This window comes from Apium graveolens, chromosome 2 (genome assembly GCF_009905375.1).
Source record: "Apium graveolens cultivar Ventura chromosome 2, ASM990537v1, whole genome shotgun sequence".
Classification (NCBI taxonomy): domain Eukaryota; kingdom Viridiplantae; phylum Streptophyta; class Magnoliopsida; order Apiales; family Apiaceae; genus Apium; species Apium graveolens.
Window position 1 is genome coordinate 89,005,315 of NC_133648.1, and position 60,948 is coordinate 89,066,262.

Here is a 60,948-nt window from a genome sequence, read left to right on the forward strand (position 1 = left end):
GGGAAACTTCATGACTGAATGGTAGGAAGAGGGGACTGCCTTGAAGGCATGTATCCCTGTTCTCCCCATGATAGCATTATAAGTTGAACTAGCCTTTACCACCACAAAATCCAGCATCTGCGTTGCTTGCCTTGGTTCCGTACCTATGGTGGTCGGCAATTTGATTATCCCTTCCACAGGACATTCTACTCCAGCAAATCCATATATCGGCATGTCGGTTGGTGTCAACTGGGAGTCGTTATACCCCATCCTTAGAAAGGTGTCGTGGAGCAAGATATCCACAGAAGCACCATTATCCACAAGGACCCTCTTAACCGGGCTATTTCCTATTATCGGTATTATGACCAGCGGGTCGTCATGGGGAAACTTCACACCTTCTAGGTCAGAATCATCAAAAGCCAATGTTACTTCTGTCCTGGCCCTCTTCGGGGCTTCTCCAACAATATGCATAACCTCTCTAGTATATGCCTTTCTGGAATTTTTGGACAATCCAGCAGCAGTTGGACCTCCAAAGATCGTGTTTATCACAGGTCCTCGAGGGCGTCGCGGTCCTCCAAAAATTGCATTTATAACCGGCCCTCTGGGTTGGGGATTTCGCCCCTGATCATCTTGGTCCCTCCTATGATCTTCAAAGTTCTTCCTTCCATTTCTGTCCCCTCCATCTCCAGTATACTTGTTCAATCTTCCTTTTTGAATCAAAAACTCAATTTCATCTTTCAATTGCCTACACTCATCGGTGTCATGGCCAACATCTTTGTGAAACCTGCAATACTTGCTCTTATCTAGCTTGGCGGGATCAGCCTTCAAGGGCTTAGGCCAGCGAATATCTCTGTCTTTCTCAATCTCCATCAAAATCTGACTTCTAGGAGCATTCAGCTTAGCGTATTCAGTGAACTTTTGCCCAGGTCCTCCCTTCTTGGGGGTCGAATCAGGGTTTTGTTTGGTTCTAGGATATTTGTCCTTTGCAATATATTCTAAATCAGTTTTCCGCTTCTTGCCTCCAGTGGGCTCATTACTTACTACGGCCTTCCTCATACTTTCTTCAACCTTGATATACTTCCCTGCCCTTTCTTGGAGCTGCAACATGCTTTCAGAGGGACGTTTGGCCAAGGACATCTTAAAAAACTCGTCCCTAGTTCCTTGTTACAGTGCTATCATGGCTACCTTATCATCAAGGTCCGGGACTTTTAAAGCCTCCTTTGTGAAACGATTCAGGTAATCTCTCAAGGATTCCTTAGCTCCCTGCACAAGACTCATAAGAGATGTTGAACTTTTCTCATGGACTCTTCCACTGATGAATTGCTTAATAAAAGCCTGACTTAATTCTCTGAACGATCCAATATAATTTGGGGGCAGGCGACTGTACCATCTTTGAGCCATACCCGACAGGGTTTGAGGGAAGGCCCGACACTTTATAGCATCATTCACGGGTTGCAGCAGCAGTGCATTAGAGAATGTCCTAACATGATTAGCGGGGTCTCCCGTGCCATCATAGGCTTTGATAGTGGGCATCTTGAATTTCCTTGAGATATGGGCATTCATTATCTCTTCTATGAAGGGTGGAGTTGGATCATCAGGATCTCCAAGGGGAAGGAGATTGCTTGGATCAGTTCTTGGGACAGCAGCCCTTCTTCGTACCGGACCATCCAGGTCTATGACAGGAGGAGGATTTCTCCCCCTAGGAGGTATCTGGGGTCTGGTGGCCTGGTGAGCCTCCAAATCACGCCTCAGCCTTTGGATTTCAGCCTCATGAGCCCTGATCCTTTCCTGCACTTCTTGGGGATTCGCCCCTGGGGTGCTTTGGGGGCGTTGCCTTCCATCGACCATTGGCTCTTTTCCAGGACGCCTCCTTCTCGGGGCCACTTCATCATCCGAAGATTCGGAGTCTCTCTCAGTGTAAGGACCAGAAAATTCCCGATCCTCAGGGATAGGACCCAAACCTCATATATAGGGGGGCGACTGCCCTCGTGCTTCGCTTCGCCCAGCATATCCGCTTCCTCTAACCTCAGGGTGAAGGGGCATCCCATAAGGGGGGTTAGTAGCAACAATAGTTGAATATTCATACCCGACGGGTCGAGAATTCACAGGTATATGTACTTGTTGAACTTGAGGATTCGTACCTTGAATAGTCGGGGGAGTTGTCCCTTGTGGCTGAGGTTGAGTTGCCCCTATCTGGGCTTCCCCCTGAGTAGATGCATAAGTTGAATGGGGAGGAACCTCCACGGTTGACGAAATCACCTGGGTTGTCTCTGATGGTGTTCCTTCCTCTAGAGCTCTAATTGTTCTCCGTGTTCTCGCCATGGTTGTTGTTGTGTTTTCCCACAGACGGCGCCAAATGTTATGGATAAAAAACTAAGGTTATTATTTGTTGTATTTATTACTAAGATTCGGGAGCTCAAGGCCTTTAATGGCTGCTCTCGTGTTTCGTAGCTTAATTCTGCCTTTACGAGATGCCTACGTATCTCTGTGAATTAGAGAATCAAGCCAAAAAATGTAGTTCTGATCTGTGGGGTGAGGCCCCTTATATAGATATTGGGAGTCCTTGAATTGGACTTGGTATAGGAGACTTGGTGGGCAAGTCTTATAATTAGAATGGACTTTGGAGTCCTAGATAGTAGGAAACTGATTCCTTATCCTTTTAGGTCCCCTTGAGGCTAATCTATAAGGATTTATATCCTTATCGGGACTATTCTCAATAGCTGATTTTTCCCTTATTAATTAATTATGAAATTAATTAATAATCAAGGCTTTTGGGCCTTCTTTATTCCATCAGGCCTGATCTGGTCCATCAGGCTTAACCTTTCTGGTCTGAGTATCATATATCTTTTTATTGGGCCTAGCAGCCCACACCTTGCAGTATTTAATTATACTATCATAATTTATTTATCCCTATCAGATATGCTTGACAAATATCCTCACTTGTTTAGTTAGACCAGACTCTGAGGACAAAATCTTTCTAAGGGGGGAAGGATATAACGACTCGTGTATTTTTGAATTATTTAAATATGTGATTATAGAAATTATTAAATAGATAAAATATGTTATTGGTTTTGACCGCTATGTATTGTTTGATTATTATCTATGTGTGATTTATGGTGTATCGAGTTGTCCGCGTGATTAATTATGGAGCCGTATTGAATTGTTTTCAATTTCAAAAGTGGATTTAGTGCAAATTTAATTGCATAAATATTTGGAATATCTTTAAAAAAAATTATGTTCTATAATTACAATAATTATTTTTGGGATTTTATAAAATTTAGAAATCAATATTTCATCAATTATTTAACCCTGTGTGATTTTCTGATTATATTTACTTGTAAAATCTGTATTTAATTCCAGAATTCTTCAAAAATTATGAAACTCATATTTATTTAAGTTTGGAATATTCCGAGAATTTTAAAATTATTTTGGAAATTTTCGGGATTAATTTCACCCGCGCGTTGATTCGTTTATTTGTTAAAAGCGGGTATAAATTATGTTTCAAAAATTATTCTAAAATTTTGAAATTCATGTTTTATAAACTTCGGGATATTTGTAATTTTTAAAACTATTTTTGTAATTTTATGAATTTGTTTTAAGTGCCGCTCGGTTCGTTAATTATGAAATGCGGATATGAGTTGTGTTTCAAAAATACTTTAAAAATTATGAAAATTTTATTCTATTAGTTTCGGGGTTTTTAGAAAATTTTAAAATTGTTTTCATAATTTTATAAATTTATTTATGCGCAACTTGGTTAGATAAAATATAGAATACCGGACAAAATCGGGGCATTTAGGAATTACGTGGCCAGGAAACTGATTCGTGTCACATTTTCACAAACTCATGTGACATGTGCTAGTTACTGAGTGGTTAAAAAAAGAAAGAAGAAAAAAAAATCAAAAACAAACGAAAAACCCAGAAACATTAATACCCACCCTTGTACCCCTTTCTCCCCATTTTTCTCTCGGTTCTATCTCTCCCTGCAAAATCTCTCTCTTTCTCGACTACATATGCATACATATATGCAGCCCCCCTCGATTGTGTCTTCCCTCGCCTCATTCTTCCCCGTCTAGTGAGTCGCAGCCTTTCCGTTCTGATCTTTCCGGCGACGATTTGACGCCGTCTCTGCTGCTCCGTGCTTGCACGCGTGTGTTGCTTGTGTGGTTTTGTGCTGTGTATACATTTGTGTATATATGATTGTTGGCAGTTGAATTCAGTAACTCAATTTTTCCATTCTTTTGGAAGTTCAAATTATTAATTGGATTTTGTGAAAATTTCGAATGAAATTTGATGATTATTCGATCTATTAATTTTCTTACGTGTTCAGAAATTATCGGCGAAATTTATTTGGAAACCCGACATGTGTCGGGCACCGATAAATTTTACCGCCGTCGACGGTGAACTTCGATGAGTCGACGGTGGACTGTGATGACGGGATTCTGAGTCCTAATATTTTAAAATAAATAAAATTAGTTTTATATTTTTATTCTGGATCGAATTAGTTAATTCGTAAATATTGTAATGAAACGGTTAAAGTGATTGTGATTATTAAGATTGTATCGAGATTGTAATTGGGATTTAAGAAATTTGACGGAGATTGTTGTTGAGTGATTTGGATTATAAACGGTGGTTGTTGAATTAACTATCTGATTGATTGGTTGTTGTGGACGTCGATTGTATTCGACGGGTAGTCCATAAACAAAAGAGATGCTGCCCGATTTTCGGGAACATATCCTATAAAATATCAGAAATATCAATCGAATGTATATAACTATATAATTATAAATAAATTATTTTGTAAAATATAACTGACAACCCGTTTTATGAAACAATGAGTAAATGTATTTTCCGAAAGTGAATATCAAGCTGAGTTTTGAATACGTGAACCCTAACTGATACCTGTATTACAATAATGTAAGTGTTACGAGTCGGGTTTTGTTAACGCATGGGTAGATTGTTAGTGAGGATATGTCAAGCATAATCAGAAGTCTAAATTAGGGTATTTCGACTCTATAGGTTCTAGTCGGAAGGCCCGAGAATTGGCATGGGACGAGAGATAATTTGATGGGCAGTCGAAAAGCTCAGTAAAGTTCCAATCAAAGGATTTAAGTGTTGAGGTCGAATCCAGAGTGATCTAGTGGATAGACAATAAAGCCTGAGCGACAGAGTCGACTCAGAGTCGATCAGTAATAGTTATAAAGCCCTGTAAGGAAAGTACTTCTTAACTTTTCTTCAAGATATATCGTAATTATTTTCGAACTGTTTCTTAACATCTCGCCATTATTCAAAATAACTCCTGTTTATATTGTAAGTGCTTTAAACTATTTACCCTTGAACCCTAATTTTTCTTGATCTTGAGCCGTAAGCCTTATTCTTTGTAAACCATCCTTTGTTGAACCTCAGACACCAAATCACCCAAATATGATACTACTCCCCAAATGTATAACTACCAAACACCAAACATTGGAACAAAATTGTTTGAAAACACAGAAACTTTTATACTCCAACCACTCTTTGTAGCATCAAAGAACTGTACCTTGAAAAATCATTATTTGTCTAATACCTGATCCTTTTACAGATTGAAAACCGTTTCTTATACATACCCTGATATACCCTTGAGATATCCATGAGTTTCCTTACGTTTTTATTCAAGTGTTTAACCATCATTGATTATGATCTTGTTTTATCGAATTATATTGTTTATCATATTGAACTGCTTTAGGATTGGATAGTTTATATATATATATGGACCATATTTGTGGTCAGACCATACCAGTGGTCAAGTTAGGCCAATGTGTGCCTTGGATCCAGTAATTAGAGCAGTGTTGTGTGCTTGCTCAGGGTTAGTGTATGACTGATCAGCAGCCTATCCTTGGTTTTAAAACTTAAAATGAATATCCAATTCTAATGATTGTTTAGCAATAAACTTGATTCTTCTGAATCATTCCATTTGAATATTGCTTAACCTCAGTTATCACTGTTATGACTTGCTGAGCTAGTTAGCTCACCCTTGTGATTATTTTTATATATTTTACAGTTAAAAAGGATATAGATGATAGTAAAGTTCCTTAGTCTAAAGTGCGGGCTAAGGTTCTGGTTTGAGTTGGATCGAGCTAGCAAGGAGCTTCATACGGTAGAGAGATAGTAAGATTGTAAGAATAATTTTATTATCCGTTGTAAGTTAAATTTGTTGGGGTTTGGTACATTGTAATAAAAGTTAAGGTCGTGGCTTGTTTTCATACTTTAACCTGTTGCGATCCGTGGTTATGTAAAGCAGGGTCATTGCAAATAATATTTATTGTACAGGTTTATATATATTGTGTATGTGTTGTGGTCCCCAAACTTCTGATCCGGGGTTGGAAGGCACCACACATGAACCATCAAGTATTTATTTCAAGTAGTTTAACTTTACTTGAAGATTGTTATGCAAGTAAATCAAAAGTCCTATCATGCTGGTATACCCAAGTAATTGTGATGTTGAACCATGTGCAAAGTTATACTTAGTAACCTTATCTTAATACCTAAAAGTCAGTTATTCCTTAACGATTATCCATGATTGTTTGATAACCCTATCTTTACCCTAAAGCATGACACTCTGTTATACCTTGAGCTGATGTTCACTTTCTCTATATACATATGTCTCATATGGAACCAATAATGCTCACCTTCTCTATATTTCAATACCTATACCTCATTTAGAACCATTGATGCTCACCTTCTCTATGTTGTTAAATACCTGTGTCTTATCTGGAAACATTACCTAGAACCTAGTTTGACCTTGTTCCTTCATACTATCCAATAACCCTGCTAAATTTCACTGTCAAAATCCTTTTAAATAGAAACCTTGCAAATTCTCTTGATAAAGTATAGTTTAGTGGATCTATTTCCAGTACTTCAAAATTAATCTAAAACCTGGTTTAAGATGTTTACTGCTTAAGTAATTAATTAGCATTGGCATCAGTTTTTAAAATAAAAAGGTTAAAATTTAATTTCCAGTCCCAAAGGGGAACAAATGTTTTCTTAAATTAGTGGATCTGGACTGAGACGCAAGTCCTTTCCGCTCTTAATTTGTAGGCTTAAAAGTTGCCTATGGATCCCATTAATGTTCTAGAACCCAGCGAGGTTCGGGATTACTTCGCGGATGATCACCGGCTGTAATCCGTAGCATCATAAAATGGTTTTGTTAAAGAAATGGTTTTGAATTATTTTGTTACAAATAAATGATGCCATCACTCAAAAGTTTATCTCTTGTTATTATTAGCTCTACCTTCACATTGTTATCCTTTTATCTCGATTTATGTATTGTATTGTATAGCACTTGTTGAGCATTTGGCTCACTACTTGCTTTCACCCTGATATTTCAGCGAGCAAATATGGTTAGATTCAAGCAGCCAACGCGTAAAACTTGTGATGCCGATGCATATGTCCGAGCTCAGGTAGATTAGTGATTGTTTTGTGTGAGGACTCGATATTAGAAATCAGGTTGTAATAGTTAATAGTGTTGGGCTGTTCCAAACCCTAAACTGTAAGATCTTGGATTCAGTTGTATTTACTTTCTTTTGTTAACTATTGTAATAATTTGTATTGTATATATTGTTAATTCGGGGCGTGAGACACACAAATACTGACTGGTTTCTTCAGAGTTTAATCATCAGAACATAATCAGACTTGTCCTCAAAATTTATGCAAATAAAACTTAGTTGTTTATCAGAACCAACTTAATCACCATAGTAATTTTCATCATTCATATGGAGTGATAGTGTGTGTATGTGCAAATGATCAAATAAAGATTAGAGTCTAATAAACTTTAATATATCTTAGAAATAAGGCATAACTAAGAAAAATGCTTAAAATATGTCTTGAATTGTGAAGTCTACTGTAGAATAAAGTTATGCAAGAATCCACCTCAATTGTTTGTGCTTATTTTATACATCTTTTGAAATTCTTTTAACAAGGGCTTCTCAGTGTAAATGAATTACAACTGCCATCATAATTAATGATGTTATCCGAATATTTCTCCAGTAATCATAGAATGTGAAAAGTCACCAATAAAAATTAATTTGCTTTTCTAATGCATATTACTTAATACCAACAATGCACTTGAATCTTCTCTTTCACATTTTTACTCTAGATCTCAAAGTAGTACCTAACTTCAATTTTTCTTTTCTTTTATTTTCTTCAGATAAGTGAGGCTTATCAAGCATGTAGTTCATCCTTAAGATTTACTGACATCATAATTTGACAGATAAGAAGCAATAATATAGTTTGTGACTTAGTAATAAGATACATGAAGTAAATTTGACTAAGATCAAAATCAGAATTTACTTGTGTTATTGATTTCCACATAAATAACTAATTCAAACATAGGATACATAGTTTGTTAAAGACTACTAAGTCAGCATCAAACAAGATAATCCTCATTGGATTGAATAGTCACAGAACATTCAAAACACTTTCAGAGTTTATAGAATCACATCAGATAATAAGTAATGTTTAATATGTTACAATTTAAACACAGATTACATTGAGATAGGAAAATCTGTAAACACTGATCATAAAGTATGATGTATGAGAACAAAAACTAAATAGATTTTGAGAAAGAACCTGAAACCATTCCAAGTTTATTTACCAGTCTTGTTAAAGTAGCTTCACATAGTGGTTTTGTGAAGATATCTGCTAGTTGTTGATCTGTTGGAACAAAATGCAATTCCACTGTACCTTCCATCACATGCTCCCTTATGAAATGGTACATAATGCTGATGTGCTTTGTCATTGAGTGTTGAACTGGATTTCCTGTCATAGCAATAGCACTTTGATTATCACAGTAAATAGGTATTTTAGAAAATTCTAACCCATAGTCCAGTAACTGATTCTTCATCCAAAGAATCTGTGCACAACAACTTCCTCCAACAATATATTCTACTTTTTCAGTTGATGTGGAAATTGATTTCTGTTTCTTGCTAAACCAAGAAACCAATCTGCCTCCAAGAAATTGGCAGCTTCCACTAGTGCTTTTCCTGTCTATTTTGCATCCTGCAAAATCTGCATCTGAGTAACCTATTAGCTTAAAATTTGATTTCTTAGGATACCACAATCCTAGATCAGCTGTACCCTTGAGGTACTTGAAAATTCTTTTCACGGCTATTAGATGAGGTTCTCTTGGATCAGCCTGAAATCTTGCACAAAGACAGGTAGCATACATGATATATGGTCTACTTGCAGTTAAATAGAGTAAAGAGCCAATCATACCTCTGTAGTTAGTAATATTTACTGATGCTCCAATATCTTTATCTAACTTGGTGGCAGTGGCCATGGGAGTTGATGTAGTAGAACTATCTTGCATTCCAAATTTCTTGAGTAGATTTCTGGTGTACTTGGATTGACTGATAAAATTACCTTCTTCAATTTGTTTGACTTGAAGTCCCAGAAAATAACTCAACTCTCCCATCATACTCATTTGATATCTTGACTGCATTAACTTGGAAAATCTTTCACAAAGTTTTGTATTTGTAGAGCCAAAAAAGATATCATCAACATATATTTGTACCAAAAGTAAATCCTTTCTATGGTTGAGATAGAATAAAGTCTTGTCAATTGTGCCTCTGTGAAATCCACTTTCCAGAAGAAATTGAGTTAAAGTCTCATACCATGCTCTTGGAGCTTGCTTAAGGACATAAAGTGCTTTGTCAAGCCTGTAGACATGATTTGGAAATTTTGGATCTACAAAGCCTGGAGGTTGTTCAACATATACCTCTTCTTCCAATTCTCCATTTAGAAAAGCACTTTTAACATCCATTTGAAAGACTTTAAACTTCTTGTGAGCAGCATAAGCCAAAAAGATTCTTATGGCATCCAATCTAGCAACTGGAGCAAATATTTTATCATAGTCAATACCCTCCTGTTGAGAGTAACCTTTAGCAACCAGCCTTGCTTTGTTTCTTGTAATTATGCCATCACTGTCAGTTTTATTTCTGAACACCCATTTTGTAGCAACAATTGATCTGTCCTTTGGTCTTGGTACTAGGGTCCAGACTTTATTTCTTTTAAATTCATTTAACTCTTCATGCATTGCTTGCACCCAATCAGCATCTTGAAGAGCTTCTTCCACTTTCTTTGGTTCAGTCTGAGATAGAAAGGAATGATAGAGACATTCATTTATTGTTGTTGTTCTAGTTCTGACACATGCTTTAGGATCTCCAATTATTAAGTCAGGTGTATGTGATTTAGTCCACTTCCTTGCAGATGGAAGTTGATCTCTAGAAATGGATCCTCCCCCATGATCCATGTTGTCTCCATCAGCATTTTCTGATGCTCCCCCTGAAGTTATGCTCTCTGAGATTCCAGAATTTGAGTTGGATCCTTTAAGAATTTAAGAATTAGAGTTTCCATAATTGTCAGAATTTGGCTCATCAGAACTTGATGAATCAGAACTTGAAGAGCCAGTGACTGGTTCTGATGCTTCTTGAAAGTCTTAAGATGTGGTATGATCATCAGCGTGCTCCCCCTGAACAGGTGCATTTTCCTTTGGAGCAGTTACCACAGTTTCAATGACATCAGAATTTAACCCGTCAGAACTTACAGGATCAGGATTTAGGTCATCATGATCATTGAAATCTTCAAGTCCGGTAATCTTTTTATCATCAAAAGATACATTGATAGATTCAATGACAACCCTTGTTCTTAAATTGTAGACTCTGAAGGCTTTTGTGGAAAGTGGATATCCAACAAAAATTCCTTCATCGGCTTTTAGATCAAATTTTGACAGCTGTTCAGGATGAGTCTTAAGAACAAAACACTTGCATCCAAATACATGAAAGTATTTCAGATTTGGCTTCTTTTTCTTCACCATCTCATATGGTGTTTTTTCATGCTTGTTTATGAGTGTAGCATTCTGTGTAAAACAAGCAGTCTGCACAGCTTCAACCCAAAAATAGGTTGGTAGCTTTTCTTCATCAAGCATAGTTCATGCAGCTTCAATAAGAGTCCTGTTCTTTCTTTCTACAACTCCATTCTGCTGTGGAGTTCCAGGTGCAGAAAATTCCTGCTTTATTCCTTGCTCTTTGTAGAACTCTTCCATGATTGAATTCTTGAACTCAGTGCCATTATCACTTCTTATTATTTTAACAGAATCTTTGACTAACTTATTCAGCTGTCTGACATGATCAGTTAGAGTAGATGCAGTTTCATTCTTCTTGTGCAAGAAATACACCCAAGTGTATCTTGTGAACTCATCCACTATAACCATAGCATATTTTTTCTTTGTAATAGACATGACATTGACTGGACAAAATAGATCAACATGTAGTAAGTGATAAGGCTCAAGAATTAGGATTCAGTTTTGCTCTTTAATGAAGATTTTCTTTGTTTTGCCTTTTGACATGAGTCACAAAGACTATCAGGAGCAAATATTGATTTTGGCAGTCCTCTCACAAGATCTTTTGTTACTAGCTCATTTATGTTGTTGAAATTTAAATAAGAGAGTCTCTTGTGCCAATTCCAGCTTTCTTCAATTGATGCTCTGCTTAACAGACAGATTGCAGAACCATCAGAATTTGTTGAAAGCCTGGCTTCATATATGTTACCATGTCTGTAACCTTTCAGAACCACCTTTGCCTATAGTATTACTTACAACTTCACAGTGTTCTTTAAAGAAATCCACATGGTAACCTCTGTCACAGATTTGACTCACACTTAGAAGATTATGTTTAAGTCCTGAGACAAGAGCTACTGATTCAATTATGAAATTCCCAAGATTGATATTGCCATATCCCAGAGTCTTTACCGTGTTGCCATCTCCATAAGAAACTCCTGGACCAGCTTTCTCCACAAAGTCTGATAGCAAGGCTTTATTTTCAGTCATATGTCCTGAACATCCACTGTCCAGATCCAGGATGTTTTTCCTGTTGCCCTGCAATCACAAAGACCACTATTGATTAGTTTTAAGGACCCAGACTTGCTTGGATCCTTTGGCCTTGTTAAGTTGTTAGTATTTGCAGCGGATTTAGTTTCAGAGTTTATGCTAACATGCTTTTTATCAGACTTTATATCAGACTTTGCATCAGAATTTACACTAGAATGAATTACACTAATTTTCTTTAAAGAAAGTTTTATTTCATTATAATCATAGTACAAACTATGATATTCTTTACAAGTATAAATAGAATGCCATAAACTACCATAATGAAAACAAGGATTTTGTGGGATTAAACCTAACAGAATGACTCTTAACTCCTGATCTAGGAGGTAAAGAGTTTATAACTTTATTTTTCCTGCAAAAAGAAGCAAGATGGTTAGAGTTTCCATAATTATAGCATTTCTTTCTAGGAGCATTAGGAACAGGCATATAATTATTACTTTTATTCACACCTTCCTTTCCCTTCCTATTTTTCCTAGCTTCCTTTACCTTGTTCACATTTTTAATCTCTTTCAGCTTATAATTAAGCTGCTTCTTTGTCATTAAGCCAATGTTCACCAAAGCTGGTTTATCCTGTTTTGATTTGTCAGAAGTTGACTTTTCTTTGACTTTTATTTTAGAGTCTTTCATCTCTTCAAAATCAGACACAACAGTTTTTGCAACAAATTTAACAGGATTTACCTTTGGCTTTACAATCTATTTGATAACAATTGGCTTAGTTGTCAAAGCCCTTTTCTCACTTTTACCATCTTTATAACCTAACCCCTCTTTCCAGTTTCCACTACTTAGAATATTTAGAGTTGTTCTACCTGAGTTAGTCTAAGTACCTATGATTTCTCTTTCTTTTTCTAATTTAGTTTTTAGATAATCATTCTGTTTAAGAAATTCATTCTTAACATACACATCATTATCTCTCTCTGTCTGAATAGTGTTCATCTTGACTAACTCTTCTTCAAGATAGCTATTTTTGTTTTTGTACTTTAGATTTTCAGATTTTAATCTTTTATTCTCTAAAGTCTGATCTCTATAGCTAATATAAATATTTTTTAGAAATAATCTCAACTCAGTAATATCTTCTGTATCAAAAGCAAGAGTTGATAGAGGTACCTTTAGTTCATCAGCATCAGAACTGCTATCAGCATTTGCCATTAAGGCATAGTTTACCTCTTCTACAGATTCTGAAATGTCTGCCCAGTTTTTCTTCTTTGTGATAAGTGCATCGCCTTTATCACCTTTTCCTTTCTTGCAATCAGGAGAGATGTGGCCTCTTTCACCATAATTATAGCATTTGACATGTGAGTTGTCTCCTTTGTCAGACTTTCCTCCTTTGCCTTCAGTCTTTCTAAACCCTTTCTTGTCAGAACTTCCACCTTTCCTGGAAAACTTCTTACCCATTTTGAATTTCTTGTAGGCTATCTTTATGATACCCTTCACCATAAGAGCACACAGTTGCATCATCTCTGCATCAACATCCACTTCAGATAAATTTTCAGGCTCTAAATCATCATCATCAGAATCTGATGACTCTGAATCAGACTGTGTGAGGAGAGCCTTTCCTTTTGCCTTCCTAGAGACAATTGGCTTTTCTTCAGTCTTTAAAGCAACTTTCTTAGACTTCCGTCCATGCCTCTTCTTTCTTTGTTCCATCTCAAGTTCATGAGTCTTGAGCATCCCATAGATTTCATCAAGAGACATATCAGCAAGTTCATAGTTGTCTCTTATTGTAGTAGCTTTCAAATCCCACTTTTCAGGAAGAGCTAGTAGGAATTTCAGATTTGAATCTTCTGGATCATATTCCTTATCCACTAGTGACAGATCATTCAACAGCTTTGTGAATCTGTCATAAGTATCAGTTCGTGACTCATCAGATTTTGAGTCAAAGTGCTCATACTCATGTGTGAGTATTGTCTTCTTGTTCTTTTTGATGGCATTGGTTCCTTGACATCTCACTTCCAATGCATCCCCGATTTCTTTTGCAGTCTTGCATCCAATCACCCTGTTTCACATGACATTGTCAAGTGCACTATGAAGCAAGTGTCTTACTTTTGCATCCTTGCCTAGTGAAGAGATGTCTTCAGTGGTGAGTTCTCTCTTTTCTTTGGGAATCATCTTCTGTGGCTCATTCCCAACTGCAACAGAAAGCTTTGTGGGATTGTGTGGACCATCATAAATTCTGTCCAAATATTCTGGATCTGTAGCTTCTAGAAACATGGCCATCTTCATACTCTATACAGGGTACTCAAACACCCTGAGCATAGGAACCCTGATGGTTTCATATCTACTGGTGTTTTGAATGGGTTGAACCTTTGCAGGGTCTTGAAGGTCTAGTGTTTTTAATTGATCAGACATGATTGATTGTTTGTTTGGATCTTAACTGTTTGTAAGCTTAATAGATTGGCTCTGAAACCACTTGTTAGGCCTCAATGATACTATAGAAGGGGGTTGAATATAGTATCTACAATCAATTCGATTATAAACACAAGTATGTAACAGAAAACAAGTTTATTCAATATATCAAACTCTGTTACAGTAGGTTTAATCTACTCCCTCGGTGATGTATGATATCACTAAGAGCTGTTAGGGTTACAATGAATAATATTTTCGTGAATGATAACACATATAGTGTAAACCCTAATCTGTGTTTATATACTACATAGTTATAAGATATCTCCTAATTGATATGATATGTTCTGTTTCCTAAAATACATCAATCAGAGATTATCTATTGTAGTCCTTTTGCTGTATAACTCTCCAAGCATATCTTCTTTTGTTTAATCCAGATCCTCTCCTGTAAATCAGCCGCTTTTCATCCCTGAAGTGTATCCGCACTTAGGTTCTGATGTAAGTCCTGATGGCTTAAGTTCTGATAACTTCCTGTCTTCAGTAAGTTCTGATTTCCAGTTAAGTTCTGACATTAAGTTCTGAAACTAAACAAATCAGATTAGACATGACATGACATCACAAATATATCCAACAACTTTCTGGTGGATTTGAATGTATCCACCATATATATATATATATATATATATATATATATATATATATCGATTTGAGAACTCTGTGAAGCTCGAATTGGCTCACAGCTGTTTTACAAGCTGAACAAACAAACTACAGAGAAATTCTTGACAAATACAGCCTTTTCTATTTCTCTCCTAAAATGTGTTTGCTTAGTTATTTGTTCTACTAGCTACACTTGATTTATATATCAACAAGTTTACATGGTAATGAGACAGGATAATAAAACAAAACCTATCAAGTCTAACTTTTTGCTGCTTCATTACTCTATTCCAGCATCTTTGAAAATCTTCACAACTTGCATGAAAATGATAATGCTTCTTTGTTCTCAATTTCCTGCTAAACAGGTTGCCACATTCCTTTTACAAATGCCCAATGCATGTGACTGTGTTGTCACTGTCAACAGATATTTGAATTGATCATCCGTCGGGTACATTCTTGTTATCCGTTGGGTAGCTTTGTTGATCATCCGTCGGGTAGCTATTTAACACTTGACTCCATTTCACTTATGCAGGATAACAAGACATCTCATATTTACAATTAATCAACCTATTATGCATATCTAATAGTAGTCAACATGACTCATAAGCTCTTACAGAATCTACACAAAGTTGTTTGCAGAAATGTGCTACACTTCTTATTGTTACATAAGCTACTCACTCGATGGATGTCAAATCATCATCCGTCGGGACTATATTGAATCATCCGTCGGGACTATATTTGATCATCCATCGAGTGCTACAAAATTCACTAAGTTAAATCTACTAAGATGTTTTGTATAATATATCATCAAGTTCACAACATATTCCTAACAATTACGCATTCGCCTCCTCTCTCACTCTGCTTCTACTCTGATCCGCTCCTCCATCAACCTCTCAGGCATGGAAATCTCAAAAGTATACTCTCTCTCTCTCTCTCTCTCTCTCTCTCTCTCTCTCTCTTCCCCTCTCCCCCCTCCCTCTCTCCCTCCTCTCTCTCGTATGTATATATGTGTGCATGTTTACTATGTGTGTTACTGTGTTTGCTTCTACCTTGAATCGCATGTTATATTTCGACTTATGCATCACTTCTTTTCTAGTTGGGTTATTTTAATTTCTAATTATTCAAGTTAATTAGTGTTAATTTCTTTTTTCTTTGTTTTTGTTTTTGGTTTTATTGATTTCAAGATGCCATGTTTTATAAACTTTACACAATACCCAAATGCTATTTATACTATTTTCTTGTTTTGTTTCTTAAACACACACAGTTATGCTTTTGAATCCAATTTTTTTTGTATAGTTTGAGACTTTTAGCATCAAAAAGTAGAAACTTAATAACTTTGTGTTTTTTCTTGTTCTAATACCTTATAAGAAAATCTCGAGTTTCTTTCCTTTCTGTTGATTTGTTTCCCCGTTAAATACTTTGTCCGACATGTATATCTAAGCTAGTATAGTTTTGTTGAACCGTATATGATCCCTCGGTTTCAGCTAATAGAAGGTTATGATTCTGAATTCTGAAGCTTAAATTAATTGATATCACAACATTGCTGACACGAAATCGATAAGTTTTACCTGCCTAGCAACATACATTGAGTTAGTATAAATAAACATGTCACTTGTAAATTTATCTTCCTTGTTAGGAACAAACATGTGCAGATGCCTCCCCATTTCGATGAAGATCATAGACACATAAATATGAGAGAAGATAATATCGCGAGAAGCGGCGGATGAGACAATTTTGAAGCTTTTAAATTTGCTCAGGAAGAGCTTGCTCCGCGAGGAGAAGAAAATGTAGATCGTAGTTTCTCATATCCTGCTAATTGTCACACTTGCTCTTGTTTTGCTAATGTGGTTAAAAAAAATTGGATTTACGGGTATCTAGCAACTTAAATTTTTATATATCTCAAATCAATATGTACTATTAACTTTTTTATGTGTGCAAGTATGGACAAAAAATAAGTGGATCATTTTAATTGGCAACACTCTTTGTCGAGATCTATGTACTCTATAGCCTCTACTACAGAATAACTGTCACATTTCCTCATTGCTATACTAAGTCACAGAATCTAATTATATTTTTAAATTGCATTAATTTATTTTAAAATTACATATTCATTGATAATTTTATAATTCTTTTATTTTCAGTATTTAATTTTTCAAATTTTTCTTTTTCTTTTTGAAAATTTCTAATTTTTTATAATTTAAGATTTTATAAATTTAAAATCATTCATTAAATTTTTAATATATATTTCAAACATGATAAAAACTAAAAATCAACCTTACTCCAACCCCTAAATCAAACATGGTAAGGGTTGAACCCCCGCTCATCCAACCCCTACATCCAAATGAGGTAAGGGTTCAACCTAGTATAACCCAACCCAACCTAGCCTAACCCAATCTAACCCAACCCAACCCCTCCCTCCTCAACCCCCAATCCAAACAATTCCTAAAGAGTCGTCATGAGAGTTATAGTGTTAGGTCCCAACTTATTGTAAAAGGGGGTTGAATACGATATTCACTAAATTAAAAAATTCTTTCAATTTTTTTACGGATAAATAATTTAATGTTCGGTTGTTAGGGCTAGAATACCCGGTATTATTCACGCAAGTATACACGATCGCAAGTAATATAGAATTAATTCTAGTTCGTTCCCACAGGGAATGGTTTAGGTTAATTTCAATCAATGTATTTATGCAACAACGGTATGGTTATTATCCAATGCTAGGAGGAATAACAAATTGAGGTTGTTTATAACTAAGATTAACTAAGAGATTATACTAAAGAACATTAACTAAGAGAATAAAGAGAGTTGAATACTATATGACACAAATATGGGATTCTAACTTCAATAAATACTTCATTCAATAGCCTTTTCATTCTTAACCTTAACATGTAATGGTGATGACACTAATCAGATAACACAAAACTAATAAACTCCAACTTTCGTTGTACGAATACCATACTACCAGACATCCAAAAAAGAGATAGAAGCTGAATAGACACCAATTATATTGAGACCCTATATGTCTATAAAATTTAACAACATAACGGTTTAATGCACAAGTTATCTACCGTGATTACATAGGGCAAGTAAGATGGTTAAAATTACCTACGAATCATGCATAACAAATACATGAACCTATGCTAGCATGGAAAGTTCTAAACCCTTAAATTCACTTTCACTTCATTAAAGATTAACATGCTATCTTATAAGTTCGTGACGCTCATAAGACGAATAAGCACAACCAATAGGTTATCATACAATCACCACACACTAAGGCATCGAAACAAATTAACTAAAGAAATCAATAAATAAATCCATTAGAACCCCACGATAACGATTAGACCATAATCGGACTCATCATCAACTTGGGTTCTGATGAAAGCCTGGTATAATAAACGTAGTCTTTATGCTGAATAAATAACAAACCAAGTACGAAACAAGAGTATAGGTTCACAAGAAAGAAACTAGCATCCAAAGTTTTAACTTAAAATAAAGAATCACAAGTATAAACTAGATCCTCTTCGCCTTGGTTGAATTGTGCTCTACGGTCTTCTTACGCCTTCTCCTTAAGCTATGTTACGTCTTGTTATGAAAAACGACCTTAAGTTATGTTTATATAGCAGCCCATGCAGCGTAGAAGTCCAACGGATCAAAATCACAAGAGAATCAGTATTCTGAAATCCCGACCCAGCGCGGGCGCGCGCTAGACCAGCGCGGGCGCGCTGTACTTCTGCCATCCTGACGCGGTCGCGCGCTTCTACAATGCGGGCGCGCTGACTCTCAGGAGAATTTTCTGACTTTTTCTTTTCTTGTTGATTTGAGTTGGTCTTTTTATGAGCCTTTATTCTAGACTTCAACCTAACACCATATTAGCATCAAAATAATCCCAATTCACCTGTATTCCTGTTAAATGCCTGAAATGCAAAAACACTACAAAATACGTTACAAACACCAACTCGAGTATAAAACACCAATTCAAAGCTTTATAGAGCGTTATAAAGTGACATAAATGCCACTAAACACTGTTTAGTGGTTCTGTGTTCTTGAGGTTAGTAGTGTTTAGGACATTAAAATAAAGAACGCAAGATATTTGTGGAAGTATATATTCATATATAAATCCTCGAGGGTGTTATTACACTTCGGTAAATAAATTAACCAGCTAGAATCTAAGAACAACAATGTTCTTGCTTTTACAAAAATCAACAAATTAAATCCTATACAAAATCTACAATTATTTATCCAAGGATTTAATTACCGGATAACGAATATAATGCCCCTAAAGAATATACAAGATTTAAATAGAGCATTATAACATTTCTCTGGTAAGAAATTTAACGGATATCCAATATGTTTTAGCTTCTCTGTATCTCTTTGTTTCTAATTTCACCAGCTCTCATGAGAGAGATAATGAACAGAACAACAATTCAATTCTTCTGCTTCAAGTGTAGACATTTTATGTCAATATGATATGTGGCCAATTGATAACCAAGTAAAATAATTGATAGAATCAATAATGTTGCTTGATGTGGTGTTACCTGCGCCCAGGGGAATTTTGTACTTAGATTTTATGCTCATTTGCGCCACCACGGTATTAGGAGATGCTAGTTGCGCATAGAGGGGTGCAATGAGGTTTTCTTACTTGGTTTTAGGGCTGTCAAACAGATGATTCGGATACGGATCTGCCAATATCTGTATCTGAATCTGAATCCAAAAATCTGTATCCGTATCCGAATCCGGAAATATTTAAATAATAATATCTAAATCCGGATCCGACAGATACTATCCGGATACGGATAATATCCGGATCCGAATCCTATTTTCAGTCAGATTTTTTATTTCATATAAAAAAAATTGAAAAAATATAGTAAAAATTAAGAATTTATTTTTAAAAATTAAAATAAGAGATAAAGTGATTTAATCATATTTTAATTTTTCAAAAAAATATTTTTATTTATTTTTTCAATACAATCGTTATTTTAAATTGTTAAACTCAAATGATTTTTTCTATAATTCTATAAAATTTGTATAAATATAATATTTAATATATTATATATATATACACATAAACACACTATAAATTTAATATAATATATTTTAAAATTATTTAAATATTTAAATATTTAAATATAAAATATATTTATTCTGATTCAGATATTATCGGATACGAATATGCCAATATTCGTATCCGTATCCGCAATTTTCGGATTCGAACACGGATAATATCTGCTTTGTTTCGGATACGGATAATATCCGCTTTATTTCGGATATGAATGCGGATATTTTGGACGAATATCATATTTTTCAATTTTTTTTGACAACCCTACTTGGTTTGTATTGCCACTTGCGCCTTCTAGAGATACCAAGTAGTGCACTTCCTCCAAGAGGGGATTTGCCCTAGAATCTGAAGCTAGCAAGGTCCATTTGTTCCAAGAGGGGGCAAGAACTTTTCTTACTTAGTTTTTCAAGCTCATTTGCGCCTACTAGGTACCCTGGAGCTCCACTTGCGCCTAGAGTGATCTAAGAGCATTTTTGAGTTAGTTTTTTCTCCCATTTCTTCTCATTTCCTCCTACTAGGTCAAAACCAACTCTAGTACTTAGTTTTGAGCCATGCTTTAAGATAATTGCTCCTACTGGGTAATAGGGTGTCCTTGGTGACTCCTACAACAAGATAATGATCACTTTGACTTAGTTTCTATAGTGCAATGTAACCCTTTAGATGTACACCCTGCACACATTTTCTCCGAGTCTTCGTATAAACCATATGACCTTCATTTCAGATACGAATCCTCACTTAACAGTTCTTCTAAAGATAATACTTAGATTCCTTTCACGAATCGCTGACACCTAGTGCAACTAGTCTGGTTCAAAGACGACTAACTTTGATTCATGTTTTTGTATTATATCCTGGATAACATAATTTAGCTTGCAACAACTTTATCTCTTCGAACACTAAATGTTAATAAATAAATGTATTTTCACTGGAATCTTTTCTGGTACTCAAACAACATCTTCATTATTATTACAAACTTGAATACATTATTCACTGTTCTTCACCGTCGCTTGAACATATAAATAAACTCCTTTCAGTGAGTATAATTTCAAGAGTATAGTTACCTTTTTTAAACTTTATTTATACCATGTCTTCAATTCTTCAGATTCCTATATTTCGAACAATGTCTAACTTCAATCAATGCTAATATATTGAAATATTCTGATGTCACTTTTACACTGAATCTTCAACACTTTTAAAACCCTGAAAGTCTTTAAACCTTATTCTTCACTGAGGCATGCAATATTAATGAATTTCTTTCAGTAACCTGTAAACAGAATTCAAAACTTCTTCTAATGTTTAGATTCTTTGTATTTTCCTTGTCTTCATTTCACCCTAATTTCTTGTGTAGACGTAGTATTATTTACTTGTCTTGTTCTAGTGTTGAGTTATCACGTCAACTGTTCATATAGCTTCGCAATCTCACCAACAATCTCCCTTATTTGATTGATAAACCTAACAAACAAATTAATAGAGAGGATAACTCAACCAATCAACTAGAAAAAGTAAAGTAACATGACTTGTAAATAATGCTACTGGTTTTTTGGATCAAATTAACCATTTCCAGATTTCTTGAGTAACTGAAATGAAAGATGTTTGTTCCTCTAGCACTGAACTGATCTTCAAGTAGTCTCGTCTTTATTTCACTAGTTCTTCAAATCTCTAACAGATAACTCTTCTCAGTGTTGAAGTAATCATCAACAGCTTCTGTTGTACTATCATATTTCCTTGTCAAAAAGCATATATCTCTCGTGCTTCTCCCCCTATAAGAGATAACTCATCCCCCTAAGGAAAACAGCTTCTCCTCTTATGAAGAACAATGATGAACCACTATCACTTCTTCTGATCACTAGGAAATCACCTTTGTTTACCACTTCTCTCATTTTATAGGACGTCCATAGTATAGAACAATGGTGTGGTGTACATTTGCTTTAACTACCTTTTCCTTTTCCTGTCACTTCTCCCTCTTAGTTGAGGAATCCTCCAATATTTCTTATGTAACACTTCTACCCCTTGGAATAAGAGAAGAAAGGTATTCTGTTGTCTAAAGGAGTTCTCATATATCACTTGGTTAGAAAAGAAGTAGCAAGTTATAGTCTGATCAACCATGCCCTTTAAAAATTGCAAAAATGGCTTCAACATTCATCATCTTGTTAACCAAATTTCCCGACATCTTTATACCTCCCAACTATTTTATCACAATTGTTAGGCCTCAAATGGTCAATTTTAATCTGTAAACATTAGGTCCCTAAGTGTTAGGTCCCAATCATAAACAGATTTGAGTCCCTGAAGTATATAGTTGGATTTGTAAAAATCATCTTTCGAAAGATCGAACATTACATACCATGTTTAGGGGAAGGGAATGGGATTTGGTGTTTCTCTTTCTTCCTCACTGTGAGTGTGTGATACTATTTCATGTATCTCACAGGTCTTTCACTCTTCTCTCCACCCATGTTTACACTCATTCTCATAATTCACAAGTGTATCACTCCTCTCATAGCTCCAAAATCCAGTTGTACTTGCAAAGAAAATCACCTTAGCCATCCTTAAGGAGGTCACATGTGGTGCAATGGGAGTTTACAAATCCCCGTCCTTGTTAGACTCGTTGGATGAATCTGAGACATAATATACAAGTTGTTAATTCTCGTTTAGGGTTCTAGATTTGAACTCTGGGAAGGTAAACAATGATTCAAAGAATTTAGCATAAATATCAAAGTTTCTTTCTACTGTCTGTGAAGACATTTCCCTGTGACTCATCGGGTAAATCTGAATTATAGTCAATAAGTTTCCAATATGCGCCTATGTCAGACCCATTATCCGCAGATGCATCCAGGGGATTTAAGCATGGGGAGGTAAGCACTGACCACTGATATAAGGCTATTGGATCAGTATCCTCTTCTAACACCTATAAATGCAATTGGTCTATTAAAGAACCTTGAACAATTGAATTTGGCCTTAAAATGGTCGAAACTCTTATTTCCGTCAACTCTTCCTTGTATGTGTAACCTCACCTTGTTCATCAAGAATTGTTTATGTTTGAGGTAGTGGCACTACTTCGGATAACTTGACAGATAGGAGAATTTCAATAGACGCACCCTGCTGAGAGGATGAATCTAGTAACTGTTAATGTACTTTTTCAGCCATTACATCTTTTTGAGAAGATGTATGGGGGCTAGCAGTTGCCTCAGTTTTAATATTACTCAACTTTGTAGGAGACACGGCTGCTGGGTTGACCTCAGAACCTTTCTTATATGGTGCACTAAGGCTCTTTCTCCCTCACGCTCGTTCATACTTCATTTTAGGGGTAAGAGAGTGTTGGTTGGTTCCGTTTCAGTATTTGTCTATATAGTCTGAGATACAAGTTGTAGGTTTTGAACCTCGTGACTATCAAATGAAAGAAGGTCATTGGAGGCTGAACATGCATTATCAAACATATAGCACAGTAGAGATAAAATGCATTTTAATCTTAGAAAAGTTTTATAGGAGTGAAAACCATGCATTTTATCTTTTGAGAAAAATGATGTACAATAGTGATTTCAAAAGGATTTTCATGAAATAGGCAATTACCATTATAGAAAGAAGTTTGATTTTCTCTTAAAACTGTTCGAGTGCACAAATCTATATTCATGCATAAAAAGATAAATGATCATGTCTTTTAATTTGAAAACACGCAAACTGATGACCTGGCAGTATTAAGAAGAGAAAGAAAGATTTTATCTTTTAATATGAATAAGTTTTTAAAAAAGCATTGATCACTTAGGGTTCAGTCTAAACAATTCTCATTCATTTCAGAAGCTCTATAATCTATCTTTATAAAATTATTACCAATAAAATTTTTCATTGATAAATAATCTTAATAAGAATGACCATGCTGCTGATTTGAAATTATAGTGTCACATATAGCAACACATTTAAATTCACTATAACTTAAAATCTCACAATTATTTGTAATAAAATATTAATAATATATCATTGACTGATAATTGTCAAGTACTTTAAATACCAATAATTATGTTGCACCTTATTTTTAATATAATTTAAATTATGAAACTGATTTAACGTTGAATTGTCTAACATCATAATTTAAATATATTAAAATAAGATAGTAATAAATTAAACACCAATGATCTATCGGATAGACATTAGCATTTAATTTCAAAAACTATACAACTGTTAACTCTTAACAACTATAATATCTCAAACAATATTGGTTCGATAAATAAAGCATCATTAATCAACATTGTCTTGTCTATAATCTTAAAAAAAGCGTTCTTAGTTTCATATACTTTAACCCATTAAGTATGACAACTAATATCAAAGTGTTATGGAATTTGCAAATAAGTATAAAATTATTTCAAGCAAATAATGTATGGTTACTATTAATAAAGCATTAAACACATTACTCATAGTTATACTTAAATTTTCACACTTATTATATTAGTATCAGTGAGTTGAAGATAAAGTATTTCTTACTTAGAGGAGTTCTAAGTAACTTCACAAGTACTAATACTTCACAATTAGTTCATACACTACTAGAAAAATGTCAATAGACATCGGTTTTTGGCCGATGTCTATGTTGTTTAGCAATCGATGTTGATGTCGGTGATGTCTATTCTAGACATCGGTTAAAACCCGATGTCTTTACTCGATTAGACATCGTTTCTGGAAAAAAAGCTGATGTCCATGCATTGTTTTTTTACAAAAAATGTTAGTAATAAATAATTTTATAAATAAAATACACCTATTACAACATATTAAACATATAATGAGTTATGTTTTTTTCCATATAGACATCAAATAATTTCATTTCTGTGATGTAAAATAAGATATTAAACATCAATTTTTTAAGTAAAGGGTGATGTCTATAGTGGAACATAGACATCAGTTTTATCCTAATCAAAGTGATGTCTATGTACCATTTAGACTTGAAAATGTCAGTCTTTGACATCAGTATTTTTTAAAAAAACGATGTACATTAACTTTTTTAACATCACTTTTTCTTCTTTAAAAGTGATGTACAATTGCTTTTGAGATATCAGTATTTATTCATTAAAAGTGATGTATAATTATTTTTTTGATATGAATATTAATTTATTAAAATGTGTGTTTGCATCTGAGTATTTCAGCACTATTTCCGTTTTTGAATAGGATGCTGCAATGGGAAGATCTGAGAATAATATATATTTGAAATTCTACACTGCCAGTGCAAATTACAAGGATTCTTTGATGAAATATTTACAGGATTTTTAGCAAGATCGGATCAACCAAATCATTAGTCACACTAGTTCCCCCTATTATGATACAAAGTTGTTTGCACTAGTAAGCTGTTTTTGCAACACATTACAAACCTTAGTACATGTGCAATCCATATATAAAGTCTATTGTTAAGAAACCTCAGTAGGAAGATAGACTAGATTAGTACATTTCGAAACTGATGATCAGTATGTTTAACCTTCTGGAGATTCTTTTTCTTCCTCTATGTTGGAGGGTTTGCAAGCTCTTTAGCAAGAGCGGCTGGTACTATGTTTTGGGGCTGCATGCATCAAAATAAATTAGTAAATTAAAATAATGCGGATTCCCAGGTGTATGCTTCTTTCAGCTGATTAGACTGATTGTATTAAACATGGGTTTGGAACAGCGCAGAGCATAAGATGATATGCATGCGTAATTGCCAGTGTTGCCTAGTTATGTACAATCCTGACTCCCGACTCGAAATCAAATAGCAATTACAAATAAGGAGATAGAACCATAAGAACAAAAACAGAACCCAAAAAAAGAATGAAAAGTAAAGGTAATTCTAACTCTGCCCGCAACATTAGAGTTAGCTTTAAAACTCCATTTAAATCAGCACTTTTAGCAAATATTTCAAAGAAGTATGAATTTTAGATGATCAAGATTAATTATAAACAACAAACAGATCCTAAACATAGAAGGAAAATGTATCAGTAAGGATAAGTTTATAAACAATAATTTGATTGGAACCCATAATATGGACCCTAATGAGTGCTCAAAGTTAATCATGAGAATAATTCTCATCATCTTAGTTTCACACAATAGAGAGCCCTGGAAATATTCTTATCATTTGTTTCGAGGAATAAAGAGCAATGTTGGAATACTAATTAAGGCACGTAATTGACTTCCTCAAAGCTATTTCAAGGTTAAATACACTAATCTGTCAAATTTATATTATAAATACTAGCCCGTAATAACCAATCTAACCAGAGTAATAGAATAGTCCATTACCATCGGCATTAACAATAAAGTTTCCCAGGTCACCCGCATGACGGACTTCATCTTCAGAAGCACCGTGTGTGAATCCTTCCGGATTGAAATGTGGTCCTGCAGTTCCACATCACATTCAACCAAAATTACAACAAAATCATATAATTAGCCAACAGAAAAACACAAAAATGCCTACCAAAGCTACAAAAACATAAAAAATCCAACCTTTGGACATACACCCATTCGTAGTATCCCCAAATTGACAAACACAATTTAACTTAAAAATTAAATCATATAACATACAAATACAAAAGCATAAACCAATGAGTAACACAACGCAACTTCTAATCCAACTTAATCAAGTGAATACCTAAAGATTAAATCCACTACCATATGCAAAAAACGGTCATGTATATATATAAAAAATTAAAAAGAATTAATAACTCCAAAATACATTAAATTAAATAAAAGCACCATACACAGGACATATAATCAAATTAGGGTTCCGATTTGAAAAAACCCAATTTAACAAATTAGGGTTTGGAATAAAAAAATCCCAATTTATAATTTTTTTTCTTCATGTGGAGAACACTAGTTCGATTTGAGAATAAAGATGAGATAAGCTTACAAAGCTTAACAACCGAGCTTTAGCTGAATTGAGATGATGAACACAGAGAGATGGTGAGCGAAGGTGAGATGGTGAGAAGAGGTGAGATGAGTGGAATTCCGATGGTGAAGTGAGTTGTCGAGGTGAAAGTGAATGGGGTAGAGGAGTGTTTAGTCGAGAGAGAGAGAGAGAGGAGTGCTAAGAGAGAGATGGTGAGGAATTTTTATGTCCGAAGAGGGAAAATAATGGGGGAACCAAAATATTGGCTAATGAGCGGGTGAAATTTTAGGATAATGGGGGAAAATTTTGACTAAGGGGGGAAATATAAAGATGGGCGCGAATTGAAATTTTTTTAGGTAACTTTAGACATCGGTTTTAAAATAACTGTTGTCTTCGAATTACACTGACATCAGAAAAATACGGGATGATGTTATAAATTCTTTTAACATCAGTGGCAAACATAACCGATGTCTAATGTGTGATGTCTATTAACATTTTTCTTGTAGTGATAGTTAAACTCTTAACTAAATATCATTAAATGATATAAGTCAAAAATTAACATACAACTAATCGTGATTATGATTTCAGTGAATTTTGGAGATGTAACATAGATAAATTCACTAGAACTAAAATATTATAATTAACCTATAACAATTTAGTTACAATCAATATACTAGATATCAATAGTTAACAGATTTAGTTATAATTAATCACGCTGCTTATTTATTTTAAGTTAATTTGAATTATGGAGCAATTTAAAATCATTGAATTGCTTCAATTTCCTAATCCAAACTAATTATAATAAATAATAAATAATTAAATACTAAATATCTATTAGTTAGATACTAGCACTGTTAGGACGAAAACACGTGCTAATATTCACGCAAGTATACGCGTTCGCAAGTAATATAGAATACTTTCTAGTTCGTTCCCACAGAGACTCAGACTAATTATTGTTTAATTAAACTCACGCACCAATGTATGATTACTACTCAATGTTAAGACACTAACACTTAGAATTGTTGACTAAATATTAACTACAATTAATTACTTAATTTATCACTTAATTAACAATTCAAATTAACAATATTAAAACACTCATGAGATCACAACTTCATTACTACTTCCTTCAATAGTTATTGTTATTACTTTTAGCATGTGATAGTGATGATATTAATCGAATAACACGAAACTGATAAAAGCCAACTTTCATTGTACTAATACCATTCTACCAAACATCCATAATTAAGATAGAAGTTGAATAGGCATCAATTGTGTTGAGTTCCTATATGTCTACAGAAATTGACAACACAACGATTTAAGCACAAGTTATTCCATTTGATTACACAGGGCGAATAAAACTGTTAGAGTTACCCTCTAATCATGCACATCATACATGAACCTATGCTAGCATGGCAAGTTCTAAATCTCAAGATCCACCGTCGCTTCACAAGAGATTAACACCCTATCTTATATGTTCGCGACGCACATAAGACGAATATGCACAACCAATACTAGATATCATACAATCATCACACACTAAAGTATTAAACAATTAACTAAAGAATTCCATAGTAAATCCGTTGCGACCCCATGATCACGATTAGCCCATAATAGCACTCATCGTCATCATGGGTTCATATGAAATCATGATAAGCAAACACAAGAAAATAATAACTAAACTAATTATATTAAATCAAAGTACGTCACAAGAGTAAATAGGTTCAAAGTAAGAAAACTAGCATCCAATGTTACAATGAAACAAGAATCACAAGAAAATATGCTTCCTCTTCGTTGCTGTGTGCTAAAACGGTCTTCTTCCTTATCTCCTCCGCTCCTTGCTTAATACCACGATCCTCTCTCGTGAAAACATCTCCAAATCTACTTATATAATAGTCCCATAAAACTCAGATTACATAGAAGTGGAAGCCAAACAGAAGTAGAAGTCCTAAAATAAACTATCTTTTTTCCCGACCCTGCGCGGCCGCTTAGCATAGCTGAGCGGGCGCTCAGCTTTCTGCGCGGCCGCTCAGCATTGCTGAGCGGGCGCTCAGGACCCTACTGGAAAAATCCTGAGTTTGCTCCGTTTCTTCGCCGTAATCTGCCCCTTCCTTTCCTCTCTCAATGGTGAACACATGCCAAGGCTTATTCTTGATGATTACTCCTCCGAAATACAACTAATACCCTGAAATGCATAAACACTAGAAAAATGCATCAAATACACAAAATACTTGATTTCAAGGCACCAATTCAAGCCATTTTAAGATGTTCTAAGTGGTATAAAATGCCACTTATCACACCCCCAAACTTAAATCGATGCTTGTCCTCAAGCGTCACAGACTCAAAAACAAATAAAAACATGCATGAATGCAATCTATATGAAAATGCAGCGATCCCCCTTACTACGAACAAACCAACCAAATTGCAACATCTCAACAAATGCTGTTAGGCGACTAAAGATCAATAAACTAATGCAAACGAACATACAGCCAGAAACGTGGTGTGTGCAGATGCTTAACAGATATGCTTCGGAACTAGACCAATTATTATGACTCAATTATGATCAAGGCAATCACATGATTATACAAAGAATAAAAATTCTAGGCACAAAGCGACATATAACACTACAAGAATTTTGGAGCTTATTACGGAATCATGCTTTTTATTTACGACAACAATATTTATTTGACCGTGCAATGAGTGAGGTCCACAAAAGACTTATACAATGGTATCCATGTAACGAGCGTTAGGTTAGCGGATCCCAGACTCTAAAAGCCTTAGGTCACTAGGCACAAAGTCCCCTAAGAACTTAATAACTCGAATACCAAAGAGCCCACTCGTGATCAATTATGCATAAACACCAAAAAAAAAATTTTTTTTTTTTAAATTTCTGAGCAAGTGCGTTTCGCTCCATCTTGCTCAACCCTAGACTACTCGCATAACATGCGAGCCGGCTACTAGCCATTTGACGCCTAGCCACAACTAGGAACAAATTCCATTTTTACTCCATTTTTTTTCTTTTTCATGCCTTTATCACTAAGAACCTATTATCGAATTCTAAGCATAATAAATAGATTAACCTTGAAAACAATCAGATCATAACAACAATCTAGCCCTTAAGCATTCTCTAAGACTTAGTGAAATTACAAGTGCTTCTAGCATGCATATCAACCTACACGACTCAATATCACTTTAATGCTATCACTACACTCGCATCAATATCACAATTCAGTCGATAAATCATCGCAAAAGGGATCATGGTATATGCATGAGCTACATGACATGATAAACAAATAAAGCTATAAAATAAATAAAAAAACTATATGGTAAAAATTATGCAACTAAATGAACTAAACTATCATGAATATGCAGCTATATGACACACACAAAATATTCCTTAACTACCACCCCCAAACTTAAAATCTTCACTGTCCCCAGTGAAGGTAGTAGAAAGGAACACAGGGTATACCTACTCGGGGTCATCATCATCATCACCCTCAGTGGGTGGAGTATTAGGCGGAGGGTATGCAGAGTCCTCACCAAAAACTGGCCACTAGATATCAGCTCCAAGGCCCCGAAAAGCAGTCCCTAACGCAAGGGTGAGCTCCTGAGCAAACCTGCTCTGCGTCTCGTACATGGCATCCATCCGCCGTGAAAGCCTCCTATACTGGGTATCAGCCATCCCAGCACCCTCCTAAGCTCTCGAAGAACCAGCCTCATCACGCCTAGGCCTAGCCATAGTAGCACCTCGTGCTGGACGCCCTCCTGGAAGACGATAACCCAGCCCATGCTCCTCGGGCTCACCACCGGTCCACTCCTGCATCCCATTCAGAGTCCTGGAATCAATCGGAGCGGCCGGCAACTGCAACTGCTCATGAGCCGGCCAGTTCACTCCTACTGCTCGGCAAAGCTTCGTAACCGTGGATGCATAAGGGATGTTCATAAGCTTAGCTCCCCTCAAAAACTTCAGAATTCCTTGGTAGATAAACTCACCAAGGTCCACATAGTACTCCTCATAAAGAATTCCCCACAACAACTGTGCTCTCTCAACTGTGACCTCGTGTGTATATGAAGAAGGCAAAATATTAGCACAAATAAATGCATTCCATGCACGGGCATACCTGTTCATAGCGATCGCCGGGAAGTGACGATACTCATTAGTGCCGGTCTTGAAGGTCCAAACTGTGCCCGACCTACAGAGAGGAGCACAAATCAAATCCAAGTCAAAATCCTCAGCAGTCTTCTCATTCCAGTTCTCCTCCTCGGGCTTCCTCTCTCGCTGCCCAATCACACGGCGAATCGCCTCTGGGTGATAATCAACCGTCAGCCCTCGGACCACAGAAAACCCATTTTTTTCGGCCTTCGCGTTCGCATAGAACTCGCGAACCACGCTCATCGGCACTGCTTCAGGTGACTCACAAAAAGCTATCCACCCCTTCTCTACAATCATGGGTAGCAACTCACCATCCCTCCCCGATGGTAAAAACCCTCTCTCCTTCAGAATCGGCTTCCCCAAAAGCCTAGTGTACTCCTCCTCCGCAGCTCTGTCATTCAACCGAGGCCTTGCAGCAGTACCCCTCGATGAATCAACAGTAGGGACTGTGCTGCTGCTATCAATAGTTCGTGCTCTCTTGGGTGCCATTGAATCTTGAATAAAAGTGTTTAAGAACTGAGTTTTTGTGTTTGGGAGAGAGTTTGAGTGTAGAAAGTTTGTGGGAGATATGTAGGATAAGTGTATGTATATATAGGGTGTGGATTAGGTTAAATTAGATTAGGAGTGGGGTTGAGGGATAAAATCATGGGGTAATAGGAAAAGAATTCGTGGGTTTATGGGCTGTGATGGTTTTTTTTAATTTTCTGATTTATTTTGTATTTTTATGAACTGTAAAAAAAATTCTGGCAGCCGACCCCTGAGCGGTCGCTCAGCAGAGCTGAGCGGGCGCTCAGGGGGTCACTGGAAAAAAAAATATTTTCAGTCCTGTTTTTCTGATTTTTTTGTGTTTTTGGATAGGTTATTAACTTCTAAGGGTTTCTGTAACAACAAATCATGGGTTGCCTCCCACGCAGCGCTTCTTTTTCGTCATTAGCTTGACGTTGCGTACCTATCTCAAGTAGTCAATAAAATGGCACTAACCACTTCTCGGTTTGCCATGTCCCCATAGTAGTGCTTCAAACGCTGACCATTAACCTTGAATGCTTGGTCCGGATCATTCTCAAAAATTTCCACCGCTCCATGTGGAAACACGGTTTTGACAATAAAAGGTCCAGACCACCTTGATTTCAACTTCCCAGGAAAAAGTCGGAGACGAGAGTTGAATAAGAGAACTTGTTGCCCCGGCATGAATAACTTAGGATGTAGCTTCCTATCGTGCCACCTCTTCACCTTTTCCTTGTACATTTTGTTATTCTCGTACGCTTGAAGTCGAAATTCATCAAGTTCATTAAGTTGAAGCATTCTTTTCTTACCAGCTGCATCTAAATCCAGGTTCAACTTTTTCAACGCCCAGTAGGCCTTATGCTCAAGCTCCGCAGGTAAATGACATCCCTTACCGTACACCAACTGAAACGGGGACATACCAAGTGGAGTTTTGTATGCTGTTCTGTAAGCCCAAACAACTTCATCGAGCTTTAAAGACCAATCCTTCCTTGACGAACAAACAACCTTCTCTAGAATGCGCTTGATCTCTCTGTTAGACACTTCCGCTTGACCATTTGTTTGCGGATGATAGGCAGTAGCAACTCGATGATTCACATTATAACGCTGCATCATAGAAGTGAACTTACGGTTGCATAAATGCGACCCTTCATCACTTATGATTACCCGAGGTGTTCCAAACCTTGTGAAAATCTGCTTATGAAGAAAATTCAGCACTACCTTTGCATCATTTGTCGGTAAAGCTTTGACTTCTACCCACTTTGAGACATAATCGACTGCCAACAAGATGTACTGATTATTGCAGGACGAGATAAAAGGCCCCATGAAATCGATTCCCCAAACATCAAAGACCTCGACTTCAAGCATCACATTTAACGGCATCTCATCCTTTCTCGTCAAATTTCCCACTCTTTGGCAACGATCACACCTTAAAACAAACTGATGAGCATCCTTAAACAAAGTAGGCCAGAAAAAACCTGCTTGCAGAATACGAGCTGTCGTCTTCTCACCACCATAGTGTCCACCATAAACCGTGGAGTGGCAGTCTCGTAATATCCCCTCCGTCTCACAGAACGGGATACATCTCCTGATGATCTGGTCAGCTCCCTGTCTAAACAAATATGGTTCATCCCATATATACCACTTCACCTCATGCAGAAACTTCTTCTTTTGAGCTGAGGTTAAATTAGGAGGCATTATATTGCTGACAAAATTGTTTACAATATCTACAAACCATGGCTCTTCCTCCTGAACTGCGAACAACTGCTCATCCGGAAAAGATTCATTGATTAATGTCCTATCTTGTGAAGCAGACTCGGGATTCTCCAACATAGAGAGATGGTCAGCTACTTGATTCTCAGTACCTTTTCGATCCTTGATCTCTAACTCAAATTCCTGAAGTAAGAGCACCCAATGAATGAGTCTCGGCTTCGAATCCTTCTTGGAAACCAAATAGCGAATGGCCGCATGATCAGTGAATACTGTTACTTTAGTCCCAAGCAGATAAGATCAAAATTTCTCGAAACCAAAGACTATAGCCAAGAGCTCCTTCTCCGTAGTGGTGTAGTTCATTTGGGCCCCATTTAAGGTCTTACTCGCATAGTAGACCACATGAAAGAGACTATTCTTGCGCTGCCCCAGAACTGTACCTACCGTATAATCACTCGCATCACACATCATCTCAAACGGCTCTATCCAATCTGGTGTTGTAATAACTGGTGCAGTGATCAAACTCTTCTTGAAAGTCTCGAATGCCGCCAAACATTCATCATCAAATTTGAAAGGCACATCTTTCTCAAGCAAATTGCACAACGGCTTAGATAATATTTGAAAAGTCCTTGATGAATCGCCGATAAAAACCCGCATGACAAAGAAAACTACGGATTTTGTTCACAGAGATAGGTGGTGGAAGAATTTCAATAACTCCCACCTTGGCCTTGTCCACCTCCAGACCCTTGCTAGAGACCTTATGCCCAAGAATAATGCCTTCACGCACCATAAAATGACATTTCTCCCAATTGAGCACCAAATTAGTTTCCACGCACCTTTTGAGTACGGCGCGAAGATTATTCAAACATTCATCATACGAATGTCCAAAGACGGAGAAGTCGTCCATGAACACCTCGACATTATTTCCAATCATGTCAGAGAATATAGCCATCATATGTAATATCTGGGATATAACGTGTAATTATTTTTACTATTAAATAATTAATATGTATGTTCAGTATCTATTCTGTGAGTTAATTGTTAAGTGATATATGTACTTGAATATTCAAAAATAATATTAATTGAGTATTTTAATTTTCATATGTCCAAAATAAAATATAGATAATTGTCATATGTTCCTAATTATTTTTATGTTGATTTATAGATTTATAAGAATTATATGAAATTTTTAAAATCTTTTTCCGGATAATTAAAATTTATTTTATAAAAACGGGAACCAACCGACGTCAACCGTTGTTATGTTTTTGGAACCTGAAACTCTTCCGAGAACTCCTTCCTAACCTAATTGTAATATTCCGAGCATTTTCCATGTTTCGACTTTTTCGATCCGGCGTACGGTTTGTCCTGCGCGGGTCCCGGCACAACATTTTCGATACAATATTCGTTTCGGTAAATTAATAAAACCCGTATTTTCGATAAACGGGAGCTTTTTTATTAAACTATCCCAATTATCACTTCGTAGTACGTGTAACTGGGTGTTGAGACCAAGACCGCAGTACAAGCTGTACTGATTTGGATAATTATCCCGAAAACCGATACCGTTTGGATCAGTTTTTATAAATAAACGTACCATTTTATATCCGGAATGATCCAACGGGATACTAATTTTCCCTAATTATAAATAGCCTTTTACCGTATTTTATTTCGTATAAAAATCATTTGCAGACAGATAATTATATAATTTTACAGAGAAAAATCTTATATTCATAAACTGTTCTAAGAATCAAACAGCAAAACGAAGGCGTTACCGATCTCTGTTTTCAAAGCTTGAGTAACCAAAACGAAGGATTTGAGGTGTTCTATCAGATTCTGAGCTTTGTTTCACTGCAGAATCAAAGGTTTAATTTCTAAAAATTTGTTTATTTTCGAATTTATTTTATTAAAAATATGAATTTTTGTTCGGATGATTATTTTTATGATTTGATGATTGCATGTTGTAGAGCTTGTTTTCCTGATGATTTTCATATGTCATACGTCTGATTTGGAGTTCAATAACATGTTCAAATTTGAGTTTGATTTTCGAATTTTAAAATTAGGGTTTATAACCCGTATGAATGTTCTTAATTGAAATTTGGGGGTTTCTTATTCTGTGATAGATTGATGTTGTGTTATAGTGGGTTGTGTTCTTTGTGAAATTAGCAATCCAGTCGTATAAGTTTCATAAACCAACGAGGTCTGTGGAGAAGGGAGTTGTATTTTGAATATTTTCGATGTTCGCCGGAAACCGGCGATGTTCTTGGCCAATTTTCGGCCAAAACATGAATGATTATAATGATTTGATTGCATGAATATGTTCCTGGTGAGGTGTAGTTGTGATTTGGACAGTTTGGTGGCCTGAGGTGGCCGGAATCGTGTTCTCCGGCCACACTCCGGCGAAGTTGACGGTGGGGTTGGTAAAATTGCAAACAGGCCCCTGTAGTTTTAAAAACGATGCAGTTAGGTCCCTGAAGTTTCCAGACTTTGCAAAAATAGGATTCATGTTTTAAAAATGTTTAAAAATCATATTTCCTATTTATTTTTATTATAAAAATTCGTTTTTAATTTCTGAAAATTCTAAAAATTATTATTTTAATTCCGAAAATCATTTTTAATTCACAAATAAATCTGAATTAATTAGTTAATTAATTTCAGTTAATTTTTAATTGATTAATTAGTTAATTAATTCGAAAATTAATTGATTAATTGATTTAATTAATTATTAATTGATTTTTAATTAATTATTTAATTAGATTTAATTATTAAAAATGATTTAAAAATTCTGAAAAATAGTTTCGAGCTTTAAAATATTATTCTAAATTATTTTCAAGGCTCGATAATTATTCTAAAATTGTTTCGGAGCCAGAATTGGCCAACCGAACCCTGTTTATTAACCCGAAATTGATCCAACGACCCGTTTTAATTCCGAAAAATGTTTTAAAAATTATTTTAAATACCCGAAAGCACATTTATGACCCGAGACTTCTTTATAAATGATATGTCATTGATTACGTGATGTATTATGTGTTATACGTGACCTGTTGTTTGACTATCGGTCTATATATTCGGTGTTTACTTCGTTATTGCATAGATTTCAATCCGTTAATCGGATTTGGGTAAAACGAAGGGTAGATAGAAGTGTGTGTTGAATAGAACTCTATGAGTTGATGATTGATAGATGCTTACGATATGTGAGCAGAAAACGCAAGACGTAGGAAAGGAAAACAGATAGTTGAAGAGTAAGACGGTTGTGATTGGAAGTCAGTGCAGAGTAGTAAGCTAATACCAGGCAAGTGTTCTGAACTTTCTCGAGATATTGTAATTCTTGATAGTCTTGTTGACATTGCAAGTGCTTTGAAGCACGGAAACCTAAACCCTGATTTCAGTTATTGTTCTTGAGCTATGAACCATATTCTTTCTAAGCCATTGATTATTGTAAACCCAAACTCGAACCTCAAGTATACGATACTATTTCATAAATACATGCAAACAAAATCCCAAACACTGAACTGAATTACTTGTACATTCAACCATTGTATCCTATGCTTTGAGAGCCCAAATCTTTGAAATCCTGAAATATTGATTCTTTTGTTATCCAATTCTTTCATTACCCAGCGTTCAAGCTTTTAAACTACTTTATTGATCCTGACAAAGATTGAAAACCTTTCATTGTTAAACACTCATTGTTGTTAATGATTTTGGTTATTGTTTATTATTGCATATTCTGTTATTATGTTAGAATTGGAGTGTTTTTATAAAATTGTGGACCAGATTCGTGGTCAGACCATATAATGGTCAAGTTAGGCCAATGTGTGCCTTGGATCCAGTAGTTAGAGCAATGCTGTGTGCCTTGCTCGGGGTTAGTGCGTGACTGATCAGCAGCCTAACCTTGGTTTTTAAATTAAAAGTATAATATCCAATTCTAAATCATAATCCAATGTTCACTTGATATCATAATCATAGTCACCTGATGATCATTATTCTCAGTTTTGTCATTGTGACTTGCTGAGCTAGTTAGCTCATTTGTGCGATGTTGTTTATATTCTTTCCAGTTAAAAAGGAACCAGTTGGTAGCGAGGATCCCCAGTCCAGCGCGAGAGCTAGGGGTTCAGGTTGAGGAAGCTGAGCTAGTAGGCTTCTTTTGGGATAATTTAAGTTTGTAAAAGTTTGTAATAATGTTTGATACTCAGTGTGAGTTTGAAATAGTTGGGATTTGAACGGTTTGTAATATATTAGTGTGTTTGGCTTGTGTGCATACTTTAACCTGTTGCGGTCCGTGGTGGTTGATAAGTAGGGTCACTGCATATATTATTATTATCTTTATTATTGTCATAAGCAGGTTATAATTAAGGTGTGTGTGTGGACCCCAAACTTCTGACCCGGGTTTGGAGGGCGCCACAGGTTTGGTATCAGAGCTACAGGTTATAAGTCACTGACACAAGCCTAGGCTAACGGGAATGGGTAGAGGGTTAAGATTAGAAGTAAGGCATAGGATGAAAGAACGTTGAGAGGTTGAGTGCTTCGGTATATCAGGTATTAGTATAGTTTGCGTTATGGAACGAGATTCTTATATTGCGATATGATTTCAGATAGCAGAGATGGCCGACTCTTTTATTCCCGTATCAGCTGATCACTCAGAGCCTTCAGTTGGAGTGCCGTTTTCGCATCCACGTCCTGTTGTTCCACCAGCATTGGCTATTCTACCTCCACCGGTGTTGCAGCCCGTGCCACTGCAGGCTATTCCACCTCCAGGCATGAGGCCACCTGTTAGAGGACCCCCACCTGCTGATTCCGGTTTTACTAGTCATTCAGTTACAGGAGTACCTTTTCAGTTCTCTTCTTATCCTGTCCCATATCATCAGTTTGAGGCTTGCCTTATGGAGCAGCGATTCCTTCAGGGTCAGATTCAGGAGTTACTACATTTCATGCGTACCAGAGAGGTTGGGAGTGGTGAGAGGCGACCCAGAGAGAGGCTACAGGCGTTTCGTAGGACAGCTGCAGTGAGGATTTCTGAGGCTACACATGAGGACATCACCCCTGACTTCCTAGTGGAATGGGCTAAGTGGGTTCTAGAGGAGCTTGAGGAGATTGGAGGTCCAGACTTGCCATGAGTTAGAGACTCAGAGGTGGAGATGCGGAGCAGTGTTGTATGGTTATATAGCATGTACAGTAGTGTGTAGTGTGTATCAGTAGACTTTTGAGTTGTATTTATAGACTAGCTATGTTGACTAGTGAGTAGGTTGTTGTACCCTTTTTGCTTTTACTTTCGAAGCGTCTTTACGCTTGTACTACCCTAAAACTTTTGATCTATATATATCAGTACCTTTTTCCTTTCCAGCACTGTCATTTATTTTATTGCACCTGTTTTACCTTACCTTATTTATTGCACCAGTTATACCCTGTGATGCCATGTACCCTGTTTTCCATAACTGTTTATATTCTGTAAAGAAGCATGTAATTTACTTAATTACCACTGTTTTCAAAAAGAGATATTCCTGTTTTACAAAACTTTTCTTTTATGCAAATATTTGATTTAAAAGCTAAATAAATTGATTGATTCTTTACAGAAAATGCCTCCCAAAAGAAATACCCGCACCAACACCCGAAATGAAGAAACCAACAACAACAACAATCAAGATGATACAAACCCGAATGTGAACCCAGGACCTATGGACCCAGCAATAGCCCAGATTCTTCAAATCTTGGCCCAATAAACAGTTCACCTAGCACAACAACAACAAAGACAGACCAATCCCCAGGTAACTTTCAAAACTTTTCAGGCAATAAACCCACCAGAATTCAAGGGTTCCTTAGAGCCAATTGAAGCAAATGTTTGGTTAAAGGAAATAGAGAAGGCATTTGCCTTAGTGAAAGTAAAGGAAGAACAGAAGGTTGAGTTTGCAAGTTACTATCTGAAGAATGAAGCCACCTATTGGTGGGAGATGGTGAAGACATTGGAAGGTACGGATGTTATTACTTGGGAAAGGTTCAAGGAATTGTTTCTAGAAAAGTATTTCCCTCAGTTTATTCAGGATCAAATGGAGCTGAAGTTTTTAGAGTTAAAGCAAGGGAATATGTCGGTAACAGATTATGAGGGGTAGTTTGAGGAATTGTCAAGGTATGTGCCGTCGTATGTTGATACTGATAGAAAGAAAGCTAAGAGATTCCAGCAAGGCTTGAAGCCATGGATCAGAGGGAAGGTAGCTATTTTTGAATTGGATACCTATGCCGGGGTTGTACAGAAGGCTATGATCGCAGAGACAGAGAGTGAGATGTTCCAGAAAGATAAGGAAAGCAAGAAAAGGAAAGTTGAGGGAAGTGAGGGTCAGTCATAAACAGGGAAGTTTCCAAATTTTAAGAAGGGCAAGTTTCAGCCAGGGAGAAATTTTAATTTCAGGAGACAAAATACAGGAGACGGAGGCCAGGGCAATCGTCCAGCTAATGTGAATCAGCCGAATCAGTTGAGATTAACTTTTCCAGATTGTCAAGTTTGTGGAAAGAAGCATGGAGGAGTTTGTAACAAGTTGAATGTGGTATGTTTTAAATGCAACCAGAAAGGGCATTATTCAAGGGAGTGCCGAAATCAGCCAGCAAATAAGGATCAGCCTATCCGGAATCCAGCAGTGAAGGTTCCAGTCATTGGATTTACATGCTTTAAATATGGGAAGCCAGGACATATGGCCAGGGATTGCAAGACACCAGCCCCAGTCAGTAATGCATTGAGGATTATGGGATCTACCCCAACAGTGAATGAGACTTCAAGGGCTAGAGTTTTTGACATGTCGGTGAAGGATGCGATCCAGGATACGGATGTCGTGGTAGGTACGCTTAATGTGAATTCTTTATGTGCCAAAGTGTTAATAGACTCGGGAGCAACTCGATCGTTTGTTTCACAAGATTTTGTTAGTAAATTAAACTGTCCAGTTGAGTGCTTAAATGAAATAATGACTGTGGAATTAGCAAATCAAGAACGTGTAACTGTAAACCAAGTTTGTGGAAATTGTGAGATTGAGATTTCTGGTAGTAAGTTTTGTGTAGATTTGATACCATTTAAGTTAGGAGAATTTGATGTGATATTAGGGATGGATTGGTTATCTAAGCATGATGCTCAGATAGATTGTCGAAATAAGAAAGTAATGGTGAAAACGCCAGACGAAAGAATAATAACGTTCAAAGGTCAGAAACAAATAAAGAAATTCTTAACAATAATTCAAGCCAAGAAGTTACTACGACAAGGATGTGAGCATTTCGTAGCATATGTAATCGACAGAAGTCAGGAGCCAGCAAAACTTGAAGATATTCCAGTAGTGAATGAATTTCCAGACGTATTTCCCGACGAGTTACCAGGACTTCCTCCAGATAGAGAAATTGAATTTGTGATCGACTTAGAACCTGGAACAGAACCGGTATCCAAAGCCCCGTACAGAATGGCGCCTGTTGAGATGAAAGAGCTAGCAAGGCAATTGCAAGAATTGTTAGAGAAAGGAGTAATTAGACCCAGCGTATCCCCGTGGGGAGCCCCGGTATTATTTGTCAAGAAGAAAGATGGAAGCATGAGACTGTGCATTGACTATAGGGAGCTCAACAAGCTGACAATCAAGAACAAGTATCCGTTACCCAGAATCGATGATCTGTTTGACCAATTGAAGGGAGCCAAGTACTTCTCCAAAATTGATTTAAGATCGGGATATCATCAACTAAAGATCAAGCCAGAAGATATACCAAAGACAGCTTTCAGAACAAGGTATGGGCATTATGAATTTCTAATGATGTCTTTTGGATTGACCAATGCCCCAGCAGCGTTTATGGACCTGATGAACAGAATTTTTAAGGAGTATTTGGATAAGTTTGTTATTGTGTTTATAGACGATATTTTAATCTATTCCAAGACGGAAGAGGATCATGCGGAACATGTGAGAACGGCTTTGGAGATTTTAATGAAAAAGAAGTTATATGCTAAACTGTCGAAGTGTGAGTTTTGGCTACAGGAAGTTCAGTTATTAGGACACATAGTCAGTAACGAAGGGATCAAAGTGGACCCGGCAAAGATCGAAGCAATTACAAATTGGGAGAGACCGAGAACACCCACTGAGGTAAGAAGTTTCCTAGGATTGGCGGGATATTATCGTCGATTTGTTCAGAATTTCTCAAGGATTGCCACATCATTAACAAAGCTTACACGAAAGAATGAAAAGTTTATATGGAATGACAAGTGCGAAGAAAGTTTTCAGGAGTTAAAGCGAAAATTAATCACGGCACCTGTTTTGTCACTTCCAGACGATCAAGGGAATTTCGTAATTTATAGCGATGCTTCTCATAAAGGATTAGGATGTGTTCTTATGCAGCACGACAAGGTGATTGCTTATGCGTCAAGGCAATTGAAACCACACGAACAGAAATATCCTACTCATGACTTGGAGCTAGCAGCTATAGTTTTTGCTTTGAAGATTTGGAGACATTATTTGTATGGAGAAAAGTGTGAGATTTTCACGGATCACAAAAGTTTGAAATATATATTTACCCAGAAGGAACTTAATATGAGGCAAAGGAGATGGTTAGAATTGATCAAGGATTATGATTGCTCGATTAATTATCATCCCGGTAAGGCGAATGTTGTAGCAGATGCGTTAAGTCGGAAGGAAAGGTTAAATGTGTTATCTGTACCTGAAGAAATATATAAAGAATTTCAGAAATTAGAATTGGAGGTTAGAATTTGCAAGCCTGAGGAAGAAAAAGTGTACAGTATGATTTTCCAACCGGAGTTATTGGAGAAAATAAAGAAATGCCAGAAAGAGGTAATGGATCAAGATATAAATAGTTTGGTAGGTGAGGAATTATGCACGCAACAAGATGATCAAGGTATTCTTAGGTTTTCTTCAAGAGTTTGGATTCCACCAGTGACGGAGTTAAAGAATGAAATTTTACAAGAGGCACATAGTTCAAGATATTCCATCCATCCAGGGAGTACCAAAATGTACAGAGATTTAAAGAAGAATTATTGGTGGCCAAATATGAAGAGGGAAATTGCGGAATGGGTTAGCAAATGTTATACCTGTCAGAGAGTTAAAGCAGAGCATCAGAGACCAAGCGGATTGCTACAGCCATTGGAGATTCCAGAATGGAAGTGGGAACATATTACCATGGATTTCATAGTTGGATTACCAAGGACAAGGGCTAATCATGATGCCATTTGGGTTATAGTGGATAGACTTACCAAGTCAGCTCATTTTCTGCCTATAAATGAAAGATTTTCGCTCGACAAGTTAGTCCATATGTACCTAAAAGAAATTGTAGTTCGTCATGGAGTTCCAGTGTCTATCGTATCTGATCGAGATCCAAGGTTTAATTCAAGATTTTGGAAGAGTTTTCAAGAATGTTTGGGAATAAAATTGAATATGAGTACGGCCTATCACCCGCAGACGGACGGCCAAAGTGAAAGAACAATCCAGACAATCGAGGACATGCTACGTGTTTGTGCTATTGATTTCAAAGGAAGTTGGGACGAGCATTTACCCCTGGTAGAATTTGCTTATAACAACAGTTATCACGCCAGCATTGGGATGCCACCTTATGAAGCCCTTTATGGACGCAAATGTAGATCTCCATTATATTGGAACGAAGTAGGAGAACGCAAAATACTCGGACCTGAATTGGTGCAACAGACAAAGGAAGTTGTTGAAATTATCCAGAAGAGATTAATAGCCGCACAAAATAGTCAGAGGAGATATGCAGACCAGTCAAGGAAAGACATGGAATTTGAAGAAGGGAGCTTGGTATTATTGAAAGTATCACCGTGGAAAGGACTAACGAGGTTTGGGAAGAAAGGGAAGCTAAGCCCAAGATATGTCGGACCTTTTGAGATCCTAAAGAGCGTTGGCAAAGTCGCTTACGAATTGGCGTTACCTCCGCACATGGGGCACATTCACAATGTTTTTCATGTATCGATGCTCAAGAAATATAATCCAGACTCCAGGCATGTAATAGAATATGAGCCAATAGAGCTTCAGGCAGATTTATCATATGTAGAGAATCCAATAGAGATTTTAGAGGAAAGAGAGAAAGTATTGAGGAATAAAGTGATAAAGTTAGTAAGAGTATTATGGAGAAACCCAAAGGTTGAAGAGTCAACCTGGGAGTTAGAAAGTGATATGAGAGAAAAGTATCCTCATTTGTTTTCTTAGGAGATTATGAGGACAGAATCCTTTTAAGGGGGGAAGGATGTAATATCCGGGATATAACGTGTAATTATTTTTACTATTAAATAATTAATATGTATGTTCAGTATCTATTCTGTGAGTTAATTGTTAAGTGATATATGTACTTGAATATTCAAAAATAATATTAATTGAGTATTTTAATTTTCATATGTCCAAAATAAAATATAGATAATTGTCATATCTTCCTAATTATTTTTATGTTGATTTATAGATTTATAAGAATCATATGAAATTTTTAAAATCTTTTTCCGGATAATTAAAATTTATTTTATAAAAACGGGAACCAACCGACGTCAACCGTTGTTACGTTTTTGGAACCCGAAACTCTTCCGAGAACTCCTTCCTAACCTGATTTGGATAATTATCCCGAAAACCGATACCGTTTGGATCAGTTTTTATAAATAAACGTACCATTTTATATCCGAAATGATCCAACGGGATACTAATTTTCCGTAATTATAAATAGCCTTTTACCATATTTTATTTCGTATAAAAATCATTTGTAGACAGATAATTATATAATTTTACAGAGAAAAATCTTATATTCATAAACTGTTCTAAGAATCAAACAGCAAAACGAAGGCGTTACCGATCTCTGTTTTCAAAGCTTGAGTAACCAAAATGAAGGATTTGAGGTGTTCTATCAGATTCTGAGCTTTGTTTCACTGCAGAATCAAAGGTTTAATTTCTAAAAATTTATTTATTTTTGAATTTATTTTATTAAAAATATGAATTTTTGTTCGGATGATTGTTTGTATGATTTGATGATTGCATGTTGTAGAGCTTATTTTCCTGATGATTTTCATATGTCATACGTCTGATTTCGAGTTCAATAACATGTTCAAATTTGAGTTTGATTTTCGAATTTTAAAATTAGGGTTTATAACTCGTATGAATGTTCTTAATTGAAATTTGGGGGTTTCTTATTCTGTGATAGATTGATGTTGTGTTATAGTGGGTTGTGTTCTTTGTGAAATTAGCAATCCAGTCGTATAAGTTTCATAAACCAACGAGGTCTGTGGAGAAGGGAGTTGTGTTTTGAATATTTTCGATGTTCGCCGGAAACCGGCGATGTTCTTGGCCAATTTCCGGCCAAAACATGAATGATTATAATGATTTGATTGCATGAATATGTTCCTGGTGAGGTGTAGTTGTGATCTGGACAGTTTGGTGGCCTGAGGTGGCCAGAATCGTGTTCTCCGGCCACACTCCGGCGAAGTTGACGGCGGGGTTGGTAAAATTACAAACAGGCCCCTGTAGTTTTAAAAACGATGCAGTTAGGTCCCTGAAGTTTCCAGACTTTGCAAAAATAGGATTCCTGTTTTAAGAATGTTTAAAAATCATATTTCCTATTTATTTTTATTATAAAAATTCGTTTTTAATTTTTGAAAATTCTAAAAATTATTATTTTAATTCCGAAAATTATTTTTAATTCATAAATAAATCTGAATTAATTAGTTAATTAATTTTAGTTAATTTTTAATTGATTAATTAGTCAATTAATTTGAAAATTAATTGATTAATTGATTTAATTAATTATTAATTGATTTTTAATTAATTATTTAATTAGATTTAATTATTAAAAATGATTTAAAAATTCTGAAAAATAGTTTCGAGCTTTAAAATATTATTCTAAATTATTTTCAAGGCTCGATAATTATTCTAAAATTGTTTCAGAGCCAGAATTGGCCAACCGAACCCTGTTTATTAACCCGAAATTGATCCAACGACCCGTTTTAATTCCGAAAAATGTTTTAAAAATTATTTTAAATACCCGAAAGCACATTTATGACCCGAGACTTCTTTATAAATGATATGTCATTGATTACGTGATGTATTATGTGTTATACGTGACCTGTTGTTTGACTATCGGTCTATATATTCGGTGTTTACTTCGTTATTGCATAGATTTCAATCCGTTAATCGGATTTGGGTAAAACGAAGGGTAGATAGAAGTGTGTGTTGAATAGAACTCTATGAGTTGATGATTGATAGATGCTTATGATATGTGAGCAGAAAAGGCAAGACGTAGGAAAGGAAAATAGATAGTTGAAGAGTAAGACGGTTGTGATTGGAAGTCAGTGCAGAGTAGTAAGCTAATATCAGGCAAGTGTTCTGAACTTTCTCGAGATATTGTAATTCTTGATAGTCTTGTTGACATTGCAAGTGCTTTGAAGCACGGAAACCTAAACCCTGATTTCAGTTATTGTTCTTGAGCTATGAACCATATTCTTTCTAAGCCATTGATTATTGTAAACCCAAACTCGAACCTCAAGTATACGATACTATTTCATAAATACATGCAAACAAAATCCCAAACATTGAACTGAATTACTTGTACATTCAACCATTGTATCATATGCTTTGAGAGCCCAAATCTTTGAAATCCTGAAATATTGATTCTTTTGTTATCCAATTCTTTCATTACCCAGCGTTCAAGCTTTTAAACTACTTTATTGATCCTGACAAAGATTGAAAACCTTTCATTGTTAAACACTCATTGTTGTTAATGATTTTGGTTATTGTTTATTATTGCATATTCTGTTATTATGTTAGAATTGGAGTGTTTTTATAAAATTGTGGACCAGATTCGTGGTCAGACCATATAATGGTCAAGTTAGGCCAATGTGTGCCTTGGATCCAGTAGTTAGAGCAATGCTGTGTGCCTTGCTCGGGGTTAGTGCGTGACTGATCAGCAGCCTAACCTTGGTTTTTAAATTAAAAGTATAATATCCAATTCTAAATCATAATCCAATGTTCACTTGATATCATAATCATAGTCACCTGATGATCATTATTCTCAGTTTTGTCATTGTGACTTGCTGAGCTAGTTAGCTCATTTGTGCGATGTTGTTTATATTCTTTCCAGTTAAAAAGGAACCAGTTGGTAGCGAGGATCCCCAGTCCAGCGCGAGAGCTAGGGGTTCAGGTTGAGGAAGCTGAGCTAGTAGGCTTCTTTTGGGATAATTTAAGTTTGTAAAAGTTTGTAATAATGTTTGATACTCAGTGTGAGTTTGAAATAGTTGGGATTTGAACGGTTTGTAATATATTAGTGTGTTTGGCTTGTGTGCATACTTTAACCTGTTGCGGTCCATGGTGGTTGATAAGTAGGTCACTGCATATATTATTATTATCTTTATTATTGTCATAAGCAGGTTATAATTAAGGTGTGTGTGTGGACCCCAAACTTCTGACCCGGGTTTGGAGGGCGCCACATCATACATCTCTAAAAAGTGGCCGGGGCGCCAAATAACCCAAACGAAACTCTGTGAAAAGCAAACGTGCCAAATGGACAAGTGAAGGTAGTCTTTTCCTGATCCTCTAGTGCAATACAAATCTGATTATACCCTGAATAGCCATCCAGAAGACAATAATAATCATGACCAGCCAACCTGTCAAGCATCTGATCAATGAATGGAAGAGGGAAGTGATCCTTCCTCGTGGCTTTGTTCAACTTTCGATAATTCATGCATACTCTCCATCCTGTAACTGTTCGAGTGGGGATGAGCTCATTCTTCTCATTTGCCACCACAGTGATACCTCCTTTCTTAGATACACATTGTACGGGGCTCACCCAAGAACTGTCAGAAATAGGATATATGATGCCTGCATCTAGCCATTTCAGAATTTCTTTCTTCACCACCTCCTTCATGATAGGATTAAGTCTGCATTGTTGTTCAACAGTCGGCTTACTATCTTCTTCTAGCAGAATTTTATGCATATAATAGGAAGGGCTGATCCCCTTGATATCTGCTATGGTCCATCCAATAGCCGATTTGAATTCTCTCAAAATCCTTAAGAGCTTGTCTTCCTCACTACCTGAAAGGTCAGATGCAATAATAATAGGTAAAGTAGATGCATCTCCTAAAAAAGCATACCTCAAGTGTTCAGTTAATGGCTTGAGCTCCAAGGTAGGTGTTTCCTCTATTGATGGTTTGAGCTTTCCTTCCATATTCTTGAGGTCAGAAGTACCAAGAGATTCAAACGGCATGTCCAGCTTTCGCTTCCAGGGAGAAGCATTTAGATATTGTAATTGCTCATTGCCATCTTCATCATCACTGTCAAAATCCCCCACTAAAGCCTTTTCCAATGCATCTGACATTAGCATGCGATCGAGTTCCGAAGTAACCGCAGAATCAATCACATCCACTTTTAAGCACTCCTCATCTTCTGTAGGGAATTTCATTGCCTTGAATACGTTGAAGGTCACATCCTGATCTTGTACCCGCATAGTAAGTTCACCTTTCTGCACATCTATCAAGGTACGGCCAGTAGCCAAGAAAGGTCTTCCCAAGATTATGGGAATCTTCTTATCTTCCTCAAAATCCAGAATAACAAAATCTGCAGGAAAGAAGATCTTATCCACCTTGACTAGCACATCCTCCACTATGCCCCTTGGGTAAGTAATAGAACGATAAGCCAATTGTAGAGACATGTATGTGGGTTTTGGATCAGGCAAATCCAACTTTTTAAAGATCGACAACGGCATCAGATTGATGCTTGCTCCCAAATCACAAAGGCACTTGTCAAAAGCCAACTTGCCAATGGTGCAAGGAATGGTGAAGCTACCTGGATCTTTCAGCTTTGGAGGTAACTTTTGCTGCAGAACAGCGCTGCATTCTTCCGTGAGAGCAACGGTCTCAAGGTCATCCAGTTTCACCTTCCTTGAAAGAATATTCTTCATAAACTTCGCATAACTAGGCATTTGCTCCAGAGTCTCAGTGAAAGGTATATTGATGTGAAGTTTCTTGAACACCTCCAGAAACTTACCGAACTGTCTATCCAGCTTTTGTTGCTGCAATCTCTTAGGAAAAGGTGGTGGAGGATAAAGCTGTTTCTCCCCTGTATTACCCTCAGGTAGAGTGTGTTCAACAGTAGTCTTCCTTGATTCCACCGCTTTCTCCTTTTGCTTAGCTTCTTCATCTCTAATTTCAGCTTCTCCTTCTTTTGGCTTTTCAGCATCAGCAACTTCTCCAGACCTTAAGGTAATAGCCTTGACTTGCTCTTTAGCTTCCTTCCTGCCTGGTACTTCCGTGTCACTGAGAAGAGTGCCAGGTTGATGATTGAGCACTGCATTGGCTATTTGACCAATTTGGTTTTCCAAGGTCTTGATAGAAACCGCCTGACATTTGCATAACAGCTTAAGTTCCTCAAAATCAGCACTAGTAGGTACAGCTGTACTTCCCTATTGAGGATATGATTGCCTTTGAGCATACTGTTGTGTTTGATGGAATCCAGGTGGATTAAACTGTTTACTCACACCTTACTGATATGGTGGCTGAATAGCATTCTGATTATTACCCCAGCTGAAATTTGGATGATTTTTGTTATTAGGATGATATGTAGCTGGCACAGGCTGCTATTGTCGCTGATAATTATTCACATACTGAACAGATTCGTTGACAAGAGAACACTGATTCGTAGCATGAGAACCTGCACAAAGCTCATAAACCATAGCTATTTGATTAACTCCATATGTAGCCAGAGAATCAACCTTCATTGACAGCACTTGAAGCTGCGCTGCAATAGCGGTGGCTGTTTCGACTTCCAGAATACCTGCTACATTCCCAGGCATCATCCTCTGAGTTGGGTTTTGATGCTCATTTGCAGCCATAGTCTCGATAAGATTATAAGCCTCAGTATAGCTTTTAGCCCATAAGGCGCCTCCACCTGCTGCGTCGAGCATGGGCCGAGATTGGGCCCCCAAACCATTATAGAAACCAATGATCACCATCCAATCGGGCATTCCATGATGTGGACACTTCCTCAACATTTCCTTGTAGCGTTCCCAAACTTCGCACATAGATTCTGTAGGTTGCTGCGCAAACTGAGTAAGAGCACTCCTCATAGCAGCAGTCTTTGCCATCGGATAAAACTTCACCAGAAACTTTTGCGCAAGATCTTGCCAAGTAGTGATGGACTCAGTTGGTTCAGAATATAACCTGTCCTTAGCTTTGTCCCTCGGTGAGAATGGGAAAAGCCTCAGCTTGATAGCCTCATCAGTCACGCCATTATACTTAAAAGTGCTGCAGATCTCGACAAAATTCCTTATGTGCATGTTGGGGTCTTCAGTCGCAGCTCCTCCAAAAGAAACAGAATTCTGCACCATCTGAATAGTGCCCGGCTTGATTTCAAAGTTGTTAGCTTGAATAGTCGGATGAAGAATGCTTGACTGAATGTCATCAATTTTTGGCTGAGAAAAGTCCATAAGAGCTGGATCAGCCTGAACAATACGATCGCCCATGTTTACTGGTTCTTTCCGCTCAGTTCCTGAATCCGAATCTTCAAAATCTAACTTCTCCGGAATATCAAGAACTTCGTCTGTCTCCTCAGCTGTATCTAAAGTCCTCTTGCGAGTACGAGAACGAGTTTGCATAAACGCTCGCTAAAGTACCTGAAACACAACTGGAAACAATAAGTAACAACTGGTACGAGAACGAGAACGAGTACGAGAAACCAGTGATCACCATCCAATCGGGCATTCCATGATGTGGACACTTCCTCAACATTTCCTTGTAGCATTCCCAAGCTTCGCACATAGATTCTGTAGGTTGCTGCGCAAACTGAGTAAGAGCACTCCTCATAGCAGCAGTCTTTGCCATCGGATAAAACTTCACCAGAAACTTTTGCGCAAGATCTTGCCAAGTAGTGATGGACCCAGCTGGTTCAGAATGTAACCAGTCCTTAGCTTTGTCCCTCAGTGAGAATGGGAAAAGCCTCAGCTTGATAGCCTCATCAGTCACGCCATTATACTTAAAAGTGTTGCAGATCTCGACAAAATTCCTTATGTGCATGTTGGGGTCTTCAGTCGCAGCTCCTCCAAAAGAAACAGAATTCTGCACCATCTGAATAGTGCCCGGCTTGATTTCAAAGTTGTTAACTTGAATAGCCGGATGAAGAATGCTTGACTGAATGTCATCAATTTTTGGCTGAGAAAAGTCCATAAGAGCTGGATCAGCCTGAACAATACGATCACCCATGTTTACTGGTTCTTTCCGCTCAGTTCCTGAATCCGAATCTTCAAAATCTAACTTCTCCGGAATATCAAGAACTTCGTCTGTCTCCTCAGCTGTATCTAAAGTCCTCTTGCGAGTACGAGAACGAGTTTGCATAAACGCTCGCTAAAGTACCTGAAACACAACTGGAAACAATAAGTAACAACTGGTACGAGAATGAGAACGAGTACGAGAAACCAGTGATCACCATCCAATCGGGCATTCCATGATGTAGACACTTCCTCAACATTTCCTTGTAGCGTTCCCAAGCTTCGCACATAGATTCTGTAGGTTGCTGTGCAAACTGAGTAAGAGCACTCCTCATAGCAGTAGTCTTTGCCATCGGATAAAACTTCACCAGAAACTTTTACGCAAGATCTTGCCAAGTAGTGATGGACCCAGCTGGTTCAGAATGTAACCAGTCCTTAGCTTTGTCCCTCGGTGAGAATGGGAAAAGCCTCAGCTTGATAGCCTCATCAGTCACGCCATTATACTTAAAAGTGCTGCAGATCTCGACAAAATTCCTTATGTGCATGTTGGGGTCTTCAGTCGCAGCTCCTCCAAAAGAAACAGAATTCTGCACCATCTGAATAGTGCCCGGCTTGATTTCAAAGTTGTTAGCTTGAATAGCCGGATGAAGAATGCTTGACTGAATGTCATCAATTTTTGGCTGAGAAAAGTCCATAAGAGCTGGATCAGCCTGAATAATACGATCACCCATGTTTACTGGTTCTTTCCGCTCAGTTCCTAAATCCGAATCTTCAAAATCTAACTTCTCCGGAATATCAAGAACTTCTTCTGTCTCCTCAGCTGTATCTAAAGTCCTCTTGTGAGTACGAGAACGAGTTTGCATAAACGCTCGCTAAAGTACCTGAAACACAACTGGAAACAATAAGTAACAACTGGTACGAGAACGAGAACGAGTACGAGAAACCAGTGATCACCATCCAATCGGGCATTCCATGATGTGGACACTTCCTCAACATTTCCTTGTAGCGTTCCCAAGCTTCGCACATAGATTCTGTAGGTTGCTGCGCAAACTGAGTAAGAGCACTCCTCATAGCAGCAGTCTTTGCCATCGGATAAAACTTCACCAGAAACTTTTGCGCAAGATCTTGCCAAGTAGTGATGGACCCAGCTGGTTCAGAATGTAACCAGTCCTTAGCTTTGTCCCTCGTTGAGAATGGGAAAAGCCTCAGCTTGATAGCCTCATCAGTCACGCCATTATACTTAAAAGTGTTGCAGATCTCGACAAAATTCCTTATGTGCATGTTGGGGTCTTCAGTCGCAGCTCCTCCAAAAGAAACAGAATTCTGCACCATCTGAATAGTGCCCGGCTTGATTTCAAAGTTGTTAGCTTGAATAGCCGGATAAAGAATGCTTGACTGAATGTCATCAATTTTTGGCTGAGAAAAGTCCATAAGAGCTGGATCAGCATGAACAATACGATCACCCATGTTTACTGGTTCTTTCCGCTCAGTTCCTGAATCCGAATCTTCAAAATCTAACTTCTCCGGAATATCAAGAACTTCGTCTGTCTCCTCAGCTGTATCTAAAGTCCTCTTGCGAGTACGAGAACGAGTTTGCATAAACGCTCGCTAAAGTACCTGAAACACAACTGGAAACAATAAGTAACAACTACGTCCTAATCACTGAGTCCTAATGACCAATGATGGTAAGTACATAAACTAAACAAATACGCCGAGTCCCCGGCAGCGGCGCCAAAAACTTGTTAGGGTGAAAACACGCGCTAATATTCACGCAAGTATACGTGTTCGCAAGTAATATAGAATACTTTCTAGTTCGTTCCCACAGAGACTCAGACTAATTATTGTTTAATTAAACTCACGCACCAATGTGTGATTACTTCTCAATGTTAAGACACTAACACTTAGAATTGTTGACTAAATATTAACTACAATTAATTACTTAATTTATCACTTAATTAACAATTCAAATTAACAATATTAAAACACTCATGAGATCACAACTTCATTACTACTTCCTTCAATAGTTATTGTTATTACCTTTAGCATGTGACAGTGATGATATTAATCGAATAACATGAAACTGATAAAAGCCAACTTTCATTGTACTAATACCATTCTACCAAACATCCACAATTAAGATAGAAGTTGAATAGGCATCAATTATGTTGAGTTCCTATATGTCTACAGAAATTGACAACACAACGATTTAAGCACAAGTTATTCCCTTTGATTACACTGGGCGAATAAAACTGTTAGAGTTACCCACTAATCATGCACATCATACATGAACCTATGCTAGCATGGCAAGTTCTAAATCTCAAGATCCACCGTCGCTTCACGAGAGATTAACACCTTATCTTATATGTTCACGACGCACATAAGATGAATACGCACAACCAATACTAGATATCATACAATCATCACACACTAAAGTATTAAACAATTAACTAAAGAATTCCATAGTAAATCCGTTGCGACCACATGATCACGATTAGCCCATAATAGCATTCATCGTCATCATGGGTTCATATGAAATCATGATAAGCAAACACAAGAAAATAATAACTAAACTAATTATATTAAATCAAAGTACGTCACAAGAGTAAATAGGTTCAAAGTAAGAAAACTAGCATCCAACGTTATGATGAAACAAGAATCACAAGAAAATATGCTTCCTCTTCGTTGCTGTGTGCTAAAACGGTCTTCTTCCTTATCTCCTCCGCTCCTTGCTTAATACCACGATCCTCTCTCGTGAAAACATCTCCAAATCTACATATATAATAGTCCCATAAAACTCAGATTACATAGAAGTTGAAGCCAAACAGAAGTAGAAGTCCTAAAATAAACTATCTTTTTTCCCGACCCTGCGCGGCCGCTCAGCATAGCTGAGCGGGCGCTCAGCTTTCTGCGCGGCCGCTCAGCATTGCTGAGCGGCCGCTCAGGACCCTACTGGAAAAATCCTGAGTTTGCTCCGTTTCTTCGCCGTAATCTGCCCCTTCCTTTCCTCTCTCAATGGTGAACACATGCCAAGGCTTATTCTTGATGATTACTCCTCCGAAATGCAACTAATACCCTGAAATGCATAAACACTAGAAAAACGCATCAAATACCCAAAATACTTGATTTCAAGGCACCAATTCAAGCCATTTTAAGATGTTCTAAGTGGTATAAAATGCCACTTATCACACCCCCAAACTTAAATCGATGTTTGTCCTCAAGCGTCACAGACTCAAAAACAAATAAAAACATGCATGAATGCAATCTATATGAAAATGCAGCGATCCCCCTTACTACGAACAAACCAACCAAATTGCAACATCTCAACAAATGCAGTTAGGCGACTAAAGATCAATAAACTCATACAAACGAATATACAGCCAGAAACGTGGTGTGTGCAGATGCTTAACAGATATGCTTCGGAACTAGACCAATTATTATGACTCAATTATGATCAAGGCAATCACATGATTATATAAAGAATAAAAATTCTAGGCACAAAGTGACATATAACACTACAAGAATTTTGGAGCTTATTACGGAATCATGCTTTTTATTTACGACAACAATGTTTATTTGACCGTGCAATGAGTGAGGTCCACAAAAGACTTATACAATGGTATCCATGTAACGAGCGTTAGGTTAGTGGATCCCAGACTCTAAAAGCCTTAGGTCACTAGGCACAAAGTCCCCTAAGAACTTAATAACTCGAATACCAAAGAGCCCACTCGTGATCAATTATGCATAAACACCAAAAAAATTTTTTTTTTTTTTTTAAATTTCTGAGCAAGTGCGTTTCGCTCCATCTTGCTCAACCCTAGACTACTCGCATAACATGCGAGCCGGCTACTAGCAATTTGACGCCTAGCCACAACTAGGAACAAATTCTATTTTTACTCCATTTTTTTCTTTTTCATGCTTTATCACTAAGAACCTATTATCGAATTCTAAGCATAATAAATAGATTAACCTTGAAAACAATCAGATCATAACAACAATCTAGCCCTTAAGCATTCTCCAAGACTTAGTGAAATTACAAGTGCTTCTAGCATGTATATCAACCTACACGACTCAATATCACTTTAATGCTATCACTACACTCGCATTAATATCACAATTCAGTCGATAAATCATCGCAAAAGGGATCATGGTATATGCATGAGCTACATGACATGATAAACAAATAAAGCTATAAAATAAATAAAAAAACTATATGGCAAAAATTATGCAACTATATGAACTAAATTATCATGAATATGCATCTATATGACACACACAAAATATTCCTTAACTACCACCCCCAAACTTAAAATCTCCACTGTCCCTAGTGAAGGTAGTAGAAAGGAACACAGGGTATACCTACTCGGAGTCATCATCATCATCACCCTCAGTGGGTGGAGTATCAGGCGGCGGGTATGCAGAGTCCTCACCAAAAACTGGCCAGTGGATATCAGCTCCAAGGCCCCGAAAAGCAGTCCCTAACGCAAGGGTGAGCTCCTGAGCAAACCTGCTCTGCGTTTCGTACATGGCATTCATCCGCCGTGAAAGCCTCCTATAATGGGTATCAGCATCCCAGCACCCTCCTGAGCTCTCGAAGAACCAACCTCATCACGCCTAGGCCTAGCCATAGTAGCACCTCGTGCTGGACGCCCTCCTGGAAGACGATAACCCAGCCCATGCTCCTCGGGCTCACCACCGGTCCACTCCTACATCCCATTCAGAGTCCCAGAATCAATCGGAGCGGCCGGTAACTGCAACTGCTCATGAGCCGGCCAGTTCACTCCTACTGCTCGGCAAAGCTTCGTAACCGTGGATGCATAAGGGATGTTCATATGCTTAGCTCCCCTCAAAAACTTCAGAATTCCTTGGTAGATAAACTCACCAAGGTCCACATAGTACTCCTCATGAAGAATTCCCCACAACAACTGTGCCCTCTCAACTGTGACCTCGTGTGCATGCGAAGAAGGAAAAATATTAGCACAAATAAATGCATTCCATGCACGGGCATACCTGTTCATAGCGATCGCCAGGAAGTGACGATATTCATTAGTGCCGGTCTTGAAGGTCCAAACTGTGCCCGACCTACAGAGAGGAGCACAAATCAAATCCAAGTCAAAATCCTCAGCAGTCTTCTCATTCCAGTTCTCCTCCTCGGGCTTCCTCTCTCGCTGCCCAATCACACGACGAATCGCCTCTGGGTGATAATCAACCGTCAGCCCTCGGACCACAGAAAACCCATTTTTTCGGCCTTTGCGTTCGCATAGAACTCGCGAACCACGCTCATCAGCACTGCTTCAGGCGACTCACAAAAAGCTATCCACCCCTTCTCTGCAATCATGGGTAGCAACTCACCATCCCTCCCCGATGGTAAAAACCCTCTCTCCTTCAGAATCGGCTTCCCCAAAAGCCTAGTGTACTCCTCCTCCGCAGCTCTGTCATTCAACCGAGGCCTTGCAGCAGTACCCCTCGATGAATCAGCAGTAGGGACTGTGCTGCTGCTATCAATAGTTCGTGTTCTCTTGGGTGCCATTGAATCTTGAATAAAAGTGTTTAAGAACTGAGTTTTTGTGTTTGGGAGAGAGTTTGAGTGTAGAAAGTTTGTGGGAGATATGTAGGATAAGTGTATGTATATATAGGGTGTGGATTAGGTTAAATTATATTAGGAGTGGGGTTGAGGGATAAAATCATGGGGTAATAGGAAAAGAATTCGTGGGTTTATGGGCTGTGATGGTTTTTTTTAATTTTCTGATTTATTTTGTATTTTTATGAACTGTAAAAAAAATTCTGGCAGCCGACCCCTGAGCGGTCGCTCAGTAGAGCTGAGCAGGCGCTCAGGGGGTCACTGGAAAAAAAAATATTTGCAGTCCTGTTTTTCTGATTTTTTTGTATTTTTGGATAGGTTATTAACTTCTAAGGGTTCCTGTAACAACAAAACATGGGTTGCCTCCCACGCAGCGCTTCTTTTTCTTCATTAGCTTGACGTTGCGTACCTGTCTCAAGTAGTCAATAAAATGGCACTAACCACTTCTCGGTTTGCCATGTCCCCATAGTAGTGCTTCAAACGCTGACCATTAACCTTGAATGCTTGGTCCGGATCATTCTCAAAAATTTCCACCGCTCCATGTGGAAACACAGTTTTGACAATAAAAGGTCCAGACCACCTTGATTTCAACTTCCCAGGAAAAAGTCGGAGACGAGAGTTGAATAAGAGAACTTGTTGCCCCGGCACGAATAACTTAGGATGTAGCTTCCTATCGTGCCACCTCTTCACCTTTTCCTTGTACATTTTGTTGTTCTCGTACGCTTGAAGTCGAAATTCATCAAGTTCATTAAGCTGAAGCATTCTTTTCTTACCAGCTGCATCTAAATCCAGGTTCAACTTTTTCAACGCCCAGTAGGCCTTATGCTCAAGCTCCGCAGGTAAATGACATCCCTTACCGTATACCAACTGAAATGGGGACATACCAAGTGGAGTTTTGTATGCTATTCTGTAAGCCCAAACAGCTTCATCGAGCTTTAAAGACCAATCCTTCCTTGACGGACAAACAACCTTCTCTAGAATGCGCTTGATCTCTCTGTTAGACACTTCCGCTTGACCATTTGTTTGCGGATGATAGGCAGTAGCAACTCGATGATTCACATTATAATGCTGCATCATAGAAGTGAACTTACGGTTGCAGAAATGCGACCCTTCATCACTTATGATTACCCGAGGTGTTCCAAACCTTGTGAAAATCTGCTTATGAAGAAAATTCAGCACTGCCTTTGCATCATTTGTCGGTAAAGCTTTGACTTCTACCCACTGTGAGACATAATCAACTGCCAACAAGATGTACTGATTATTGCAGGATGAGACAAAAGGCCCCATAAAATCGATTCCCCAAACATCAAAGACCTCGACTTCAAGCATCACATTTAACGACATCTCATCCTTTCTCGTCAAATTTCCCACTCTGTGGCAACGATCACTCCTTAAAACAAACTGATGAGCATCCTTAAACAAAGTAGGCCAGAAAAAACCTGCTTGCAGAATACGAGCTGCCGTCTTCTCGCCACCATAGTGTCCACCATAAACCGTGGAGTGGCAGTCTTGTAATATCCCCTCCGTCTCACAGAACGGGATACATCTCCTGATGATCTGGTCAGCTCCCTGTCTAAACAAATATGGTTCATCCCACATATACCACTTCACCTCATGCAGAAACTTCTTCTTTTGAGCTGAGGTCAAATTAGGAGGCATTATATTGCTGACAAGATAGTTTACAATATCTGCAAACCATGGCTCTTCCTCCTGAACTGCGAACAACTGCTCATCCGGAAAAGATTCATTGATTAATGTCCTATCTTATGAAGCAGACTCGGGATTCTCCAACCTAGAGAGATGGTCAGATAATTGATTCTCAATACCTTTTCGATCCTTGATCTCTAACTCAAATTCCTGAAGTAAGAGCACCCAACGAATGAGTCTCGGCTTCGAATCCTTCTTGGAAACCAAATAATGAATGGCCGCATGATCAGTGAATATTGTTACTTTAGTCCCAAGCAAGTAAGATCGAAATTTCTTGAAACCAAAGACTATACCCAAGAGCTCCTTCTCCGTAGTGGTGTCGTTCATTTGGGCCCCATTTAAGGTCTTACTCGCATAGTAGACCACATGGAAGAGATTATTCTTGCGCTGCCCCAGAACTGCACCTACCGTATAATCACTCGCATCACACATCATCTCAAACGGCTCTATCCAATCTGGTGTTGTAATAACTGGTGCAGTGATCAAACTCTTCTTGAGAGTCTCGAATGCTGCCAAACATTCATCATCAAATTTGAAAGGCACATCTTTCTCAAGCAAATTGCACAATGGCTTAGATATCTTTGAAAAGTCCTTGATGAATCACCGATAAAAACCCGCATGACCAAGAAAACTACGGATTCCCTTCACAGAGATAGGTGGTGGAAGATTTTCAATAACTCCCACCTTGGCCTTGTCCACCTCCAGACCCTTTCTAGAGACTTTATGCCCAAGAATAATGCCTTCACGCACCATAAAATGACATTTCTCCCAATTGAGCACTAAATTAGTTTCCACGCACCTTTTAAGTACGGCACGAAGATTATTCAAACATTCATCATACGAATGTCCAAAGACGGAGAAGTCGTCCATGAACACCTCGACATTATTTCCAATCATGTCAGAGAATATAGCCATCATACATCTCTGAAAAGTGGCTGGGGCGCCACATAACCCAAACAAAACTCTGCGAAAAGCAAACGTGCCAAATGGACAAGTGAAGGTAGTCTTTTCCTGATCCTCTGGTGCAATACAAATCTGATTATACCCTGAATAGCCATCCAGAAGATAATAATAATCATGACCAGCCAACATGTCAAGCATCTGAACAATGAATGGAAGAGGGAAGTGATCCTTCCTCGTGGCTTTGTTCAACTTTCGATAATCCATGCATACTCTCCATCCTGTAACTGTTTGAGTGGGGATGAGCTCATTCTTCTCATTTGCCACCACAGTGATACCTCCTTTCTTAGGTACACATTGTACGGGGCTCACCCAAGAACTGTCAGAAATAGGATAAATGATGCCTGCATCTAGCCATTTCAGAATTTGTTTCTTCACCACCTCCTTCATGATAGGATTAAGTATGCGATGTTGTTCAACAGTCGGCTTACTACCTTCTTCTACCAGAATTTTATGCATCCAATAGGAAGGGCTGATCCCCTTGATATCTGCTATGGTCCATCCAATAGCCGATTTGAATTCTCTCAAAATCCTTAAGAGCTTGTCTTCCTCACTACCTGAAAGGTCAGATGCAATAATAACAGGTAAAGTAGATGCATCTCCTAAAAAAGCATACCTCAAGTGTTCAGGTAATGGCTTGAGCTCCAAGGTAGGTGCTTCCTCTATTGATGGTTTGAGCTTTCCTTCCGCATTCTTGAGGTCAGAAGTACCAAGAGATTCAAACGGCATGTCCAGCTTTCGCTTCCAGGGAGAAGCATTCAGATATTGTAATTGCTCATTGTCATCTTCATCATCACTGTCAAAATCCCCCACTAAAGCCTTTTCCAATGCATCAGACATTAGCATGCGATCGAGTTCCGAAATAACCGCAGAATCAATCACATCCACTTTTAAGCACTCCTCATCTTTTGTAGGGAATTTCATTGTCTTGAATACGTTGAAGGTCACATCCTGATCTTGTACCCGCATAGTAAGTTCACCTTTCTGCACATCTATCAAGGTACGGCCAGTAGCCAAGAAAGGTCTTCCCAAGATTATGGGAATCTTCTTATCTTCCTCAAAATCCAGAATAACAAAATATGCAGGAAAGAAGAGCTTATCCACCTTGACAAGCACATCCTCCACTATGCCCCTTGGGTAAGTAATAGAACGATCAGCCAATTGTAGAGACATGTATGTGGGTTTTGGATCAGGAAAATCCAACTTTTTAAAGATCGACAACGGCATCAGATTGATGCTTGCTCCCAAATCACAAAGGCACTTGTCAAAAGTCAACTTGCCAATGGTGCAAGGAATGGTGAAGCTACCTGGATCTTTCAGCTTTGGAGGTAACTTTTGCTGCAGAACAGCGCTGCATTCTTCCGTGAGAGCAACGGTCTCAAGGTCATCCAGTTTCACCTTCCTTGAAAGAATATTCTTCATAAACTTTGCATAACTAGGCATTTGCTCCAGAGCCTCAGCGAAAGGTATATTGATGTGAAGTTTCTTGAACACCTCCAGAAACTTACCGAACTGTCTATCCAGCTTTTGTTGCTGCAATCTCTTAGAAAAAGGTGGTGGAGGATAGAGTTGTTTCTCCCCTGTATTACCCTCAGGCAGAGTGTGTTCAACAGTAGTCTTCCTTGATTCCACCGCTTTCTCCTTTTGCATAGCTTCTTCATCTCTAATTTTAGCTTCTCCTTCTTTTGGCTTTTCAGCATCAGTAACTTTTCCAGACCTTAAGGTAATAGCCTTGACTTGCTCTTTAGCTTCCTTCCTGCCTGGTACTTTCGTGTCACTGGGAAGAGTGCCAGGTTGATGATTGAGCACTGCATTGGCTATTTGACCAATTTGGTTTTCCAAGGTCTTGATAGAAACCGCCTGACTTTTGCATAACAGCTTAAGTTCTTCAAAATTAGCACTAGTAGGTGCAGCTGTACTTCCCTATTGAGGATATGATTGCCTTTGAGCATACTGCTATATTTGATGGAATCCAGGTGGATTAAACTATTTACTCACACCTTATTGATATGGTGGCTGAATAGCATTCTGATTATTACCCCAGCTGAAATTTGGATGATTTCTGTTATTAGGATGATAAGTAGCTGGCACAGGCTGCTGTTATCGCTGATAATTATTCACATACTGAACAGATTCGTTGACAAGAGAACACTGATTCGTAGCATGAGAACCTGCACAAAGCTCACAAACCATGGCTATTTGATTAACTCCATATGTAGCCAGAGAATCAACCTTCATTGACAGCGCTTGAAGCTGCGCTGCAATAGCGGTGGCTGCTTCGACTTCCAGAATACCTGCTACCTTCCCAGACATCATCCTTTGAGTTGGGTTTTGATGCTCATTTGCAGCCATAGTCTCGATAAGATTATAA

General features: G+C 37.5%; 4 non-coding genes across 4 annotated transcripts; all 4 read left to right on the forward strand.

Moving 5' to 3' along the window:
- The first annotated feature begins 49,091 nt into the window (after positions 1 to 49,091).
- On the forward strand, positions 49,092 to 49,198 carry LOC141709893 (small nucleolar RNA R71). The gene has a single exon (XR_012570447.1). It is a non-coding gene; the product is annotated as a small nucleolar RNA R71 (small nucleolar RNA).
- Positions 49,199 to 49,827: 629 nt separating this feature from the next.
- LOC141709800 (small nucleolar RNA R71) lies at positions 49,828 to 49,934 on the forward strand. The gene has a single exon (XR_012570359.1). It is a non-coding gene; the product is annotated as a small nucleolar RNA R71 (small nucleolar RNA).
- Positions 49,935 to 50,563: 629 nt separating this feature from the next.
- On the forward strand, positions 50,564 to 50,670 carry LOC141709785 (small nucleolar RNA R71). Its single transcript, XR_012570345.1, has one exon. It is a non-coding gene; the product is annotated as a small nucleolar RNA R71 (small nucleolar RNA).
- A 629-nt stretch (positions 50,671 to 51,299) lies between these two features.
- On the forward strand, positions 51,300 to 51,406 carry LOC141709670 (small nucleolar RNA R71). The gene has a single exon (XR_012570235.1). It is a non-coding gene; the product is annotated as a small nucleolar RNA R71 (small nucleolar RNA).
- Positions 51,407 to 60,948: the final 9,542 nt, after the last annotated feature.